Source organism: Rhea pennata, chromosome 1, assembly GCF_028389875.1.
Source record: "Rhea pennata isolate bPtePen1 chromosome 1, bPtePen1.pri, whole genome shotgun sequence".
Classification (NCBI taxonomy): domain Eukaryota; kingdom Metazoa; phylum Chordata; class Aves; order Rheiformes; family Rheidae; genus Rhea; species Rhea pennata.
In genome coordinates this window covers 35,984,272-36,056,360 of record NC_084663.1, presented here as the reverse complement: position 1 = coordinate 36,056,360, position 72,089 = coordinate 35,984,272, and positions in this window count along the sequence as shown.

The following is a 72,089-nucleotide window of genomic DNA, read 5'->3' as shown; positions in this document are numbered from 1 at the left end:
TTTGGGGAAATAGCAGTTTTGACCTTGCAGTCGAGTCCTTGCTGGACTCGATGAAACTTTCCCTTGGTAGGGGCATAGGTGAGCCTGGGGCACTGGTTCTGATGGTATCAGAAAAATCTTTGGCATGCAGACCTGTGGCTCAATGCAGTGCTAAATGACACCATGTTCACATTGTGAAATGCAAAACACAAGCTGATTGTCACTAGCGTGTTCCCAATGACAATGTTATGCACAACAATGTACTATAACACAGCTCCAGAGGGCTGGTGGCTTAACCTATGAAAGACTGAATTTGTAATGCTTTAGTTAATGTAGTGTTATAATAATAGCTCTTCTTAAGAGGTCAGGTAATCATATTGGACTAATCCTGGATACTTATGTCAAAAATCTGTTGAAGCTAAGGGAAGATTTATTTCATCAAGGACTGAAATCTGCAGGATTAGACATAATGAAGTGAAAACCTTGCATTTGTAAAGGTATTTTTCTTGTCTCCTAAGCCTATTTAGGGAATACACTTCTCATATGCACCTTTGATAGTTCAGGATTTCATGAAAACCTCAAATTTTCAAGGTTCCAGAAGCACCTCAGAATGTAAAGTAACTCTGTTAAGTGCAAACTCTAACTCTAACCTTCAGATGGGGGTAATCTTGGTACCTAACCATAGAAGTGCCAAAACTACATATTATTTCATTTTGGGATCTTAGCATTCCCTAGAGGGCCTTAGTTTTGGTAATGGTGAGAAGATTTGTGCCTACTTTGTGAAGAGTCCGGAGCCATTAAGTAAATACACAGCAGTTCCTTCACTGAAACACATTCACCTCATACCTTCTATCACTCATCAAGAAAAGTAGTTGCTGTAAACAGTGAAATAGTGGGTTTTCTTAAATGTAAAATATAGAAGTCATACAAGGAGTGAGAACTGGATTCATCCTGGGGAGGATACTCTGTTTCGTGGGGTAATGCTGTTATTCTTGCTCATGAATGTATTTTTATTGTCTGATGTACTGAACTGTGAACACTTTGCACAGCTCTGCAGAGCTGATGGAGACTAGTTAACACCCGATGCTATGCTGGTGGCAACAGCGCTCTGCTGGAGAGGAGCGGCAGGTGCCCGCGTCCGTTCATCTGGAGCAGGGCAACGCGCCCGGCGTCCCCAGTTCCTGCTGCATGCCTGCACTGTGTCGCTCTGGGAGGGGGGAGCACCATCGTACTCTACTCACAAAGCTGTGCTTCTGAAGAGAAAGGTTGAATGTTTCTTAGCTTTTTGAAATACAGTTACAAGCACCACCCCTAAGAGGAGATTCCAAGTCTGTACCTTGCATGCAGGCACATCCCAGCGACTCTGTGTGAGGGCTGGCAGATTTATAAAGTCACTCTGTTCTCAACTGTTCTTACCTATATCCTTGTCCCTTGTTCATTTTACTGACCACTTTGGATATTCTTTTGATCTTTTTTTGTCTTTCCTTGGAGTTAGCTAAAGAGCCTAACCTTTTAGTTAAGATTTCTGGCTCATTGCATGGTGTTCTGAAACACCTTAAATGCCTCAGCCTTTTGTTGTGTCTAGTGCTCGTAGAAGATTAAATATAGTATGAACAGGAGCGGAGAATGGCAGGAAGGGCTATCTGGATTTTATCAGTCAGGATATACGCTATTGAACCACTAATGTGATTTATCCACAAACACAGATATGTGATTCTAATTATGATAGTATTACACAGGTATTTCCAATAGAGAAAAAAACATAGGAAAATTAATGTATTTATAAATTGCACAGATAATACTGCATTCAACTCTGGGTACAATTTTCACGTTTCAAAAAGTTTTAAGACAGAGCTTCACCATTTATGAAAATCTCTCTATGAATGCTTATCCCTCATCACAAATACACAGCACTGAGGCATTTTTTCCAGCTTCACAAAGCATGTTTGAGATACGTTTGGATGCATTTTGGAAGCATTCATCTGTTTCTCTTACTTAAATGGTCTAGCAGTGAGCTCTTTCTTAAAGTAGTTTCTATGGTCATTATAAGCTAGAAAGCTGTTCAGAAAGTACTATATGCAAAACAAAGAGAGGGAGGAAAAATAAAGTTCAACAGCACTAACCACATTGAAATCTAAACTGAAACAAGCTTTCTATACTTTAGTCCTTAGAGGAAAGATCATATTTCTCATATCAGCTTAAGTTCTTGAGTCCTTTTTTAAAAGAAACATTACAGACATATTAGTGCGACTGATGATAGAATGAAACTAACCATGAATTACTAAATTACAGAAAATATGCTTAATTAATCCACAAAGTTTTAATTAATCTCTCCAGTGGCCCAATTAAGGTTCAGGAGATATCAGAAGATATCCTTAAAATAAAATCACAAATTGCTTTAAATTGCACATCAGTTGATTCCACTAACTAATTAGTTTCATTGCTGGTTTAACTAGCTAAATTGGAAACATCAAATAGGTGGAGGAAGAAAGAAAAATCAAAATATTGTGAAAGCTTCTTTGACTGGAAGAGAATACATGCAAGTTGCTCCAGCTGGATGGAAACACACTGAAAACTAGTGAAAAGAGGGTTATTTTAGGAAGGTACTTAAGAGGGAACAATAACATAATCCACTAAATTCAGAATAGAATCAATATGATACCTATTCCCATGTAGAGCAAAAGATGTTAAAATGTTTTATCTAGAAGACATTTAAAAACTTTGATTTCTCAAAGAATCAGACTATTTTGCAAAAATAATTCTAAACTCCACCCTTGTGCACAAACAGTTCATTATGCTGCTGCAAGGTGAAATAACTCCAGTGGATTTATTTTGGATTTACCCCAGGGAAGATGAACATTTCTGACCCGAAGTGTCGCGTACCCTGATAGGATTGCTTCTTAATAGCTCTTAGTCTCTCCTACTTCTTTCCTATAGCATGTTATAGTTGCAGCTTTTGATCTTTATATTTGTTGTGAATTTATTACATGAAGTTGGAAAATGTCCTGGAGTATGCAGTTAGTTGAGCTCAGAGAGCAGATGTTCAGTAGACCCTTCTGAATCAAATATTATTTTAAGGTGAGATTCAGCTATGGAGAATGGGACTCCCTGCCCCAGGAGCCACTTCCAGCCTTATACTCCTGTGTAAAATCTACCACATAAATGGTACAGTCAAGGTAGCATTATTGAAGTTTGAGAGTTATTTGAGGTAAGATATGATTGCTTTGGGATGGGATGCAAAATATTCCCAAGTCTTCTGGGTACTCAAAAATTTTGAAGAGATTACTATTGATTACTATTACTATTACAGATTACTATTATATGCTTAATTTGAATCTAGGAGATTAAGTTCTAATTTTTATTATCCATTTTTAGGCTAAATTTGTTCATATTTGAAAGACAGGAATAAACAGAAAAGCTTCAGGAACTTCAAGTCAAGGAAAGCAGGGGTGAAGACAGAAGAGGGAAGAGGACCTGCTCCAAGATCAATGATTTGATCCTGTATTTTTAAGTTCCAGAAGTTTTGTTAATGTTAGAGGAGATTGATTCTGTTGCAACAGAACTGAGAAATGCAGCTTAATTGGAAAGAAAATATTCTATGAGGTCAGATAGATTTCAAAGGCAACAAAAAAATCACTTTCAGCTTTCTTCTTTAGAAAATGTCAGAATGTTTGATAACATTGAAATAATTGGCACGGGAGTGATCGCACACAATGATAGCTGAAATTTAGTCACCCAACCTGTTAATTATCTAAGACCCCTTAATAGACAGTGAAGATACACAGGTGGAAAATAAATTATCTCACTTCTCTGGGCTAGATTCTAAGAAAGAATGAAACAAATTGTTCCCTGCAAAAGCCAATCACTTTTCTATTAACATAAAGGGAGCCAAGATAACAGGTTTTGACTGTTTTTTGTAATTTCCCTTCACAAGAAACATTACGATTTCTGGTTTTAGTTGTGACTGACTCAGTCCTGACTAACTCTAAAAATTCAGTTTTTGACCAAGTCTAAAAAAAATGATCCCCACACACTGATTCTTCATTATTTTATTTTTATTTTTTTTTAAAAAGCTGATCTTTCAGGAAATACAGGTCGGGAAATAAGAGCTGAGAAAGTAAGAGCAGGGTTATTGTTGCACAGGGCTGGGGTCCTGTTGGCTAGCAGGAACTTGAGATTTTTTGCTGCTGTCTTAAATCTTAATTGTACAAGTCTATATTCATTTTAAATATAGTGAGATCGCAATCCCTTATAATAAATTTGATTTAAAATACATTCTTTCTCTAATTTAATGGATAAGAAATATACTTATTGTGTAACACACGGTAAACATTTCATACACTTTTTAATGACTTTAATTGATTTTATGGATAGATTAATGGGATGACTTTGGGTATTTTTCAAGAGGATGACGTTCATTGTTAATTAATGCTTTTTTTACCAAAATGAATGTTAAGTTTATAGATTTTTTTTTTTGTCAAAAGGATTTGGAGGAAGGAAACAGCCATGATGAAACTCAGATATTCCACCTTATATGTTTCTCTCTGTGCTTCATGATGTGTAGGTTTAAAGCTTAGACTGTGTCAAGAGAAGCAGCAAAGTTCTTTATGTGACAAAGATCTGCTTGAAGGCTGCCTCTCACCTTCTAGGAGCAGGGAACAACAGCACTAATGAAACGATCAATGTATGCCTCAGCATCAGTCCAAAATACTACTGTTATCCCTGAATTATACACTTTTCTTTTTACCATATACAACAAATTTTAATTACAATACAAATTATATGGTTCAGCCATGAAGCGGTAAACAAAGAACTAATTTGTGTTCCTTCTGCACTTATCATTCATTGACTAATTAGTTTCTCTCTGAGGTTCTGAGTGACTCTAACAAAGAAAAATCTCCTGAGGATACAAAGGTTAATTCTGAAGTGATTACAAATATTCAGTTAACATTATAATTAATAGTAATACTTAAAGCACAGCAGTCATCTCCCATCCCAATAAGGAGCATTTGCTAATTACCCAGTGTATTGGCATTATTCAGGATATTTAACTTTTTTCTGCTCAATCAACTGGGCTCCTGAAGCTGAATAATACCACTTTAAACTGTGAAGCTGATGGAAAGGTTAAACCACTTCAAATGCTTAAGCATCTAAACAAATAAATCTTCCATAATTAATTTTATCTTGACAGATCCTCCAACGCTTTAGAGAATAGTGTCCAGATCATACTGCTACATGGATACAAATCTTCCATGCTTTCACAAACACTTTTATGCTATTATCAAAATAAAATTAGTCTTAGTCCTACAGATTATACAGAATAATAAATTTTTCCACCACAGAAATGCAATCAGTTGGTAGAAACAGCAATGATTACAAAGCAGAACTGTGTTAATTGGCACAGTTTTATATAAAAAGATTTTCAGTTAAAATTAGGTGAGCAAATGAGAAATGTACTTGTTTAACATTACATGCCTGGGATGCTGCTTTGTATTTTATTGTAGCTCATGGAATGTGCTACGGGAATTTCTGACCATGGACATGTTAGTGTATAGCCTAGGTTTTTTGAAATCTGGACTAGCTCTGTTCACCATAGACTGGACACAAAACACAAAATTTATTTGGTTTGTTATGATATTCAAAAATATTCTAAATGAACTGGAGTAATGGTAAATGTGGACTGAAGTTCTAACTCTGCTAGCTGTTTGCGATTCAGCAGTTAGGGGCTAAAAGAAGTCCTGGCAAACAACGGCGTTGCAAATTCTCATGCAAATTTGTAACTCATAAAAGAGAGGCAGGCTTATCCTCTACCAGCTACGTGGTCAGTGCTGGCCACTGCTGGTCACATTCCTCACTGTAGAGGGAGGGCTTATGTTGCACCTGCTTGGATTTAGAGACCCATAACAGTAAAGCAGAGAGCAGATGTGGCCATAATCTGTGGTTATTTAACAATCCATTCAGAGTATGTTTTCCAGATACTTTGATTTTTTTTTGCAACTGTCTTTATCAAAAATACTCTTTTATTTATGTTTATTTGTCACCATTTCAATGGGAAGATCGTACCAGCAAATTCTGATTTCCTTTTTTATTTTTTGCTGTTTGAAAAAAATCTTAAAAGAAACAGTGTCCTAAGTTGCCAGTGACGGTCTTTTTTTTCCCTTTTATGTCCTTGGCAGAATAAGAACTGGGCATGAAATGTGTGCATGCTTGACTAATATGAGTCTTATTGTAACCTTTGTGTGGAAAGGTCTTTTTCTGATTAAAAGCAAATCAATTTGAAAAGGTAATAATCTTTTTTAATGTCAAATAGAAAGAAAACTTGGAATACATATTTTTGCTACATTTTAAAGTTCAACCAGAAACTGCAATAGAGGGAAAGACTGTGCAATGCATCTTTTTCTAAATTAGTTTCTGTTTCCTTGACTCATGTAGAGTATCTATTTCTTTTCTTGATTTTAATAACTATTTTTTCAAACAATTAGAAATTCTTGAGAATTGACTGAACATTTACATAGTATGAAGTTGAAACAGCTACTTAAAGAAGTAATGATGTTTGCAAACTAATTACTTGAATGTTGCACACACATGGGAAGCCTATGCTGAACCTAACCTTTTTTGTGGAACATATTTTATATAGTGTCTTTAAAGCATTCTGCATTTTTGTTCATATTTAAAAAAAAAAGATTCTTTCCACTGGGGGATTAATAGTTTGTCTCAGGATTGAAGTATGTTCATTTATAATTACTGACTGAAATCTTCTATTTGTTTGGAATTGCAGTGTCTGGCATCATTTTTCTAAGGTGTAGGAGCTGCTGTAGAACATGGGAAACTATATTTTTCTTGAATTGCTGTTTACTTTGATTTAATATAAGAAAGAAATTGGTATTTTATAGGAGGCCAAACATCAGATTCCTTAATGCAGTGCTGCCATGGGCATAGAAAAGATTTATTCTCTATATAGTATACTGGGCTAATTTATTCCATTTTGAATCATCCATGAGTGTAAATACTTTCTCTTAAACAGACTGAAAAGTTTAGTCTAGAATATTTCTTAAATTTCACAGGTATAGGCATTAAGATATTTATGCTAACTAACTTTTTAGCAAAAGGAGGAAAAAAGATCTACCTACACAATGGTAGGACTAGGTGGAAAAAAGTACATTTAGGATTTAGGGGATTTTTAACCTTTAAGTCCAAAACGGTGAGTAGAAAGTCTTGATTTAGTTGCTTCTTACAACTCTACTTCTATAGTACAGAACTGCATGGGTAACCAAATACTCAGCCAATATCTAATGCCTGGCTATACCTGGAAAATCAGCAAAGTAGAACTTACTTTCATAAAGATCTTATTTAGGTGATATCTTTGATTATGCCTGCTGTGTTAATAAGAGCAGTTCCTCACACTGTTACAGTTCTTTTTTTCAATAGAGGCACTGGTAAAGAACTGAGAGACAAGTCTTCAATCATTTCAATTTAAGCATATTTCCAATTTATTTTTAAATTTATTTTCTAGATCTTGGCCTATTACTTTATCTATGTGTTGTTGCTCTGCAAGTCCAATTTCATCTTGATTTCAATAATATCCAGCAACTGATTTATTGAGAGTCAGAGAAAAAGAATAAACAAGGTTACTAATATTTTTTTTGATGAGACTTACAGTACAAAAATCTAAGGCCATTTGAAAAGATTAGAGACATTTTCAGAGTAGTCAGGCAAAAAAATTGTTTACAGTAACTCTGAAGCAATGTAAGGGTAAAATGCTCTGCTGCAGAAGTTGATCCTGCATTTATTTTGGTCAGATAGCTCTATATATTTATGGATCCCAAATGCAAGATGATAATGTGTTCTAATAACGTATTTGGAGCATCTAGAGTAATTACATCATATAGAAAGTAAAAAATAAGTAAGATAACTTTTTCAAACTATAACACACAATCTCAATGGATTGAAATGTCATACCAAAGCAATAAGAGTACAGGATTAGGCTGTACTACTGGCTGACAGTGACAGTAACCGTGATGTACTAACAGAGATTTAGAGGGTGCTTAAGGCAGAAAATTAATTGTACCGGGAGACTTTGATTATTCCTATGCTGACTGCATAACAAAACTGCATGAATCAGAGTTTACAGTTTAGATCCCCTGAAAGCTTACTTCTTGGAAAAAAACTGGTCAGTTAGCAGGCAAGAGGAGACATGAGTCGTGATTTATGCTTTTGTTGTGCACAGGGCCTGCTTCTAGAATCACTTCAAACAGCTGTTGGGGAATCACAATTGTAGCAGCTCCAATTCCACATCCTTGCAGGAATGGAAAAGCAGGTTTCTAAGGCAATAAATTTAATATGAAAATGGAAAATTACATGAAAGTGTTTACAGGAATTACATGAAAATATAAGACAACTACATGTTAAAGAGAGAGCTAAAAAGGTAAAACTTTTCTAGGCAGCATAAAGTTTGTTTAAAAAATCCAGTTTATAGAGATACTGTAAATAAACAATAGACCTCATAAGAAACAAAAGTGTTGGCTGGGGTTAACAGCAGAGCAAAGGAAATCATTAGAAGCAAAAGAAAAAAGTAGAAGTCTTGTCCAAATAAAAATAATTGAAAAAAGTTTAAACTTTGACAAGTTCAAAATAAAATCGTATTTAACTGAATCAAGAAATATTTTGAGCTGCATCTTTAAAAGTCATGAAAACTAATTTAAAAAATGATTTTAATGATTTTAAATGATGAGGAACCAATGTCTTTAAATTAGGAGACTGCTGCACCAGAGCCATTCTTTATAGGGGATGGATATCAAGAACTATTTCAGATTAAGCCTATAAAAGAGATCTTAGGGAAAAAAAATCAATACAATGATTGGTAAGAAATCACTAAGAATAGATGACATGCCTCTAGAAAGCTAAAAGGAATCAAATACATAAGTGCTGAACTACCAATGCTGTGTATATCCTACTGTTTAAATCAGCTTTAACAGAGTTATTGTAGATTCTTTGAAAAAGTGAGGTCAAGACTCATATGTGCCCCCCAAAATCTGGTAGAATGTTAAAAAGCATTAGGAAAAGAATTAAGTGGAAAGCATAGTTATGCAAATGGCTGTCTAAGATGGTGATGCACCCAGATGTGGGGTGCTGAGTGCTGTGTTGGTTACTTCGTCTCAAACTTGACACAATAGAAATAGAAAAGTTAGGGAGAATGACTCTTATGCAGAGAGAGATCACATGGAGTATTACTGGAAGAAAATAGTGAAAGTAGATATGTTTGAAATCATAAATAGTATGCAGAAAATAAATTGGGAATATTGATTCAAAAGAAGGGGGGGTATGCACACAATTAAATCATCAGCTATCTGGTTTAAAATAAGTAAAAGGAAATATTTTTGTGTTATGGAACTTCTTGTCACAAAGTCGTCCATATGTCAAAACTATAAGGACTGCAAAAGGAATGAGATATTTCATGGAGGACAGATCGCTCAGTGGCTCTTAAATTGGATAGTCAGCTTGACAGAAATATCTTAAAACTCAAGCCATGGTCTACTTGCAGGACATGGAGCTGGATACTGCCCTGCTCCCTCAGGAAATGCTATAGCCACTCAGGCTGATGCCATGGAAGACAAATAACAAGCTGTTTTAGACTATCCAGTAAGAGAAGTTGAGGTAAAAAATTCTTTACCACGCACAAATATTTCAAACCTTCAGAATTATCTGTGTAGAAGAGTCAGAATTCAGAACAGAATCTCTGCAACATGGAACATTCATTTAAGCTTTGACCATTTCAGAATAAAGTTGAACAATTATTAGAACTGAATGGCTTGTGTTTGGAAAATACACTGAAGGTGTGATTTCAAGATGTTTGAAAGATCATACTTCAGGCATCGATACTGAATTCAGAGAATTGAATCAAATAAAAAAAGGAAAATAATTGGAGAAACTAAAATGCTTTACCTCAAAAATTTCTGAATAGAACTTTCTGATTTTTTGAAATTGTACTAATGCAAATATTTACAATTTTAGAACCATAAAACAAGTACTAAATAATCTTGTTTGCATTAAAACTTCTTATATTTGACCTTCCAAAAACTAAATATCAATAGCTGTAAATATCGTTACCTTACATTTGGAAATGTATTTTTTAATTAACCAAGAATTTTTTTTTCTCTTTTGTTTAATGTATATCCAGTAATCTAGGAAGACATTTTAATGACTTTGAAACATTATTTCTGAACTTCTTCCAGGTAAGTCTCATAAAAAATGTCCTTTTCCATGCAGAATTCTGTTTTGAGATATCAGCATTTTTGAATTAAAGGTGTTTAATGAAAATAGCTAGATGATTGGCAGTAAGTAGAACAACAGAGAGAGAAAGAAAGAAAGAATTATAATAGAGGGGTAGTATTATAAAATGCCATAGATAACTAGAAAGAAAATCATTCGAAGTACCTAAATAAATATTTGCTCAAAAAAGGGAAATGTAAAAGGAATCTAGAAGAAAATCATCCACATAGTGCAGTAACATGCTTTTTTCCTTTGAAAACAAAGAAATCAGAAATCTGTGAAAAGGAATTTATCATTCTGCATACTGTTTAGAAGCCTCAAATTAACTATAAAACATAAAGCAATACATCTCCAGCCAGCCATCTTACTACGCTGCCTTAACTGGATATATCAGTTGTTTGAAGACCTGGACAATTAGCAATACAAGAGGCAAAGTGGATATGTATGACTATGTGTGGGAGGAAAACAACTAATGGTTGGGGAGAGGTTATGAAAACCAGGTCGGTGGTGTTCAGTGTCTGATTAAGTTGCATTATATAATGTCAGACAAGTCACGTCCTTTGATTTCTCTATCTGTAAAATGAGGTAATGATATACCTGCAAAAGCTGTGAGTTTTAACTGTTTGTGCAGTCTGAGATTCTCCAGTGGAGAGTTCTTCACAAGTGCAAGGGGTTAGGAGCGAAAGCCTGACTCTTGAAGGACATAACTTGAGGATATTACCATGTGGTTGCTGCTGCCTGCATACCCCAGTGGAGCTGGAAAATTTGAACCGAAGATAAGGCGCTTCCTATTCTCTGGGGTGGTTTTGTTTTTAAAAGTTTCATCAGTATTGCAAAGTGTCAAAAGGAGAAAAATGCAAGGAAGGAGCTGTGTAGTTAGAGTCTGAACAATCTGTATTCTGCAGATGTGCCAGCCTCCTGAATTTGGCTCACCCTTGATTTTGGAAAGTTTCCCATCAGCCTGGTTCTCATTTGTATTGTGAGCTGTACATTTGTAAATTGTTTATGTTCATACAGATGAAATTCTTTGTATTTGAACAAGTCCAATTTTCTACATTTGCAGTCAGCCTTTGACTCCACCAGCTCAACCTGAAAATTATTTTTATGTAAGAGAAAGCAGGTGAAAATAGTCACTATTTCTCTATATGAAAGCAAGGAAGCATGGGATATATTTGGCCATTCCTGAAGGACTGAAAGGGGAATACAAATGAAACTAACTGGCAAAGTTGCTTGTATTTACTGCTATGTACTTACTGTCCTTTGCCCCTCTTTTGCTCTTTGTTTTCATGCCTCTTAGTCTGATGATAGAATTGAATTGAACTAACAAGGAGAATTTGTCCTGTGAAAGCAGGAGACAATTACTTGTTGCAAAGTGCTAATTCCTAATATTAGGACAATTTCCTGCCAGCTGGTGGGGAGGTAGGGAAAGGAGAAGAGGGAATAATAGACTGATATGGTATTATGTGCATGGTTTTTAAGATCAGTATCTCATGCTAAGGTCTGAGAGACCTGTAATCAGCTATAATCTTTTGCTGTGGAGAACAGAACTTCTATAGCATAGAATAGGTTTTGGACAGCATTGAAACAGTACCTTTTTCTCTTGCAAAAGCAGGACACACGTTATGCAAGGCATTAAATGGCAATAACTTCTTATTGGAGACATATGGGAAGACATATATAGAGGTTTTCTTGTAATATGGTACAAAAATAAGCTGTCGGCATGAGGAAGCTTTGATATCAGTGAAAAAAATTGTCTCTGTAAAAATGTGAAATTCTCATCTGGACCTAAATGGAAAATAAAATAAGACAGTTCTCAAAGAAATTACAGAAAGTAATAAGGGTGGTAGGCAACTAGCTTGCCAGAGTGAGCCACAGTGTTTATTTTCACCCCTGCTTTTTTCTACTTGACCAAAAGGATCAGTTTAAATACAGCTTGCCTGTCTGAGGAATCATCTCTGAAAATGACTTCTGAAGAGGTAGGCTGAACCTCCAGCTCATATATGTTAGACTGAGCCAATTAAGAATATGAGAAACGCTTTGTGACTTGGCCCATTTGACACCTCCTAATGCACCAGTCTCAGAGGTAAAAATTTACTAAGAACATCAGCCTGAAAAAGTGGTTTTGCAATGCCTGTTAAAAAAGAAAGAGAAAGAGAGAGAAAAAAAAGAGAGAGGGCGAGACAGAGAGTACTTGTGTGTGTGAAGGAAGAGGCGTAAAAAGCAAAAGGCAATTTGTGTGAAAAATAAAATCAGAAAACCACTCACGCTCCTTCTTGGATAAAATTCAGACTTGAACTAGGACTAGTTCTGAATACTTCTAGGGTGTATATCAAGCTGCTTACATCTTGGATTTAATCTTTTGCTTCAGAGAAAAGAACTATAGAATATGCTAAGGCACTATGTAATGTATCTATTTCATCAGACCCCCCCCCCCCCAAAAAAAAAAAATCAAAAGGTTATTCGTGCTAAAAGTAATGTTAACCAACAATATTTCACTGAGGACTGTTCACAGAATATAATTATCTAGCTGCTCAAACATATTCACAGCTCCACTCTAACAGCCCAAACAAGGCAGTGCTGAACATTGTGTGCTTCTCCTTCTGCAATTTCATCTGTTCAGTTTTCCTTTTTACCTTTCTTTATACTCTTACTTAATTTCCCCTTTACAGTAATGTCCTCTGTTAGCAATGTTTAATGATGTTGAGAGGAAAACAGGTAATGTGTTTGTCTTTAATCTATGGAGGTTTTAGATAACAATTTTTCTTACACATTTCCTTCATTGTTTTTAGGGTATAAATGATTTCTTTTAAAGTACTTTAAGTATTTTTAAAAGTAATTTAAGTAATCTTTAAGTAATTATTAAGAACTGATTTGTGTATAATTCTATAATGTATTTTGTTCTTAAGAAACAAATTGTTGTGGAAAGTGTAGAATGATATTTTGCATCTCATGAGTTTGTTCTGATGAATAATATGTTAAATAAATAAGCTTTTAGTACTGAATATTTTCTGAGTTTGTTCTTTACCTTGGCATTAAAATGTAAACACTCTGGTTTCAAAGCAGAATGAGTTTAAAGGGAACAACTATTGCAAATTCCATATATAAAAGCTAATTTTTCATTCTATATTCTATTTTTTCAGTAGCTTCTAGTTGATAACAGACTATGTTTCCCCTCTTCTTGTTTTGCAATCAGGAAACAAGAATGTTTTTCCAAATTAAGAAGAAATTAGTGCATTTCAGTGATGGTTGAATGCTCTCACATCAATTTGTGGTACTGAAATTCTCTCTCAGTTTAAAAAACGCATTTTTTTTAATAACAAAGCATTTTGCACTTAGCAAAGTATTTGAAATCTTTCTTGTTACAGAATGTTACAAGGGTTTATTTTTAGTTCAACAGATATAGCTAAAACCAGCCTCTAATTTAAAATGTAATGCTTTGGCTGGAGGCTCAAGGAGATTTTTCCAGGCTCTTCTTGGCAGATTTGAAGTGTTGCTGTATGCATTATGCTACTTTTCGCTGCTGTTGTATGCAAAACTGCTGGGTCTTCACAGACAATAGAGGAAGGGCACAACTTAGACCAGATCATTGATGCTGGTCTCTGCCTGGTCCCCAAAGCAGGGTAAGTGCTGGTGCCAGATGAGGTGGCTGTCTGACATTACTAAGATGGCAGCAGTTGCCAAGAGCTGTGAGAAAAGTTCCTGGGACAGACGTACCTTGGATGTGACACCTATTTTTATGTAATATCATTACACATGGAGTAAGTGGAATTATATTAAACTCTGCTTCTTGCTGTCCTGACAAAGAGTCTATTGTCTTGATGTTTACAAATATGTTTTGGACCATGGTAACAGAAGCAGGTTCCAGACTGTCAGATCTCTTACAGCTTTTAGTCAGATTACTGAAGTTAAAATTAAGTTTGAAAGCTACATTTGCAATTCTAGTATAAAGCACCATGAAATTTGGGTCAGGTGTTGTGGCTGCGGATAGCTAGGAAAAATGTAGGAAAAAAATTAGGTTCATTTGCAGTGAAGGTATGTTCAGAGTGGTGTATTACAGGTTTTATTATTGTAATGGAAGAAATCCCACACAAGCGTGTGGTCAGTCAGTCACAGCTGTAAACCGTGGGGAGAAGCGGTCCATATTATATAGAAGTCTGGACATTTGGGTTGGCGAGCACTATCTGCATTTCCTATTTTGGAATATAGTTTCATGTATTCCTGGTGATGTGATTTCATTGGTAGCTATGCAATTAAGGAGTAAATGAATGGTGTTAAGATGCTTTGTTTTGAGTATTTTGTAAGAGCCTGATCTTGAGACGAACAATTTGCAGGCAACAATGCTATTATCCAGATTTAAAAGGAAACGTCACAAAGCTGTAGCCAGAGCGATATAACAGAAAAAGTACACCATGAATTGATGGCAAATGAACTTCCTCAGCCAGAGGTCCTGCCAGTACTTACAGGGTATTTTCTGTCTGTTTTACTTCAGGCCATATTTGAACTGAGCGGCAGATTTTCTCCATACTCCATGGAGAACATGACTAGACACTAATGGAAGTAATGACTTACATCATCCAAATTATACAAAATAGATTTCCACAGCTTGGTGTCGTCATACATTCTCACCTGAGAAACCCTTCCAGTCTACATTACTATCTTACAAAGCCTTACAGTAACTTAACATCAACATTAAACAGAAGATATGTTTGAATGCCACATTGGAGAGGTTTTCACTGAGGTGAGCAGTTGCTGTTAACAGCTCTTTAAAACCCTTTGTGAAGCAGTGGAAAATGCTCCCTGAAAAAAAGCAACATCTTTGGAAATTTTTTATTTTGACCTATGTAAAATTATGAATTGAAATTTCCTGTTAATTACAAAAAGGGTTCATTTTTTTTTCCTTAACATGAGCCACAACTTTGAGTGAAGGAGACTCATATAGAACGTCTAGGAGGTAAGGACCCTCCAGCAGCACAACGGCTGCAGAATAAAACCACAGAAATGATTTACAGCCAGCATCAACTTCCTTAAATTCATACTTTATCCCACTGTGTTATTATACCTCTCAGCATGGCACCTAAACGGTCTACAATTAAAATACCTACCAGCCTGAAATAGCGCAGAGATAGACCTCTTCTTAAAAAGAAGAATTACATGTTTTGTTACTTACTACCAAAAATTATTTGTAATTGAGTCATAAATATCTGTTGCTCACCATTCTAGATTAAAGAACAGAAATGAGAGCACATTCGTTCTATAAAGAGCCTGCTGTTTAATAATTGTCCATATGCTCTTCTGCAGTAAATCTCTCCGGTTTTACAGGAAACTGTCTCTTTTGGTTTAATAGATATTTTAAGCATCTACACTGTTTAAGAAGTTTAATTACAAGAGGAACTGTTCACTGCTCTTGCATAAAGCTGGTTCAGAATTGTTCTCTTTTTTTCCATGTCGCATTATTTCCTTGTGTGTCCCGTTCGTTATATACCTCTCTTATGCTTCTTCCTAAGATTTTAAACTCTCTGGAGACAGCTTGACTTTTATTTAATTGAACATATGACAGGTCTACTGTGGCTGTCACCTTTTGCAGGGCCTCTAGATTCCAGTACAATGCTAATAATAATTAATATTAGTGGTAATTAGCAATCTTAATAAATGTGTACTACCTTCACCTTATGAATAGGAAAGGATAATGCTCTTTGGAAGGATCTTTGGTATTTCATAAATATGTTGGAATCCTGACTACAATCTATATCAAATTACTTTGAAACAAATTTCAGAAAAGTTTGGTGAAGAAATTTAAGTTACTTAAAAACTTTCTTTGCCCTAGTTTTAGTCTTTCTATATGTCTTGTCTGTAGGACATAGTTTGGTAGAAAGGGAACATTTTGTTAAGGCCTGTCAACATTTGGAACATAACCATTAGCACCTGTTCACTTCTTTTATAAACATATTTGATATAATTATAATACCATATGTTACCAATGGTTGACATAATATGATTAATACACAGCACTAGCTCCAGTTTTATCCCTCCACTTGAGTGTTGTATAGTAGTCAGCAGCATTTCATTAAGCATTGACAAGTTTGTGCTTATTGCTACTGGAACATGTAAAACATAAAGTAACAAATATAGGAGGAGTATTTATTAAAATAGATATTACAATTATCATTTTTACCTTTTTATGTAATGGACAAAAAGCATTTTCTCACTACTAAAACTGTCACATATGTATGTAGTAAATATACATATTTCTAAATATTCTTACAGTAGCAATAGAAAGAAACAAGTTCTCAGTGAGTGCAAGCTATTTACCATGTTGTGTATTTACTTTTATTTTTCACTCATCCAGCTGTTTTTTATATTTATCTACCTGTTGAGTTTTTTACAGTTGTATACTGTAGCAGTGGCTTATTAGTACTCCACTATAATCACGAGGTCTTGATCCTGTTGAGATCTTTGTTACTATACATTATAAAAGAGCTTCTAAGCAATGCTTGAACTGGAAATTGAGAAATGCTGGTAGGAAACTCCTCCAGTAGCCCATCAGCTGCTATCTCCTTGGGAGAAAAAATGACAATGCCTGTTGTGCTCTGAGAATTAACTGCAAGGTATACTGGTCCATTTTTGCTCATACCATAGAGAATTACCATTCTTGGTAATGTCATTGCCTATGAATAGATAGAATTAGGCTAGAAGATAAAGATTATAAAGAAAATTTTGTGGAAAAAGAAGGTATGTCAAACTTCCAAGAGTTCTCTGGTAAAAATTCAATATATATTTGATCATATTGTGATCCATTTAGAACTAATGCTTATTGTGGACAATTTCTGTGAGTCCCTATGTATTTGAAGTCATTTATAAGTTAAAGCAATAGAATGGAGACTTGGTAAGGTATAGTGTTAAGATTTTAGGGCTTTTAAACAGCTGAAATTTTGGACATATTTATTCTGCGTAAAAAAAATTCTGGGATACAGAATTTTTGCAAAGCACTTTGTCACAGAAAAAAAACTAAAATGAAATTTCAGTAGAATTATTTGTATGGCATTCTTTGATACTAAGATTCAAGGATCCATATATTCTAGGGTTATGTTAAGGTCTGAAAGGGATGATTTTACTTCTTCAGCATGTCTAATCATATGTCCAGGTTAATATGAATAAACTGAATGAGGATGTGGAACTGTAAATAAAATAAAAAACTCAACATCTTTGATCTTGACATTAAACCCAAGTTTTTCATCAAAGCCTTTAACCTGATTGTCGTCTTCTTTTCATTCACAGCAGTGATCTTTTAAAGAACTCTTCCTCTGCAGTGAAATACTACTGTATAGAAAGAGGGTTATCAAAAAACAATGTTTGTTTGTTTATTGAAATCCCTATCAGCAGAATGTCAGTGCTTTGGAGAATGAAACATTTTTACCCTGAATTCTGTGTCTGAGCAAACAGTTTCTATTAGATTTGGAAATGATAAGGTCTGCTGTAATAAGTCTTTGTCTGTGCATGTTTTTTCCCCAAAGGAAAGAGAACTCTAGCAAAATCAAAAAATAAAATTGCCTAACTACCACTGCCAAGTCTACTTTAAGGAAATCTATCCTAAAATATTCTCACAACTCCCCATATCAGACTCAAGTGGGACTACCTTTTGCCTATTAAAATATGCATTATTTATGCTCAGAGTCATCCTTTAGAACATGCTTTACATATTAAGGATCACAAGAAGCCAAGGTTCTGGCAGTAGTCCTCTCATTACAGCTATCAACAAACAGCCAAAATGGCTTACTCTTTTTCAGCTTTCTCTTTAAACTATGTTTCAGCACCAAACTCTGGGAAGGGAAATAGATGTTAAGAACAATTTAAATTTACAAAAGTTGCATATGAACCAAAAGACCGGAGTGAGCTTTGCAAACCTAACAAAAAAGCATGTAAATGAAAAGGTTATTGTTAAATAAGGAGCATTTGATGAAACACATTGATTTATTTTCACATACCTCTTAGATTAAGGAGAACAATGTTTCCTTGCTAGTGAAAACATACTGAAGCAAACATTTATCTAAAACACAACATTTTCTTTGGTCTTCTATCCAGTTCCACATTAATTGGTCTTCTTGCTTGTGCAGGTGAACGACCTCATTGCTTTCAACAGGGGTTGATGTGTGAGAAATGTTTCAAGACAAGCCTCTGTGGTCATTCTTCAGTATTTTAGGAAGAGTTTTCTCATAATTCTTAAACAGCTCAAGGGGAAGCTTATTTACTCACATCCCAAAGGCAACCCTGTAGGGTTTTGAAGTCTGCAGTCCCTCTAACTTCAGAACAATTAAAAAAAATAAAAGTTTGAGAATTCACATCCCTAATGTAGGTATTATTCCACCTGCATTTTAATTATCTAGCTCTCAGAGGGAGGGATAGATGTTCTTGTCCTTCATAAATCAAATATCTGTGGTTTCAGTAGTCAGTTGAAACAGATAGGTACCTCTGAAAAACACCAGAAGTCCCTCTGAGGCATTCATTGGATGACTAGGAAATATAGTCACTATTTCAAGACCAACTATTCTACACAATTTTTTCTATTGTAAGAAACCAATGGGAAATGATATATGTTTGCATACAGTAAGGATTTAGTCTTCTTTAACAAAGGTTTATAACGAGGAAGGTCAGGTTCCTAAAACAGGAATGTGATGGTGGCATCTACCTCTCACTTCCTTTTCATGGAAAGCTAATGGACGAGGCATCCATGAAAAAAGATCTTTACTCTTATAGGGAGTCTTTGAATAGAGGCTATGACTTTGAGGTTAGCGTATGATCTCCTTATCTTCTCTTCTTCTGATGACTCTTGCTTTCCTGGATGCAACTCTCACTTCCTATGCCAAGGGCTGACAGTTAGCTTCTGAACTTCTGTTTTGGTTACAGAAGCTACCTTGAGTATTAATAAGGACTTCATCACTTGAACACTTGAACAATTTTTTGTTTTCTATTACTAAAATATCTGTTGTATAAAACTGAAGGGTTGTGGGACTTCCACTCTGAATACAAGCATTCCAGGATGAGTCATGTTTGACCACGCAGCTGACAAATCCAGAAAAAGCACAGAATCTAAGACAGTCAATTTCCACAACTAGTTTCACAAAGCTCTAGCTTGCTCAGGTCTATATGTCTTTAGGGAAAGACTGTTATACTTTCTGCAGTGATCTGAGTAATCCTCTCTGCTTATAACTAATAAATAGATGCATTTAGCTGGAAATTTTACTGATCATTTCACTTAGTTAAAATTTGATAAATTTCATTTTTGACTGTGCTATATAGCCTATACTAAAACTTCAAGACATTATTGTCCTCCTTCCAACCATACATTCACATCACAGTGAATCTAATTATCTTAAGTATCAATATTTTTGTTTATGGCCTTCATAATTCTTCTATTTTAAAATAGCTATACAAGTATAAATCCTATCCCTGATATCAGTAGGGAATTTACTGAAATATAGGCTAAGAAAGGGCTGCAAGATCAGAATGAGAGTTTATTGTTTGAATAAGTATTTTCTTATGAACCTCTACATAGAAGGAGGCAGTACAATTTTCAAAACATACTTGATGATTACAAAGAAAGCAACACATAAAAAAATTGAATAAAGAGATTTTGAATCATTTACAAACTGAATCTGACTCTGAACTGAATATTCTTGAAGTAAATCAGCACTTGACTGTCTTATTGAAAAATTATTTTCTAGCTTCTAGGTTCTATGTGTTCTCTGCTGAGCTGATGATCTAGGCTAAAGGCAGGAGGTAGCAGGAGGGACAGATTTCAGTCCTGAAGTTGTCACCCACCTCCTCTGAGGCTGTGAGTAATTCCCTCATTCTCCGTTCCCTGCCTACTTTTTCTTCTCCCATACACAGATGGATGCAAGGTAGGACAAGGCTTCCCTTTCCCATCTGAGAAGATGATGAGAATAATTTACCTCACACAGTATTTCAAATGCAAAGCCTAACCGTAAAACAAATATTTTGGAGGACTTGTAATTATAACCTGCCTTGGTTGCTTATTACATGAAACATAATTTAAATTGTGACTGGAAAATAGCAAAAGCAACCATATCAGTTCTATCATGAAAATATCTCTGTGCAAGTTAATCTTGGATCCAGTACTGGAGACATCCTAACAAAAGGTCAGGAACCCTAGGGCTGGATGACTACAAAATATATTTCTGAGAACTATACAGCCTAAGTCCTAATAAACTCTGAATTTTCATAGGTGTTGTTACACTTGGAAATGTGGAGGCACTAAAATGCAAAATTTTTAATTCCACTGCCTGTTTTACAATCTAGGTGGTGAAATTGAAGGTTTATTTATTTTTTATTCTTTTAATAGGGCATTTCTCTTACATCCTGCTCATGTTTCAGGGATAAAATCTGGTAATGGAGGAAGGCTCTGATAGCCTAACTTTATTTTATATTTACTTGTAAATAACTTGCTGTATTTGTTCTTCAAATGGACAGATTTCCCAAGAATAGTGATAGAAGATAATTATTTGTTGTGTGTCTAGAAAACACAGCAATATTTTTATTATAGCACTGGTTGGTTTTATAAATTTTGTATTCTCTCTTTCTTTGCATTTTGCATAATTGATGCATTTACAGAGATGTAAAAAATTAATTTTAATGGAAAGACACACTTAGAAGCAACTAAAGATATTGTTGAATATTATTTATTTCTGCTTTGGTAAATGTAATTATTATTTTATTTATCAGAATGAAAAAATTACTACTGAAATTAGATTTTGGGGGGAGTCATATAACATGGTGTCCTCTTGATTAAACAAGCTATATTTTACATGAAATAATGGAAAAAAGTGAACATTCTGACAAAAATTGGCACTGTTCTTCTAGTAATATTTAATTCCAATACAACTTTCTTGGCTTGAGGGATAGTACTACCTTTTAGTCAGGGGAACACTAGGAAAATATTCCTTAGTGTTGCCATTTTTTCAACAGTCTGTATGTTCACTTTTAACAAAGAAATGATTATGGAAAATAATCATTAGATACCTAGTCCACAGAAGAATCTAAAACTGGGATTTTAGACCATTAATTTCTTACATTGTTTTACACAGCTAATTTCTTTCTCTTTTCTTTTATCAGACCTAATCTCCATCCTTCTGTATTTACAAACTCTTTGTATTTTGGGAAATTTAAAAGAATGCACATTAACTTCATTTTCAGGTTAGGTGATTCGCTCTCTGTGCTTGGAAGTTAATATCTGCTATGGTTTACAAGGTTTGCATACCCTGAACAAGAGCTTTAGAAAACAATGGCTGTTCAGGTTTATGTTTATTCTTGAGAGTTTCTGCAGAATTATTTAATTCTCATATCTTTCTAAGCTTCACCCAAATGAATCCTCTAAGTGACCTGAGGCTCAGGGATCAGGTAAAATAAAATTAAGCTCAGAAAACACAGAAGAGTTTTCTTTTTTTTGCACTCAAGTTGGCAAGAAAAATATTTTGTTTATCTAGTTTCTAGTTTCTAGTTTCATTTTATTTGGCAGCTTTCATTGTGCAGCAGCTTGTTCTTTCCTTTAAAGTGGTTGAGTTCCTTGACATGGTGAATAATGAACCCACTGCCAGTCAAAATAAGCATTTTTTTTTATTTGTCAAATCATGCACCTGTATGTCCACTTGCTGACATATTGTGGGAATTTCCATTCTCTTTAGTTTTTTAATTGCCTGTTAATTTCAGAAGCACTGTATAGTTCTCCTGTTATTTCCCACTTTATCCACCTAATCATTTTCTGTCTTCAGGATAGAAACTGTTCAGTTATGAATTTTGTGTCTACCAAAAAGTAAATATATTTTTTTTCCTAATAAGGATCACCATAGTTTATAATTATGTCTTCTCCTTAGTTCTTAGAACATTGATCAGGATATTCATTCTCTGTAAAGTAAACTGAGGATAGTCCTTGGCATAAAACAATCATAAGCAACAAGAAAGAAAACAGAAATTTGTACATGCAGCAGTTATTAAAAATTTATACTCTCTCATGTGTTGTCCAGTTCTGAACAGAATTTGGGAAGCATTGGGCAGGAAGATAGAACAAGATGTTCTTATGTTGTTTCCAGCTTCTTTTACTTGAATTCACTTGTTAACACATTCAACTGTTCAGTAAAAAACAGTTACTTCTCCTGGAGTCCTGGCACGGTCCTCTCTGCTGCTGGAGCTTTGTCTGCTAGTTTCTTTAAAAGACTTTGGAATTAATTTCTCTCCTCATCAATCAGGATCTCTCTGGGAACAACTTGCAAATTTAAGTTCTCAGCTGTCAACAGCTGCCAGGAACCACACTCAACTCCTAATGGGTGCTCAGTGCAAGTCCTCTTGCTTTGTTGCAAAATGCCCTTGGGCTCTCTTCTTCATGAAAAACTTGCAGTCCCTACTGACCTGCCTTGCAGCAAACCTGCAGTCTCCGCAGCATGTGGCCCTAATCTCTCTTTCTAACTTGTTCCTTTTCTCTTTCTTCCACTCTCTCAGGACACAATCCTGACTTTTTAGCCTTTTCCCTGCTAGTTTACTAGGTACCTTTCAACTCAACATCCCTAGGAGCATGAATCTATGGATTTAGTTATTTATTTTAAGGATACTGATTGACAATTTCACCCTTATGTTCATAGGACATAGAACTCAAGAATAGAACTCAAAAAAATCTTCAAAACAATCCTAATCTATCTATCTCCTCTCTCTCCCTGCTTCCTTGCATTTTTTCATTTATTTTGCCCCAGCATTCGGCTTCCTTTGTCTTAATGCCAGCTTTGCTCATGTTCCCCTTTCACAAGCTGCAAAACTCACAGGCTATACTCAGCTGAGTAGCACCAGATTGTATCATAAGCAGCCTGCCATTTTACCTAAATGATGTAAGGAATGTGGTTTCCTCGAGCACAGGAGTCATTTTAAAAGTCTTTTTAAGCCTTTGCTGTGAAACTGTAATTTCAACCAAATCTCTTTCTGTTGCTTATATAAACATTCGTGTTCTACTACAAACCACTTTCAAACAATGTCTTATAAGCAGGAATAGAAAGGAAAAAAGTTACCACTCTTACCTGGTGCTCTTATATCTAAGTTAGGTCCATGCTTTCTAACGAACTCTTGAAGGAGGAATGTGGATACAGCTATATGTATTATACTGTGTTGCAACTCTGGGGTCATAATCTAGATTTTAATACCCGATATACCTTTGTTTAAATGATTTAATACAAAATTCAAGTCCTCATCCTTTTGACTCCAAATCTCAAAATAATTTGCTCCTTGCTCAGGCTGTGGTTTCATGAAAAAAAAAAAAAAAAAAAAAAAAAAGCAGCAGCTACCTCTCCTTCCCTTGCTCCTGTGTTCCTTCTCCTTTTTTTCTCATTTTTGTAGAGTTAATTTGCTGCCAATGCAGTTGCCTGTGCCATCTGAGAAGTGCTGTGCTGGTAAACATCAGAAATGGAGTAGGTAGGAGCTGCCACATGAGACCACCTTTCCTGTAGCAGCTACCTGCTAGATCAGCTTACCCTGGGACTGCGCCTTTAGAGTTGGCAGCCACAGTACTGTGAGGGAGCACGGCACTCAGTGGGTAAGTGAGAAGGGTTTTAGGTTACTGAGTCTCAAGAAGCTTTATCTGCAGGTTCTTACTTTTTTTTTTTTTTTTTTTTTTAATCCACTGTTTTACGAATCACCAATGCCTACTGTAATGCTGCAGAAACCTGACCTTTCAAATCCCATTTTCTGTAAAGATTTAGAGGAGATGTTAGTACCTTGATAAAATCTGGCAATAGTGGACTTGCCTCGGGTTGTGCAAAAGAAAATTTTAAATCGTCCTTTGCTAATCAGTGAGAAAGACTAGTCAAAATGTGCTTGACTACTATCTGCCATCTTTTACAGCAGAAATTATGAGAGCTGTGACTAGAAACTGAAGTTGCTTTGTAATGCGACCCCAGTAGTATTTGTCAAGTATTTGTACATATCTGTGTGTTATCCACAGTTTTTCTACAGGCCTATGATTTCTGTTTGGCAAAGCAAATGTAATTTCTACAGGTAATGCCTTTGAATGTACCAATGCACTAACCGGCAGCTCAGAGCTCTGGGCAATGTGAATATGCCCCACGTGAACAGCAGAGGGGACTTCATCCTAGTCCTGACCTGCTCTGGTCTGCTCCCCCGTTTTGTTTGTGAATCATATGTTACATTTTCCCGGGACAGCTGGCCTGGAAAAGAAAGCCACTGATTAACAAGTTTCATTTCTTCACTGGCTAGATTTTTACAAAACACTTGTGAAAAGTTGGAAGCAGTACCACATTTAGCACTTTAGTCTTAAAAGACAAGGCAATTTAATTAAGTTTGATTATGCACAGAAGAGCTATGGCCCTAGAAGTAGAACTTCTAACAGTTTCTATTTAAGTACTTACAAAACACTTGGTATTTTCTCCAGAAATTCAAAGGAACTTTAAGAATTAACAGTCTGAGTTTCAAGCTCCTTTAGTGATCTGGTGGAACTTTGCAACTCATAGAGGAAAAAAAAATATGGTACAGGATAGCTGAGTTGGTCTAAAGGTTGCAGACACAGTAAAAAGACACAGAAGTTTCCTCTCTCTGTGGAAACAAGATAGTAACAAGAATAAACAGCATTCATTAACTAATGCTGGGAGGTTTCTAACTGATTTTTTTGGGCAATTGATTTTGGTGATGCAAAATACAGTTTTGGGTAGAATGAAACTTGCATAGAGCTGTGCATACACACATATAACTGCAGTCTTCGTTGCCATGGTACTTGCAAAAAAAGCCAGTCACCAAACTGTTATGTTTCTAGGTTCTAATATACACATAAAATGATGTTCAAGTTGATGTTCAAGAGTTTTAAAATGCTTCTTGTCCCTTCATCTGTAGGCTCTCCATTTCTGTTCTGTATTTGCTCTTTGCCTAAAACAGTAAATTACTACTTCATGGCTAAAATATGTGTATTATGGTAATATAAATAATGATGTTTGACATAATGAACACCACACTCAGAGAGAATACCTATGGTTGCTATAATTCTCCACTTGTTGAGAGTTACAACCCAAAGCAGTTGTTGAACCCACCTCAAACCAGAATAAAGATAAACCCTGTTTTTCAGCTCTGCCTGTTTCCAACTTCCCATTTTCTTATTCTGCCCATTTTTGAAAACAGAGTACTTTAATAGATTTGAAAATATAAGAGATAGGAGGACACTAGAATAGTCATGTTTGAATAGTTATACGTATTACTGTTATCTTGACACTCTGCTATTGTCAATTGTCATCCACTTCAATTGTAATGTTAAGATACTTGAGTTTTGATGATGGCAGTGAGAGTAAGTTTTCAAAGAATGAATTAAAATATCTCAGTAAAGTGAGAATCCTGCAGAAAAAACATATAGCTTCAAAGGTGATCACCATATTTCCCTGTGATTATGTCAGCTGATAAGCTCAACTGGAAGTCCAGTTGGATCATAGTGGGTTACTATATCTCAGAAAGCTGGCATAATTTTTTTACGTCATTGTTTTCTATGGTTTCAACAAAAGTGTAACAGTATAAAATGGAAGATATATTCTCAGAATTCAAATTAAGATATGTGCAATAATGAATTTTGACACTTAACTAGAACTATAAAAATTTAGTACTATGGAATAGGCTTGTTCCTGGTTAAATGTTTTTTATTACTTTGGGATTTAGGCAACATCTATACCTGGATGAGTGAATTCAGTGTTAGAGCCTAAAATATGAAAACTAGTTATTGAAGAATCCATTTTAAACAGAAATTGAGACCACTGAAGTTTTAAGTGCTTGTCTGTATCTCTTCATTCCTATTTTTATAACTTTAACAGGTGTTCATTTAACCAGCTATTTGTATGTTTATGAAACAGTGTTAAAATGATTGCTTTTTATCTCTTAAAACATATATCCAAAATTTACTCAAATATTTTTAAAGCTGAATGAGCAAGCGGAATAAACTGTGAAAAGAATAAGCTCCCAGTGTGCTAAAATTTAAATTCCACTAGAAAGCTAATTTGATGGAATAGTTAATCAATTTAAATGGAAAAAAATGTTGTGTATAAATGCAAAATGCTGTTTATGTAGTAGCAGAGCCCTCTTCAAGAAATCCACTACCAACAAGAAGAACATTAAGGTACTAAAGGTTATCAGTTTAATAATTGTGTACTGAAATTTGAGAAATAAGGAGTGGCCTGATAAAAATAGGACAAAATGAAATTGCAATAAACTGTTTTCATTTCTCTTTTGAGACTGAAGGTTAACCTACATTTTGAATAAATCTCTCAACTTATTGATAGTTCTGTAGACAAAGTTAAATTGTTATACAGAGAATTGTTTGGAGATGAAACTGAAGTTTGATAGACACCTATCTGTCAGGTTGCAGCTACAAACCAGGTTGCTGATCTTCAAAATTATACTGTTGTGTCTGCCTAGCATATTATGGTACTCAATGTGTGGTTGGTTCAACATGTTCCATAATCAAAGCTTCAACTCTTATTTATATTTCGTCAGTAATTACTTGTTCTTCTACCCTTTAATTCTCTGCGAATGGCAGTGATAATTTTTGATTAAATAATTTCATTCTGGCCACATTCAAAAGCAGCTGGATTCATGCACATTTTACTTTAAAGACCTGGGAAGAAATGATTTGTACTGCTGCATTTGAATTACCCCTACAAGTTGCCATGGCCCAGTATTAAAACTAGACAGCAGCTAATTTCAACTTCATAGCTTTTTTAAATTGAAATAAGCAGTTTGAAAGTCTTATTCCTCAGTATTTATCTTTTGACCTAAAAACAAAGATAATAGTCTGACTTCTGAAGACTATTTTGAAATTCTTTCTTTTTTTGCTTGAAAATTATTGATTAATTGATAACAGGATCATGTAAGAAAGAAAAATGGGTAAGACTTTTCCTGAGGTGTAGAATAACAATTAACATTTTAAGTTAAATAAAATCAGGTTTTACTGGAATGGCATCATAAATTGAATCTAATCGATGGAACTGGCAATTCCAATCAAGATTTTCTGTTAACCTTCAATATTACTAGTTTAATCAGAAAGCAATTTAGATGCTATTCTTTATCATTTAGCAATGAAAAAGTCTGGAGTCCTATTAAAGATTTGGTTGATATAGTTTGTTTTATTAAAAAAATAAATTGTTCTTGTTCTGTGTGATTTAGAATAGGTGATTTAGAATGAAACATAGAATGGTTAAAAAGAATAAAAATGGATGCCTACGATTTCTATATCAGAATGAAAATAAATATTTTGAATGATGCAGCCTGACTGTCCAAGTGTACAAGGCAAATAATTCTATTTTATCAGATGCTACTTGTCTTTATTATATTGATGAGTAAGTGTTCATTCTCTTCAGCTAATATTCTACATATCATGCAACCTCACAAAAAGCATACCTACAGGTAAGAAAGCAAGCTCTTCAAGTATTGCTACAGTGCTCTGCTGGCTTACAGAATTGGTATAGTCCTCTGGTAGGTGGCTGTGCTGAAGCTACCACGCCTTGGCTCTCTCACCTCGGAAAATTAGCTCATACATAGCTCTGGGGATGCATGGTCTGGCTACTCTGCACTGCGGAGACAAATCTATAGAAACTTTTTCAACTTACTATCTGACAAATTAACCTAGTACAGTGTTTCTCTCTCAAACTGGCACCTGGAATCTATTAATGCCTGCTGTGTATCCAAAGAAAAATATAAATTGTGTTTTTTTTTCAGGGAATAATTTAGATCTAATGAGAGATGATTGTCTGAAAGCAAACTGTTAGGGAGTTGCCATAGTGAACCTAGATTTAATTCAACATAACTAGCAATGGAGAAGTTAGAAAACAAGTGAATTAGAATGAGATCTTATTTCCCAATATCTTTTGAGAGAAATGACTTCACAGACAAAGGAGTTTGATAACATGTGGGCTGTGCTGAAATAGGAATAAAATGTTTCAGGTAAGAATCCTCACTATTTTATGCATTGAATGAATTCTAGATTCCTAATGCCAACTTTAATCATTATTAGGTCCCACACCAAGGGTAGCATTTTGAAACAGAAATACTGCATGATCTCTGCTCCATGCCAACATTTAGGCAGCTATTTATCTGCCAGAAAGTGAGGCTGGAAGATAAATTAGTCTGTGATACTGACTAAACCTTTACTAATAGAAATATTCTACAGTTATACATGTAATCTTTATCAGTGAATGGTACCATGCAAGGTAGTATTTATCAACTGCAAAAGCAGACACAAACAAAGCCATGAACAAAGCCTGGAACTGGCAATCATTCACCAAGCTGCAACAATGAGAAATATTACGATAAAACCACTTTATTCCCAGCACTGAAGTCTCCCATTTATTGAGGCTGTATTTTAGATCCCACTCTTCCCAGAGTAAATTAGCTCTGGCTGATCCTGACTGTTCCTGGTACATGAAGTAGCTTAAGCAGTACTTCTATACTACATTTTAGCTTACCCTTAAGTGAGTCAGCAAAAGCCATTTAGACTTTTTTCCTGCAGGATCAGCTCCTGTCTCACGTGATTTCAGCCAGGTGCCTAAGGTAACATCAGTTCTCAAAAGAACAGTTGGAAAAGCTCATTATATAATAAAGAACCAAAATAAAATCATAATTTGTACCCCTCTTCTAGTTGACTTATCCCCCCTCCTGTATTTGGCCTATTTCAAAGGTCATCTCATGAACGTTCCTGAGCTTTTTGAACCCCAGCTTCTTATATTACTCTTTCTCTCACTTCCCTTTTATTGCTGATGATAGTGATATTCCTTGTTCCTAAAGGAAAAAAAAAATCACCTTTCTGTTTTCTCCATCAAAGTTTTAACTTCTTTCTTAACATCCAAGTCTCTCCTCCTTTCACCCCCTAGCTAATGCCAGCCAAATCCTATTCCTGTGTTTGCAGACCGTATTCTCCTCTTTTTTTCTCCACTTCTCTCTCCCTACAATCACACTTTTTAAGTCCTTCCATTGACCCTTGCTTTTTTTTCCTTTGTTTACCAAATCTACTTTCTCTACACGGGGCTCTCTGTATCCCCATGCTTGTAATCTGTACTACTCTCTCTTTGTCTGAGACATTGTTATATCCCTGCTACGCCTGAGGCAATTTCCTAGCACTTATTCCAGAAACAGCTTTGGGTGTAGCTTTTCCTCCTACTTTTTCCTAAATTCTTCTTATTTCAGCCCTTGTTAGCAGTGATCCTACTATGGTTGCTGGCACAAAAAACTCTTGCTCCAAGAATTAACGGAATTTATCCTTCCAAACCATGTAAGAGGTCATGTGTACTTCGATCCACATTCATCCTGCCTGTCTTTAGACACCTGGCTGAGGGGTCTAAATTATGAACAGAGTTGCCCCAGGGACTCTCAGCCAGCTTTGAGAGAAAAAGAGGCACTTTACTTAGGATCTGAATCACTGTGTGAAGGTGCCTCTCTCAGTGCACTGGCAATAGGCGTAGGGAGACTGGTCACTTTGTTTTGGTGCCTAAGGTGAGATGGAATGAGTCTGCACCTTGTCTTGACATAATAATGCATGGCAAACAATTACGTTATTGCATTGAGCTAGTTAATTTATTCTGCTAAAATAGTTTCAATATAGTTCAGCGTGGACCTCATTACAAGGAAAAAGGAAAAGGGAAGAAAAATATTTTTCTAGGCAAGGATTAAAAATAGAAAGACAGAATTTGCAATATTAGCCAGTAGACTGAGGGAGGCATATTCCCAATTGTTCAAAGTAACAACTGAAGTTAGAGTTTCCTACAGTGAAGTAAATGCTATCTGAATTACCCATATGTCATGCTTGATTTTTTTCCCATTAAAATAAGTGTGGAAATTTAGCTTACAGACATTCTAAATGTCACCTGGAAACAACAGTGCTGTGAGTGAGACAGTGAGACAGAGGGAGAAAGGGCAGGTTAAGTACTTGGAGGAGGTAGCCAGAGGGTGAAGTCCTCTCACAAAGAAACAACAATGACAACAACAACAACAAACCCAACTCAAAAAACCCCAAACCTGAATGAATTACAGTTTTCCTTCAGTTATTTAAACTCTTTTCTTCTTTCCTCTAAATTTTATTATTGCTACTAGATACATCCAGCAGCTCTTAAAATAGCACGCTTTGCCAGATATCAACATTCTCTTCTGCTACAAAGGCTTTTCATATAATTAGGCATCCCTGCCCAGAGATGTCTGAGGGAATGACTTGTGATTAAAGTGAACCATGAGATGATAGAAGAGAGAGGAGAAAGTGAAAGCATATTTGTGTATGGCACCAAGTTACTGATTGCAGCCCTCTGTTTACGAGCTCTGAGTTCTGTTCTACACTTCCAACCTGCCTTTACTCTGCAGCTTCTTTTTGTCTGACTGCTGTTTGCTAAGTAATACCCTGGAGAGGGAGTGACTGTTTATTTTACATTTATGTTAGGCTGAGACTCCTGGGATCGACTTGCACCTTGAACTGGCTTAAAGTAGTTGAAGACTGCAACAGGCTTTGTAGGATTTACAGTCTTGAGTCCTGCCATATCCAGAGTATTTATGGGCTTGAGTGATCTTTAACGTTTTGGAGAATATCTTGTGTTTTTCAACTAGAAGCATGATAACCTAATTCAGGCCTTATGTGGCTATTGGCATTTTAGAAAGGAAAAATGATGTTTAGAGGGAATGTGTCTTCTGCTTTGTGCTGTATATCCTTTTAATGATATAGTATAAAATGCAGTTACACTGGTTGTATTACAGGAGTGATATTACGGTGGCCTTGAAATTTGTTCACATAGATTGATCAAAAGTGAAATTATGTCAGTTACAGCTAGAGATGTCTTTTGAATGTTTTTAAAGCCCTTTAGGTTGATGAAAACTTTACATTTCTCTTTCACATGTTGACCTGTTGCATGGATCTTTGTGACACTGTGGCTGGATTGCTGCAGTGCACTTGATTGTGGGCTGCCAAAAACGTTCATCTGTCACCTGCAGCTAGTGCAGGTTGCTGCAGTGTGAGAGTTTGCAGGTGTAGAAACGAGGGATTTTGCTTCCCTTCTGCTTTGCTCTGTGAATTGACTATTTATCCAGTTGATTGAGTTTTGTTTTTCTTCGTTTTTTTTTTTTCTTTTTTTCCTTCAGCACAGTGTCTACCTTTAAAAACTTTACCAAAAGGCAAAGGCATCACAAGCTTTCTTAGCTCTGGACGCCATAAAGATGTTTTGCTGGTGACTCTGCATAAATCATAACTCTGCATAGGAGCTTTGTGGCTTCCTTAGGCCAATGTATCTGCAAACCCTGCATGAACATCTAATATTCTTCCTAAGCCTGCCTTTAGCAGGAACTGAATCAAGTTTGCCCCTCTGCCAACTTTTTGCAGACTTTTGTTTGCAATGTACCTTCTCTTATCTCTTATTGTCACAGTGATCACTTCTCTCAACAGTCTTGAGAAACTCTTCTGGGAGGGTTCACAGGGAGAAGACTGCTCAATTCATGTAGTTCAAATCAAATAAGGGTGTAAGTGGTTTATTGATTTATTAACAACACATAATCAACCAGCAATCAGCAAGCTATATATTCAGGTAGGGTATCAGCAATACAACAGTTAAACCACAATACTAGACATTTACAAACTGTTAACAAAAAAAAACGTGTAAATACGCTTCTGTAGTTAATCTCCCTGCCCCCAGGTCTAATGCCCTCCACCATATATTTGCCGCTACCTGAACCCCCACACCAGGCAGTGGGGGTTACAAGCTTGCCCCAGTGCCTTTAGGAAGCACGGGCTTCCTTGCTTGCCCACCTCTCCAGGAGGAGATGAGGCTGCTCCAGCTCTGTGCGTCTTTGCATCATTCTCGCAGCCCACACTCTGGTGAAGCAGCACTGCATGAGGTCACCTATGCACCCCCAAACTGTGGGTCCCCACCTGGGGCACCCCGCCCCTCTGCTCACTCACTGCAGGCTACTCATGGTGCCTAATGGGCTGACAAAATAATTATGATTGGTTAACTAATGACCCTGATTTTAAAATCTAGATGTCTGAATAAATCTCCTACTTTGAGTGACTCTGCTGCGTGAACCTCAAGTCTCTGAGCATCCTCATGCTGAACCGCTTCAGAGTCCTCATTAACCAGACAGACATTCCATTATTTTCCTTTCTATTGTTATCTACAACATTATTATTGAGCAATCATTTTCAGAAATGTCGTTGCCAATTTAAACCAGAAATTCTTGAAAGAACAGCCTTTAATAACCTCTGCTGATGATGTGCTTTATTGTCTTTTTCCACTAAATTTAGCAAAAATGCAAACTGAAATAGCCTTCTCTGTAAACCAAAATCTACATATCCTCTCTATTTATTTCCACTTAATAGGAAATAAGCAGTTTGGGAAATTCTAATCTAACCAAGATTACATTACACTCTAATTCTACAATTAAAACAAGCTAAATATTCTGACAGTGTAAATGGACATAGCTCTGTTTTCTCTGTTAGAACTGCTTATTTATATCAGTAGGAAACAATTTTATCAATTGACTTCAGTCATATCCAATGTGCAGAAATCCAAGGAGAATTTAAGTCATTAAGTTAAGAGCTCTGAAAATTTTAATTCTGGAGATTTATGGGCCAAATCCACATCTGTTTTGAAAAGAAAACAAGTATGAGATGATCATAAAACAAAATTAAATATCATTTACCTATTGTACCATAAGGGTAAGTTTACAGTGAAGAAGTAGTGTGGCAGGTAGAGCAAGTAACAGAATGCATATGATGCATATTTGTTTGGCAACATTTTTCGCTACCGGGAGTACCTATCAGATAATTTCTTGTATGTGCTATTCTTATTTCATCCTTCAGTGTGCTGCTAGATTCTAGTTATTCCTACATTAAACCAGAATGAAATACATAGTTCTTTGCCACTTGCATTAGTTTTTGATCAATTTACATTTGATGTAGATTTTTAAAAGCAAAAAATATTTTTCCTACCCCTAAATTTGGTCTCATGAGGGAAACCTGCAACCTGTTCTGTTGCAGGCTGAATTTGACACTGTAGACTAAATTCAGAAATGATATAAATGAATTTATAAGTCATGTGGATATAAACTATGTAACTTAAATACATTAGAAGAAGACTGATGTGCAGAATTTAAACAGAAAATCATCAAGTGAGTGTAAGATATGATTTGGGGAGTGACTATTTTATCCAGCATTCTTCTGTCCTCTTGCTTCATCATAACTGGTACATGCTTTGTGTATCTTGACCTTGATCCTCCTAGAAACAAGCCAAGTGAGTTAAAATGAACTCATTATTTGCTAGGAGACAAATATTGGGGAGACTCTATGTTTGAAACAGATCAGAGAGAGACCTTGTGCTAAATTTAGTTGAGCTAAGGTTAAATGGTATTGATCAAACATTATGGCTTGAGAGAGCGATTCTGAAAAGGTTTCATATAATTAGTATTATATAAGCTCACTCCGTTGAAAAGACTGTTAGGAATGAAGGTATCAGAAGCAATACTAACAGCCTTTGCAAATGCTATGCAGATCTATGCTTTGCCTTTGCATGACTTTGCGAATCCCTGCAAAAGAGTTCTCTGATGCTGAGAAGAATAGCATGGGATCCTTATTAATTCTGAAATTGTTCTGGTAACATACTTGCAAGTAATTCTTGTCCCTAATACACCATCTACACATGGCATTACAGAAATAATCAATAATAACAAAAGAAAAATGTAAGACAAGATGAGAGGAAAATTTTAGGGGGAAAGATCAAAGAATAATTGTCAAATTAGAATGTAAAAATCTCCGTATGGTATTTCTGTTAAGCTGTACTATTTGAAGCATGTAAAACATGACTAACTGTATCAGCAGGTGTGGTGTAGGTGTAGTGCAATTATGCATTGACATTTTTTCTGGAGCCTATAAAGTATTATATCCTGGCTACCTATTTTGATGTAGATCTGGTTAAAAATAATTGAAGGATCATTTTTCTTTTGAAAATGCTTTTTCCCAGAACCTGGAATTTTTAGCAGGAATGAATTGATTCTAATGACATTTTGGACAGTCAAATAGACTTTAATCTGAAATTGAGTATTATACTAGGTTTAACATCTCTAGGTTTTTTTTATGCTAATGTTCTTGTTTCTTTTTAATATTTTAAACTTGAAACATTTCTAAATTTTATTTCTATTGTGTTGTATTTATGTTTACCATTTGATATTAAATGTAATGATTATTTGCAAGTAATATTATTTTTAATACTGTTATTTTCTTTAAAAATGCAGTTATTTTCCAAAAGCAAAACCTCTTTGATCATTGGTATCTTTGAACGGTTTCATATGTTTTGTGTTAATGTAGACTCACGTTACCAACATAAAACTTGTTTCTATGTTTCAGTTTTTTGTTATTCTCACTACAGTATCAGATCATCCATTATTCCATAATTTGTCCAATCTAGTTTGCAATGTATCTTTCTAGAGTTTTTTGCATTGGGGTGAGAAGAAGACAATTCTACAATCCAAAGTGTGTTACTGATAGGAAGTTCATCTTGATAATACAGATATTTACTTCTTGTTAAGTACTTGGTGCTTGAGGGATATCTATTTGAATTGCCATTTTATCCTTCCCACTCAAATGCTTTCTGGTTGTTAGGTGAAAAGATTTAATACCTTATGTTGTTTTCTCCTCCAAAGCAGTACCACAAAAGATTTTCTTACAGGTATTTGTGATGGAATGTATGGAAACACTTCTTATATTCAGAGTTGTTTCAAAGGACCATAAACAGTACCCAAACTACCTCTTACTGGAACAAAAAGGGACAAACTCTAACCATCTATCACATATACTTGTGGAAGCATCAAGTAATTCAACAAAGGAGTGGAATATTTTGATTTACTCCTATGCCACTATGAGTAAAATATAATTTCAGAATAAATTCTGAGAAGCAGAGGAACATAGGAAAATTCCCATCTGCATCTGAATATTTTCAAGTGATCAGAAAAAAAGTACATAATCTTCAAAAGGTGTAATACAGATAAGTTCCAAAGAGAGTAATGTAGAATATGAAAATACAGTCCTGTCTTTCACTCGCAATGATGACTTGCTGTCTTTCTCTAGATCTCTTCTGGGTCAATGAATACAAAAGAAAGTGATGGTTTGAAGAATATAAAAATGAAAGGTTGTCAAAATACCCCCAAAGGAAAACTAAAACTTTCACTGCCAAATATTAATCTATCTCTAGGTTGTTCAGCTCTTGACCATATGTGCTATGTCATAGAAACAGTCTTAGAGATATGGATTGAAAGACAATTTTAAGGAAATGATCACAGGATGTTGACAATAGTAATTGTGCAGCACAAGTATCATGAACATAGCTATAATCCACATAATCAAATATTTTAAAAATAAAGAATGATAACAGCTATCAGTTAAATGAATGAAGAATTCTCTGTATTCATTTAATTTTCTATATTCAGTTATTAAAATAATCAAGTACCAAAGAAATAACTCCGTGAGCCTTACCTGAATAGTTTATTCAAGAAACCTTTTACATAGGCATTTTCTTTCCTTTATGCCAAAGAAGTAAAAATTAACTCTTGACTTAGAGAGAATGATGTTTCTCAGCAGTTGTTTCAGAAATGGTAGAGAACTATATTTGACCTGGTGATAACAAAGAACATTTTGGACAAGAAAATTTCTTCTTTTCTTATACAAGAAAGCAATGAAAGTTGACAACTGCAGGCCTAGCTTTGTCAAATGACAACAGAATAATGTTTCTAGTGTGCCTACTGGCTCTCTTTATGGGACTGAAACCCTTTCTGACTTTTCTACTCAGTCAGGGTAATGCAGTCATGGGTAATGTGATGCGAAGCAATTTCAAATAGCTAACACGAATAATAGTGGCAGTATCAGTACAGAGCAAGACCATAAAAGCCTTCTAAGTTGATGATAATTGGGTTATTACCTGCATAATGCACTGTGCTGTCATGGCTGGCCTTACTGGTAACTGAATTTAGAACTAAACTGGCCACGTGTAAACGGGTTTGCAGTCACACATACCTATGTAGAAGAGGAGCCCTTGAATGCTGTCATCCTGGTGAACTAGTGCAGATCTTAATGGATCCCAGAAAGATATAAGATGATAAGTGAACTACTCTGTTGGGTTGTTCCCTTTTTTCTTTTGGGAAAAAGGCCAACTAGCGGAAAATAGCTCACTCCGGTTAGAAGTCACAGCTACAGTCGTTGTGTATTCACCAGGGTTATTGTCTTTACTCTGCGTAATTTTATATATGGATATAATCACCTTCATATTTGTAAAGCTGGTACCTACCTGAAGAACAGCAAAGACATGAGGATAGAGTAGGTAATTTAGAGTTGCATTGCCTGTCAAACACTAAGAAGAAACGTGTGAGGAAGATGAATAGGAGAGAAAATACTAAGTGAGGAGGGAAGGTGGAGCACGAAAGGGCCTGTATCCCAGAAAGTGCATTTCTTGAAAGTGTTATGTTTTTTGAGATGCTTTAATATCTATGCAGTAGTTTTGCTTAGAAATCCATAAGTTGACTCTGTTACAAAAAGTAATAAGTAATTCAAGCATGAGACAACAGCAGAAGAGAGATGAGAATATTTGTTTAAGGATTCCTGTGAAATTTTTCCCTGGAAAAAAGGCATATTAGGAAGGTTTTCTAATTATTTTTAAGATGCCAGCTACCAAGTAGAAATCACCTGGCAGGCAATGTCTTGGCTTCATTAGAGCGACAGGAAGGTCTGCAACAGCAGTTGTGTAAGCCAGTGAAATATTATACTATATGATGATGTACCAGAAATAGTTTGATCCAGAATGAGATTGCTTTACTGAAGGGACATCTTGATTAAAAAAAACCAAAAAATAACCCTCTCCCCCAAATCCTCTTGTCTGATAAAAATAGGAGATGGGGAGCAGAGAATGTGAAGAAAAGCAAAAATGTAGTTGCGAGCTGGTCTTGCTGTAGTGTCTTGTAAATACTCAGGTAATAAACAAACATGATGCATACAAACAGAGCTGTTCTGGATGATAGCATGTATCTGTCAGACACAGGGATCATTATTGAGTTAAACAATACAAGAGACTGGGTTTGATGGAAGGGCATGACATAGGGGGTGATTAGAAGTGGATTTGGTACAACCAGATGATCAAAAAAAACCCCAGTCTTCTGGAATGAATGAGTGACCTAGTACGCTCTAACCGAAGGGCCTGTACAAGGTAGGCCTGTGCTAGATTATAGAATAGGGCTAAAATATGACTGTGCATGCTGGGTCTGCTATCGTACTTGGTAGCTCATTCTCTAGAGTTCCTGGCTCAAATTTGGCCACTCTAATTTGGGAAGGAAGAAAATTCAGGTGTGTGGAGGTGAGCTGTGCTGGGTTGGGTGGCCACTGGACCCGACAGCAGTCTCCCCATTCCTGCTATTTATTACAGTCCCTACTTCAACTGCCAGATTTTGATAGTTCACAGCCATGGAACAGGTGAGAGCCTGGTACCCACACACAAGACATAATTTATGCTGAGAGTATGTTTATATAGATTTATAAATAGTGGCCTGCCATTTGGTGTTTGTGCCTTCCTTTAACCTCTGTCAGTCAAAGAATGGAGAGCTTACCCTGGGGAATTAATTTCCTTACTTGACATGTCCCAGCAAAATGCATGCTGACTCTTTATTGTGGTTCCACCTTGCACACAGAATGCCTCCTAAGCCTCTTAAAGCTCCTAAAAGAGGTTTGGGCTTGTGAAAGATAATTAAAAGCCAAAAGAAAAAAATCTTTGCTAAACTTGGGGGTGATTCTAAATCAACATCACAAATTCAAATCCTTTAAAATTCTTCAGATTCTGATAAAATGCATTTATTTCAGAAGGCACTTTTGCAAAGAGATTTTCTTCTTTGGAATTTCTCAGTAAAAAACACTTACTCTAAGCTCACCCAAAATACTACATCATACACACTTTTATTAAAGAGTGAGCACAGTTTGAAAGGGCTTCTTGTCTACTAATTAGCTGTTCTATTTAATAGAAACATTAAATAAAAATTAAAGCATTCTATTTTTCAGCAAATATTTCTCCAGTCTGAGCCCTCAAAGTTTCTAGTAAGTAATTGTTTACTGTTTTAAAAACTGACAGTTCAAATCTAGCCCAAACCCTAGTGGCACTAACAAGCAAATTATTTCCATTTCTGAAACCTATTGTAGTAATTGCTACTGACTCCAGAGACGTTCCCTAGGCAAGAGCAGTAATGATAATTTGGTAACTTTCTTTTAAGTAGACTTCGTTTACAAGAGATAGTAGATATTTCTGCCTGCAGGGCAGAGGAGAGGTTTATGGACTGTAGTAATAGCTTCTCACTTTTAATTTTTCAAAAGACGTTGCTGTTTAGTACTGAGCAAACAGCCCTATGGTTTCCAAATGTTATTTCTTAATCATAAACATTAATATGTATTTTTTCGATCCTGATCTTTAATACGACTCACAAAAATACACATGACAAAATCCTTGTCAAAATTTCCCAAGATATTATTAATAAGTTTCATACTAGAAAACCAATAGGGACACCTTTATTTCTCTCATGAGGACTGTGCTATCTCAATTGTTGATGTCAAGAACTTGTTATTTTATCATTCACTGCTCAGACTGCAGCATCGGAGAGTCATGCTTTGGGAACAAGACCGTATTGCAAAAAGCAACAGAACAAAACACTAGTACCAGTAAGCAGTTAACTGATCATTTTGGCATCCTTTTGTTTTGTTTTAAGAATGCAAGCACTTATGACAGAGTGAGCTTTTTAGGGGTCCTAGTTTCATTTAGCATAAAAAATTAATAGTTGGATTATTAAAGGATCTTAGCATGAAGGGGAAATCTGCTCATAAATGGTCACAATACGATGGGAATTTGAAAAATGTTTCTTGTTTTATAATGGAATCATTTTCAAAATGATAAAAAAATCAAGCTACAGTTAATGAGTACATATCCTGTCCTCCGCTTTTTTGGAAATGTGACTGTGGGTCAACTTTCCCGCCCATGGGAATCTTTATGGCTACGGCAGATGAAATGTTTGAGGTAGTCAGTCGCTCATCTTTGCTGCAGTGTCCAGTGCTGTAAGCCTTGATGGAATAGCACTAGTGATTGTGAAGAAAGAAACATTTAGCAAAATTATGTGTGTGACCTGTCAAATGTGCTTGCAGAAGAATTGCCCCAGAAAGCAAAAGATATGAAAAGGCTTGCTTCAGAACAGAGCTGAGTAAATGTTTCAAACCCTTTTTCTGAGAACATTCTCTTGCTAAAATATTGAGCTTTTTTCCCCCTGTACTAGTGTGATAAGGTAGTAAATTAGGAATATTTCATTAAGCAGTGTAAATGAATATGGAGAAGTAAAACTAAAGAAAAATGAGAACTGTCATATAAAACCTAAAATATTGTATGATGTTTGTTTCATCAAAACTGTTACAACATGAATTTTGACACTAATTTATAGGAACAAACCATGTGTTGACAGTCTACAGTGCAAGAATTATGAATGAAAACAGTACGTGAGAAATCTAAGTAAACAAAGATGAGTGTAGGTGGCTCACAAAGGGGTGAAATGTTTAAATCAATAGACTGATCTAATTGCTAAGTATCGTTTGCTCATTTCTTTTCTTGTTCTAAAGCATATAAAGCACAGACCCCTTCCAAGCTGTTACTTATTTTCTATATTTGAATACATAAACCACATGGGCTCTCAGTTCAGTAGATATTCTGTAAAATTATTTTGAGAATCGTAGTGTTTTATGCTGGTAGTACTGATTATTTCCTGAAATTGGAGCAAGTAAGTATTGCAGGACTACTAACCTCCTGTAAATTTTAATGGAAAGAGAATACAGGAAAAATAATCCTTTCAAGGAGAGTGCATAGAAATTGACATTTCATAATCTCATGTTTGAACTCCTAGTATTGCTTAGATTGTTTTGTCTTTGTCGCATTCTTGCTAATTTAGTATATCAAGGGCATAGAGACAAGAAGGGGGACTGAAGAAGTTGTTAATGCCAAGAAAACTATCAACTCAATTCTCAATAGAGTTTGTACCTCATGTTCATTAAGGACTTAGAGATAATTGAAGGTAACCTTTGAGCTTTTTAATCACATAATACCTAGCATTTTCAGAACAGTTTAGAAAGACTTAGACACTTCTTATTAAATATGCTAATTCTAGAGGGGACCTTTACTAAAACCATCTCCATCTTCTCTTTTTTAGTTAAAGTAAGAGGAATGTAATATAGGATTTTTGAATCATAGATCACATACGTAGAAATTTATGCTACCATAAAGTTACTAAAAGCAAGTGTATAGTTATAATCCCTTTAATCCCTACCTTTTTTTCCAACTACACTCCCTCGTTCTCCCTTCTTGTTCCTGAATAAGATGTCTAAATGATAGCCTCTTATTCACAAAGGTTCCAGTTACTTCCTGGTAACTGGTACAATTTCTGTGGTAGAATGTCACAGAATAACTCTTTTTTTTTTCTACTTTCGTTCTAGTAACTCAGTGCTTCAGAGAATTACCCAATTGGTCTTCCTGTTGAGTACAAATACTGGAATGGACTGTTTGTGTTACAGTCAAAACTATTCTTGATAAAAACAGCAGTCTGCAAATTTAGCACAGTGGGATTAGCAGCACCTCATTTTCAGAAAAGGTTAGATATAATAGTATAAAAGGTTGCTGATATATTTAACAATAGAAAGGAAAACTCTGTCTGATTTGAAACTAAATTCTGTAAATAAAATGGTTTTGCACTATAAATAATTTATATAACCATATTTTTGTTGTTATTGATGATTCTTTCTGTGATATGAGGATATATTTTCTACTTCTTCCTTCTCAGTCTCCATTTTAGCTTTTTGCACACATGTAGGTCTACCAAAGTGAAAACAGCACATCTTCTGACAGTGATTTGATCAGGAGTAGTCAGCATGGATTTATGAAGGGAAACCATGCCTGACCAATCTGATAACCTTCTGCAATGAGATGACTGGTGCAGTGCATGAAGGGAGAGCGGCGAGTGTTGTTTATCTTGACTTAGAAGGCTTTTGACACTGTGTCCAATAACATCCTCATTGACAAACTGATTATGTATGGGCTAGATAAATGGAGAGTAGAGTAGATTGAAAACTGGCTGAACTAATGGGCTCAAAGGGCTATGATCAGGTTCAGAAAGTCCAGCTGGAGGCTCCTCACCAGTGGTGTGCTCCAGGGGTCAATACTGGGGCCAATACTGTTTAACATCTGCTTTAATGATCTGGATAATTGGATTTGCAAACTTGCATCCTCAGCAAGTTTGAAAATGATACAAAACAGGGGAAATCAGATGGTTGTGCTGCCATTCCTCTGAACCTCAACAGGCTGCAGAAATGGGCAAATAGGAACTTTGTGAAGGTCCACAAAGGGAAATACCAAGTCTTACACCTGGGAAGAAAAAATTCCATACACCAGAACAGGCTGAGAGCTAGCTGACTGGAAGCAACTCTGTAGAAAAATACTTGGAGATCCTGGTAGACTACAAGTTGACAATGAGTCAGTAATGTGCCCTTGCAAGCAAGGACCAGTGGTATCTTGGGCTGCATTAGAACAAACATTGTCAGCAGATTGAGGGATTGATCTTTCCCCTCTACTGAGCACAGGTGAGGCCATACAGGGGTGCTTGGTCCAGTTCTGGGCTCCCCAGTAAAAAGAAACATGGACCTGCTCTACTAAGCCCAACAAGAGACGTGAAGATGATTAAAGGATTGGAATATCCATCACACAAAGAGAGGCTAAGAGAGTGGGGATTGTTCAGCCTGTAAAAGAGAAGGCTTGGAGGAAATCTTATTGGCATGTAAAAGTACTGCATGTGGGGGTGGAGAGGACAGAACCAGACTCTCCTCAGTATCCAGAGACAGGCAATGGGCACAAATTGAAATTCAGGATTTTCCATTTAAATATAATAGAAATCACGCTACTGTGAGGGTGGTTGACTGCTGGAATAGGTTGCCCAGAGATTTTGTATAGCCTTCCATCCTTGGAGATATTTAAAACTTGACTGGACAAGGTGCTGAGTAGTGTACTCAAGCTGACCCTGCTTGGAGAAAGAGATCTGATCTCCAGCTGAAAAAGCGAGCTGATCTCCAGAGGTTCCTTCCAACCATATCAATTCTGTGATTCTGTATCTTTGACAATCTTGAGATGCCTCAGTGGAAGAATGGTTGTTTAAATTAAGAATGCAAGTTAAGGATCGTTTTTCAAAGTTGGGGACTTTGTATGTGTGTACTTTCAATCCAAGATGTACACATACCAGTGTGAAAAATAAATACTACAGCTCATGATATCTATTTAAATTTACCAAAATGTACTCAACTTTTCAGAATTAGGCAGCCACAATCTAGAAAAATTCAGTTAAGGTTATCAGTGCAACTTTAAAGTCTGCAGCTTTGTTAACTTTGCTGTCCATATGTATTTTTGTACATTCTGTAATTACAAGTTTGTGTTCTATTAGTGGATTTCACACAGATTTTTGACAATAATAAAATAATTTATATACTTGGTACAGTAAGACTTCCAGCATTAGAAGGAAAATGTGCTCTAATATGGGCTGCTATCTACCTTTCTACTGCTTTTACATCTTCCCTTTCTTTTTCTCCTTAATTCTCTTACTTCTCTCACCCAGATTCTTTCTGTCACCATGATTTTCATCATGATCTTCTGCACTGGGGTTATATATAAACTCTTAAGGAATTAGGGGTGGGAATTAGGAAATCAAGAAGATAAATTAGAGAATCCACTCCAGATTAAGACACATAAATGTAGATGTTTATATGTGCAGCAGATGTCTAAACTCTCATTATATTTAATGGAAAACTTGTTGCTAGAGCTCATGGAGCTTACGATCACAATACTTACTGGCTAATTATTTTAATCAACTCCCTAGTTTTATTGACTGTTTATCTAGATTTCCATTGCCTGTACTAGGAGCTTAGACATCAGGCTCAGCTAGACCTAGACAGTTAACTGTAGATATCTTTATCTTGACCAGAATCCCGTCTTTGGCAATAATATCCTCGAAGCTATCACTTCATATTAAAACCAACAACAATAAAAAACTCCATGGTTTTACAGTTTTGTGATCTCTACTTATTGAGATGATCTCTGCTTATTAAGAAAGCTATTTGGTTTATACCTGACAGTTCAATCATAACAGGATTGTATGTTGATGCTTGCATGGAAGTCGTGCTAATGGCCATGACCATGAATATTAGCTATGTTTGTTTCAATTTTATGCATACAGAATTGGACTTAGGACTGCTCTACATCTGTAGATTTATCTAAACTCTGTGATAGTTTTATGGTAGTGGTACATCATGAATTGCTTGCTTGCTCCACTCTTCATTCCTCTTTAAAATCCCTTCCTCGTTGCTGCCAGTGAACTTTGTCTTTTCCCCAACTTAAATCTCTTTGTACAGTCTAGTCTTCTTCACCATAGGCTTATGATACCTTCTTCTATATAAGCTTTATAATTTGAATGTTTACAATGCATCTAGTTCCTGTCTACGTTCAAATTGTAAATTTAATTTGTTTCTTTGTTCTGTCTCAGGATACAGTTCTATGGTCTTCACTCCTGCTTCAGATTTCACTTATGTCAGAATTATCCACATTCTCTGAACAGTATTCTGGATTTCCTTTTACTCATCTCCAGTATACTTCATTTGGCATTATTGTCCAGGAAGATTTCCATGTGTTATCCCAAATATATTTCTTTTCTCAATATGTGTTGTAAAATAAATTATTTAGCACAGACTTCTGTAAAAAAAATGTGCAAAACTGTCAGCTTAAAACCTTCTGTTGTTCATTTGGGCTTGCATACTGTGGGTGGCACTTGGGGGCTGGTTTGCTACTGCCTAAAAAAGATATGCTTTTTACAAATGTGAACACCACTACATGACAACACATTGCAAGATTCAAATAGAGAAGGAATACTTGTATTTCTATCATGAAATAGCTAAATGATATCAACATCAGCCCTTATTGACATTACTCAGCTTATCTCAGAGTAAAGCTGTAATTCCTCGTACTGTCTTAGGCTTTCTGCATTGTTATAGGTAATATTTGTTAATAAATTTGCAGCAAAAGTGCATGTATTTGTTTTTTAAATAGCGAAGACAAATTCTCAGCTCTCAGTTGGTATAAATAACAGTTTGTCCTGATAGCATACAAAGAGGACGGAAAGACTGGAATAATTACAAGGTTGTCGTCTGACTTTCAGAAACTGCAGGCTCTGAGAGTTAAAAATGAGGGAATATTCACAACCTGGTTTGCTGAACATCCCAAAAAAGGCAACACAACTCTGGACCAAAATCTGCTTTTCCTCTCTCTTTCCTTTCCCCAAACATACTAGCTTACTGGTGAGAGTGTTCAGTCAGTGCTAGCAAAAAGCTAAGTAAGAATCCTTTCAGGAGGGTTATGCCCAAAACCATTCCCCCCCCCCCTTATATCTTTTATAAGTCAGAATACCTCTGGAGACTACTTTTCTTTCTAACTCAGCATTTCAGCTCTACCTTACAAGGGCATTCTAGAAAACAAAGTGTGGCCAAGTTGAGGCAAAATTTTGCTAAACCAACTTGTCTTCACGTCCACTTGCTGGCCATGTGTGTATAGCCTGCGTGTGTGTGTGTGTGTGTGTGTGTGTTCAGCCTCAGTGCCACCTGGACCTGGGCACACACAACAACAGCATCCCCACTTCTATGGGGCTGGGGTAGGAGGGCTTCCTAGGGTCCTGTAGATGAGCAGTCTCTAAAATAGAGACACCAATGTGTCAGCTGAGCACAGTTTACTTCAAATCCACAACCATTAGAAGCAAAAATTCCCACTGAATATTGTTTAAGCAAATACATTCACTCATGTGTTTCAGTTGTGTAGTCAGAGGTTTTTAAGCTGTGCTCTACAGTTACTTCAGGCAAAGTGTGTTTTGTTCTTGTTTGACACTGTTCTGGTGAAGAGGACAAACAGCAGCAACCCTATGTTTTGTGACAAAGGTGGAAAGAAACATACACGCAGAAAACATGATTTTTTTAAAAAAGTTGCATGTGACTTTCACAAGACCATAGTTGGTATAAATCCGTTAAATGTCTAGTAGTTGCTTGTTCTCTTTTATGAATTGCAAATAAATTTGAAAACATTCCTTCTTAGCTTTTTATTTTTCTTTCTGTGTTGAGCTCCTAAGGTCTGCGGGTCATGTTACCAGTGTGTTTTTAAGCTGTGCACAATTACCCTCAACCCTGTAAAGCACTGCACAGCAGGGGAATATTTGTGACCTGCTGCAATGAAAGCCACTGTCTTATACAGCCCGATAGGAGTCCAAGTATAATGCAGTGGTTATGAAGAATATGAAGGTACAATGTAGGGATAACATATTTAAACATCACATTACTACACCTTTAAACATAACTTTTCCCAATCCATATTTTCCACTCAGAAGTTAAGCTGCATGTGTCCTCGGCGGGTTGCTGAAGTAGAAATTTTATTTGTCTACTATCTGTTATTTTCTTAGCAAAATAATCATACTATATCACATTATCTGGAGGGGTTATTAACCTTAACTACTGAGATCCAAAGGCAATTCACAAAGTATTGCTCACTTAGTCCTCATGATGTCAGATAATTAGTTTTGAAGAGCTTTTTCTCTTAAAAAGAACATATCACATAATTTTACATTAACTTTGAAATAAGTCTTCATGCAACAAAAGTTGTTCAGGTTATATGCATAATGAAATGGATATATATTTACAACATGTGAAAGTAAGGTAGCTGTTAAAGGGACATGTCAGACAAAAAGGTCTTTTTGCTTGATTGCAAACCCTTCATGATAGAAGAAAGCAAAGAAATGTTGGTACGATAAAACTATGATGCAGAATTTTAGTGTCATTTAATGGTGTCATGAAAACAGTGTCACTTTTTCACTACCATTTCTCCATTAAGAAATATGAACAATTTAAACAAAGAATGAAACACACTGAAGTGTCTTCTCACTTTTCTCTCACTTTGCTGTTCTGTTGCTGATCCCTTTTTCTTTCTGCTTGCAATCCTGCAGAGATTTGCAAAAGTGATTTCTTGGTTCTACAGTTGCTTGGTATGAAACGCCTTTCATAAAGCCTTTGTTCTCCTTTTCTTTTCCTAATCCTAAGAAGATGATGAGCACCCATCCTTTGAAAAACAGGCATTTTAAATTTGTAAACCTGAATCACGTGTTACTTTCAGAGTCAGGCTATATAAATCTTTCATATTAGTTCAGATATCATACAAACCACTTTAATGAATACTTTTTGCAATTGTCCAAAATTCACCACGCCCATGATTAGTACCATGACTTTGTCATCAGGATGCATCACATGCTGATAGTTTATTCAAGTTGTCAATGTTTTACAGACAATTAAGTAAATATCCTATAATGCTAAACACTCTCTTTAATTCACGAGGAGATAGAGTACCTTTTAATGATTTTGTTTCAGCAGACTAACAACTTAGGATCAATGTCAGGTGCCACTTGATTAATTATGTACATAAAGCAACTGATCATAGAAATTTTCCTCATTTCCCCGTTAGTATTTGTATTTACTCTTCACAATTAGTCATAGTCACTCAATAGCTGTAGATGATGAAGTCAGCAAAATGAATCTTTACAGGATGCTAAATACCGGACAAAATAAATAGGATTTATCTAGTGAAATTTGTAGAAGAAAGGTGGCAAAGATATCATTTTTTGAAATTAAAAATTTTATCACTTCGTTAACTTGGGAGAGGTGGTACCCTTTAAAATGTTATTGCATTTTTTGTGACTTTGACTTTCTCTTCTTGCCTTTGCTTAGTTAATAACATTTTATCATCTTTGTCTTCATCATACTTTATTAAATTTAGCAATTTAAGATCCAAAGATACATTTTTTTCCAACACATGCATTATATGTAAGAACTGCATTGCCTGCACAGTGGCAGAACCCAGCATCTGTTCTGTTACTGCAGAGCAGATTAACATTTTGCAGGTTGTGTCACTCTGACCCTCTGTAAGTACAATAATTCAATAATTATATGGGACACTGTATATTTGCTGCTGATCTGAGATGTTGACAGTAGGATGAAGGAAAGATGGCACAAACTTGAGGGCTGAGCCCTGTGGCAGTGCCTGCTCTGGTTCAGCACTGCAGTAGCACAGCTAAGCTGCTTCCCATCCTGCAGAAGTGACTCAAACATTTGTTCTCCATCTGCAGAGCTCACCTCTGTGAGACAGCACAGCTCCTAAGCTCATGTTTTCAGTGTTTGCTCAAAGATACCTAGGGTACCTACCTGTTCATAAAACTTTAGATGAAGTGCCACTTTCCTGAATGCTTGACCAAAATGCACCTCACCAAAAAAGCAGACTACTACACTGAAAACCTAGACAAGCTTGAGGTAAAATAGGAAGAGAGAGAAATGATCTTTTAAGATCATTTTAAATAAGATCTTTTCTTATCTAAAACATTTTCCTGTTTGAAAACACCTGCTTTTAATATGCTGTAGGAATCAACTGACTTCTATGACTTTTTAAATCTAGTAGATATATAATACTTGTGTTGACTGAAATACTCATTTAACTACTCCAGTTCTTGTTGGCTACATATGACTTGTTAGGTGGCGGCTCTCTTTTGTATCAGACCAAACAGAATGGCTAATAGTTCAATCACTTGAGAAACTAAAACTTGCAACTCCCTGAATACCAAAGATTGGCATCCTAGACACACATCGTATGTACATATCCATATACATCCTGGAAATGATCTGGCTAGTTGATATGAGGCAATTGTAAACATTACTCTGGTGCTTTCTTTCCATCCCTAGGCTTCACTGAACTATCTATCCACTACTGGAAATCTTCTACAGACTTATTCTACTGTCCTGCCTTTCTCCATGATTTTGACATCTACTATTACATTCTGCTGGGATGTCAGCTGAGGACAGAATGCCTCAATGCAAAGATGTATGTAACTGCAGGTAGTCTGATACTAACAGACCAATACAAAACCCATCTTTCTAACTTTGCAAAAATGGGTCTGTTGCCATACACGCGTATCAAACAAATTACACACAACTGAATCATGCAATTTCTCTTACATCTTCTCCTACCAAGAAGCAAGAAGTGAGATTGCTGGTGTGATTGCTGTTGTTAGATACAACTTATATAAAATGGTGTATATCATGGAATAATCATGTAAAACCATGGGATATTGATGTACATATATAATAATCATGTGTAATCATACAAATATAATAATGCATAATCATAGAAATACTTCAGATGAAGAACAGTGACTAAAACATTCCAAAATATTTTGTTTGCTGAGGAAGACTGCAGTGGAGTGCATCATGGAGCAGGGTAAAGAGGTGAAGTTTGCACTAGGGCAACAGAACTTCATGTGTGGAAAAACCTTTTCTGGAGATTGTTGAACAGTAGAAAAGTTCTAGATTAGAAGACAAGTTGTTAATGCTTTAGCACAAAGGAGACAATGTCTTCAGATAAGCAGAAAAAAATCTCATCTGAGGAAACAAGATGGGAAGATAATTTTCCTCTAATTGGAGTAACACAGGTCAGTTCAGGCTCCCTGTTCATTCTTTCTCCCAATGCAAGAAAAAAACCCTGACATTAATTGTGCAATGAAATTAAAAGGCACTTAAAGAAATGAAAAAAGCTAATAATTTTACACTTAATATTCAGTTATGACAGAGAAATCACAGTTAAGGGCTTATTGAGGGTCAAGAGCTTAGAAGTAGCCAAAAGAGAATTAGATATTTATAAGAATACATATATCCGTGATAATTAAACTAGTAGGGATAAAAGATACATGAAGTAGGTGAACTTCATGGTTTAGGTCATGAGATGAGCTACCCACTACACACATTTCAGGAAAACAGATTTTTTAAAAGTTTCCCTTTTTTGTGGGAGATTTTTGCTGTCTTTGCTGCTAAGGTAGTATGACTGCTGATTTGATTTGGTATGTTAAGATTTGCACCAGTAGTAACTGCCAGAATGCCATGGGGATGAGCAGCGACTGTGATGTTTGCGGAAGATGCAGCAGTGATGTATTTTAAGGTGTTTAAACAGAAACCATACGTTATACAACTATTCTCTGAACAGTAGGCAGCTATGCTTTTACTATGATTTCACCCCCAAATGCATCGTTTTCTATTTTGGCTAAAACAGCATAATATTTATTGTTGAATTTGTATTGATCATCCTGCAACTGCTACAATTGCACAATGATTTTTAATAATCGAGCCTATAAACCTCCTTAAAATGAATATTGACATATTTCAGTTTTAAATGAGTACTGCTGCTCTAGTCAGTAGAAGACTCCGTATTATTTTAGTATTGTTTATAATTTTTTTACTTATTAAGTTTTGTTTCTTGACTTTAGATTTTTTTCCTTGAATAATCTCCTTTCTTTCCAAACTTTCCCATTTATAATTTTTAAAGCCAGTGGTACTGAAATCTTCCAAACCCCTTATTTGATCATATAAGCCTCTTTACAGCACTGTGGAAAAGGTATATATTTTTACAATATACTCGCTTTTGAAAATTACAGTGTTGCTGCAGACACTATGATAAACATTCTGAAAGCTTTTCCTAACTGTGCTATTCTTTCTTTCCTGGCTGGATTGTTTTATGAACAGATAAAACTGGTATGAAAACTAAAGCTCTCAAATCAAATTTTTGCAGCACTGATTTGTACATGCTCTTTAAAATTTTATTTCCCACAATGGATACTGAAGCTTTAAATATTAATGTGATTTTAATATTGCATAGAAAAAGACAGAAGGTTGAGACCTTCTTATATCTTAATATAATTCCTACAAAGTAAGAACCAGTTATGTATTATCAAGACTTGATTTAGCTAGTGGCATGTCAATGAAAAATAACAAATCTGAAAGCAATGCCATGAAGAATGTTGAGTTACTCTTTCATTATGCACTCAAATCTCGTAACTTCAGTGGCATACAAGCCATGAAATGCATTGTCAAAAATATAGACAAAAATATAGAGTTCAGAATACAGTGCCATTAAATATTTTATCCAATTGGCAACGGTGCTGCAAAAGGATTGAATGTTAAACTGAGCCCTGTTCTTAAAAACTGACATTTCACTGTGCTTTCCAGCTCTGTTTCTGCAGATAAAATTTTTCTGTCAGCAATTTAAAGTGAAGCAAGTCTCTTTCTCCTTCTCGCTCTGTGTTTTTGGTGGGTATATTGGGGACAGTCCATTGGTCTCTACCTCTGTAGAGAGGCTGCTCATGTCTCCAGAACATGAAACGAACTCAGTTCACACTGACTACTGGTATGCAGATTTGACCTTTAATTAGGAATTGTTTTATTAAAAGGTAAAGTTAGGATATTTTCTTACAGTGATAGATAGGAGAGTCTGAGTTACAAATTGTGATATTTAGAGCATGCAAGGGACATATTATAATTAGTAGTTCAGGATTTCCTTATTTCCTCACTTCTCATTAAACCAAAGCCACATTATTTCACACCACTTTCTTAATTATATATCTTCTCTGCTGGTTTATCTGGTCTTCCCTATAGCTATTGGGGTGCTTTGTGAAGATCTTGGCCTAATATTACCTCTGAAAAGTCTCTCTTACTCTATCCTATATCACTGATAGTTGTGTGCACTGTGGCTGTCAACTGCTCTCCAGCACATTTTAAAAGATTGTCTAAAAGCATGTGTGCATGGTATGGGTAGAGGACCAGAGAATGGTCCATGCAACTTTCAGTATATCTGAATTAAGTCCATACTGTGGATTTTGGAGAAGCTGATCTTGGCCTTTTTGGTAGGATGCAGCTGATATAAATTTTCGTAAAGCTAAGGATGACTTTGTCAACAGCTTGTCTAGGTGTAATTATGCTGATGAACTTTCTGTTGGGCAGTAATACACTAAGTGCTATATTAGTCTTTCTCTATCACACTCTCAGCAAACCATGCGCTGCTGTTTCTGGGCTCAGGAGCTCTTCATTAGGACTTGGTAAGTGGAAAGACTTTTTTTTTTTTTTTTTTTTTTTTTTTTTTTTTGGAGGGGGATTTTAATTTTAATTAAAATCTGTGTGAGGCTTTTCGCTTGTGCAATCTTTTCTCCAGGTCAGAAGTGTGCAAGAGAGATTATAGGAAGTTGACATTTGTATTGTTCATAGACGGATTAGAACTGGCTTAAACAAATACCACTCCAGCCTCTGTGCATGAACCTATTGCATAAGTAGACATATTAGGTGCATGGGGCAAGAATTTCATTTCAGTACATCAGAAGCAATGATTCCTACCTTGTCATTGCAATTTTTCACACGTTTTCAGGTTTTTCTGTTTTCAATATCAGAGTAAATTCATCTCTTCAACCTACTGCCATAGGCTACAACAGATAGGAACAAACCTCAGGTGAGATACCCACATAATGAAAACATAAAAGGTAGAGTTGATAGCCACAGCCATTCAAATGGGTCCTTTACCCATGGGCTTTGCATGTTTTGTAACAAGCTGAGACAATGACATGATATTGCTTTTACCTCCTTCATGGTCTGTCTTGTCCATAATCACTGGGGAATTCTCCAGCAAAAACATCCTGGAAAAGAATGCAACTTCAGTGGCACTTTTGAACACCTCCAATACCTACTGTACTTTTCCTAGCTAGGAAGCTATTAAAAGATTTCTACATTTTCTGATAAGAGTTCAGAAAACAAGTTAAATGATTTATTGCAGATAGTACATGTAGAAGGCCCAAATACCAAGATATTTAGAAAGATGCAAATGAGCATACTTTTCTATTATTATATGTTAAATATTAAAACAAAATCATTCAGTTTTATCTTTGAGCCTCTTCTGCATTTGGCTTCTGCAGCATCTCTTGAAATTTTATTTGGTAACCCAGGAAATGCCCAAAAATAAATGTTAAGGCTTCCTCTACACAGGTATTAAAATGGACTTCCTTAAAGTAACTTTTCTGAGTATGTCTATGCTCTCATGACATATACTGCTGCTTTTAACTATTTAATTAGTTTGCTTCCTTCAGCGAAGGAAAGCTTTTCCAGAGGTGGGCCAGCTGTACTAGTGAATAGACTGTGCAGTCTGAGGTCTGTGTTTCTGTAGGTAGGCTGTTCCTCACACCAGCGGCTGAGCAGGCTGACATTACAGCAGTAACTTCAGTGTATATATGCCCTTAGAAATTTATTGCTGGAGTTGAAAAGGCGAAGTGCTTCTTAAGCAGCTCAAGTGTGGATCTGACACAAAGATGATGAAGTAACATAATGGTGACAAGGATGTGTTGGCTTGGGGACTGTAAGTTAAAAAATCCCGAGCATGCAATTGCTGACATAATTAGGTTGTCCTAGGACTAAACTGTTTGTATAACAACAGCAAAGTTGGGCCTTGTTTTCATCCCTGAAACACTCCAGAAAAGACAAGGCTTTCTGAAGTGTATATGGTATATGTGCTGAGGAAATAATTTTAGCATTACAGGAACAGGAAGTCTGGATGAGTCATCCAGAGAATAATCATAATTAATGAAGGATATCACTGAATTATTTATACTTTTTTCTTTTTCTTTTTCTTTTTCTTTTTCTTTTTCTTTTTCTTTTTCTTTTTCTTTTTCTTTTCCTTTTCCTTTTCCTTTTCCTTTTCCTTTTCCTTTTCCTTTTCCTTTTCCTTTTTCTTTTCCTTTTCCTTTTCCTTTTCCTTTTTCTTTTTTTTAATTACAGTCTATTTGCAGGAATAAGGCTCTGTTAGTTTTGGTCAGAGCAGGGTTAGGTTGATGCTGAGAACTTTTTAAAATCTTACCTGGAAGTTATGTTCTACCTTACATATGCAAATATTAGCAGAACATCTACTTGCTGCTAGCATGAAGATCTGGTAATAATCACAAAAACACTCTTGTTCACAATGCAGTTTGCCTTCCTTTTACAATGTTTTATCAGGGAAAACTTCCCTCTAAGCTAAACGCTAAATATGTTCTTCAACATATTTTGCTAATATCCACAAAGTAAAAAAACAGATAATCATTATTTTTACAATATATTTTTATTGCTAATACAGTTACAGCCATGATTAAACATAATGCTATGCTCAGGGGACTTGGGTATATGGGTGTTAGCAGAGAGAAAGTAGTTACCCTTTTACCCTTATACCATTCAACTCAATAAAATGAAATTAGAATTGTGGGAGGATAACAGGATTATTGTAGAGTCATCATTTCCTGCAGCCTTTATCCTTTATATTTGACCTTTGCAAGAGTTCATTATGCCAAAGCTGATAGATCACATTTATAGGAAAAAATCATCTAGAATACCTGAGAGCTATTGAGCTAACTAAATAAAACAACTCTTTTTGAAATAGGTGTGTGTATGTACATATATATGCACATATATATGTGTATATGTGTGTATGTGTGTGTATAAATATATATATGAATGCTGCAAGACCTTTCCCAGTAACTTTCTATTAATAACCATTCATGAATACAAATACAGATCTATTTATGCTGGATTCTAGAGGAACTTTTAAAAAATAGAATTAAATGATAGAGATATGCCAACACAATTTAAAGACATGTAACAATACCTTCATAATAGGGAAAAACAATAAAGAAAAGATTTTTCCCTTTTTCTCTATTCCTAGTCTAGATCAGTGAGGGGGTGAAAAGCAGCAGGAACCAAGGAAAACTGAAGAGATGCCTTCAGCGAGAGAGAAATACTGTGAAAAAACAATGTTTTCAGTCTGATCGGTCCCACCAAGAGTCTGCTTCCAGGCCTTCAGTGAGGTCCAAGTCTGATATCAACTGCAGAATGTGCTTCCAAATAAAAACAAAACAGCCATGAAATCAGTGCCTTGAAGCAACTGTAAGATACCCATCTTTATAACTGTGTGGTCTCTCAAATACTGCAGCAAAATTGTTTTGCCAACCCAAATCAAATCCACCTCTTCCATGCCAAGACATCCCAGCTGTCTGTAGACTAGGAGGAAGAATGAATGTCATACGCAGATCTCTGTCACCCAGGTTTTGGTTTCTATAAGCAAGCATGTCCTGTCTAATTTATTGTAACAAAGTTGCCCACTGTTCACGACAGTCCTTAAATGTTTTAAACACAAAGTTCTTATGGCGATGGGTGAGACCTAACAATTTAACTGGGATACCAATTTTCAGAGAGTTCAGTGAGCTCTTCATCTGAGTACTTCTCTGTTCAGAACTTTGATAACTACCCTTTGAATGTGTTTCGTACTATTCTACATCTTTCAATCCTGAGGTTGAAATGACAAAGTCAAACTGCTGCGTAATCCATCAATTTATATTAAAGGATTGGGAGGAGGTTGTAAAACAAATAAAAAGCTTAAAACCTTATGAGAGTTCAGTGATCAAAATGCTTATTACTGTCTCTGTAGCATCCTCCCCTTCAAACTGGGGACAAACTCCATGCTGAACTGACAGCAACGGAAGCACTTTTAGTGCACTGAAGTAGTGATGGGGACTTAAAGTTCTCTGGAAGCCTGCTCTTTCCTTATCCCGTTAGAAAAACTTTATGGTGCCTTTGCTGAGAACTGGAGAAAACTATAGAAATCTAATCCCCACAGTATTCTTACCTCCATCCCACAGTATCTTTCTCCTTTACTTGCAAGGGAAGGTTTTAGTTTGCAACCTAGAGGTGCTCTATGGGATTATGATGGAAAATGGGCTCCTCAGTGGTGTCACAGAGTGATGAGGCAACTGACCCAGAATGATAAAACATTTTTTTTTGTCCTTGGTATAAATACTTGGTCATCTGGATTTCCCAACTACTTTTATGCATGAGAGGGATTCACAGGACCAAGGGTATATTAAGTGTGTTTGTTCATGGTAACAATTACTTGCTAGTTGTACCAGGAAACTACTTATTTCCTGAAAAAAATTCCTGCAATTTTGTGGAAGAGTAACTCAGAACATCTTATCTACTCCATTACTGGGTACCCGTACCTTGACTACAAGACCATCCTTCAGAGAAGAATAGTCTAAGGGAAGGTAGATGCCTTAAAATAGAGGTATAAAATTGTCTGAAATTCCTAAATTTTCTGGAAATAGTTCTGGTTTTTGTTTGGGGATGTCACAATCTTAAAGAATATCACCAATAAAATAATGCAACAATATGGAAATTAAAGATCCCTAAGTGGAAAGATGAGAGGCAGAATGCTCACCTGCCTATTGGTAATTGGGGTAATCACCAGATAATCCTATAACTGATTCAGTTTCTACATTTTTACTGTAAAATTTGCTGGTGATTTGTAAAATTGATTAATGCTAATTCATTGTGGAAAATATTTTTTTGCGGTTGAGTAACTTCTAAAAACCCACAATATCAGTATATTCTTTAGGTAATAAGTGCAGTGCAGCTCATAACTCTTTTTAAAGAGATGTTCTGAAAGAAGCAGTGGATGTATGACTTTGATTTTTAGAATGTAATGCTAATCTGTTTTTATGCTTTACATTTTCTTATCAGTATTTGTAGGCTGTACTAAAAATGAAAAAAGCTCATGTTAATTCCTGGGGACCATGTCTTTCAGATCTATATTTGCATGGATGAGTGTACCTCTTGTGAAAATGGATGTATGAAACCAAGACCTCAGATAGCTTAATTCTTATTTTAAATTTGAATTTCATGCAAGTTCCATGTGTTTAGATTATCTGTGTAAAACAGGTACATTCTGACAAATATCTTTGTAGACTTCATTTCAAAATTTAGATGAAATCTTTTTCAACAAACCTGAAAGATTTTTATTTTGGGCTTCTACTAAAAGTCTTTTAATTTTAGAATTCCTTCTTTTCTTCCTCCTTGTTCTGTAATAAAATATATAGATAAAATTGCTTTGGATTAAAATTAAAGATGGTTTAAAAATTACAACAGACAGATTATACAGAGACTGAGGTCAGTAAATACTAGTTGGTACTGGAGAAAAGTACTCTCTTCAGGCTGCATCTTATTTCATTACTCGGTCTCTCCTCAGATGACACCCAATAATTCTGATGAGAAATGTCTTCTGTGGAGAACACTGACTGTAGAAAAACATCCTTAATGATTCTTAGAGAAGGTTTACCTGCTTCTTTTCTTACCTGAAACCCCACATATCTTAATTTCATATGAACCCAGTATAGTCAAAACAAAAAGGTATGAGCAACTGTGTTTTAATCTCAAATTTAGTTTCTCATATATGCATCATTGTGGTAAAATTACTGTGACTTCAGAACTTATTTCTTCATTGCATCATATAGCAGCTATACTGATTACTCATACATCATAAAATTTTAAAATCCTACAAATCAGAAGTCATAATCATAGAGATCAAATTACTCTCTGGTGTACTCATTCCTAGGGTTTTAAGTTTCTTACAGTGGATGATATTGCACTGACTATATTTTAGTGAATTAACTTACAGATCAGTGACAGTACCAAATTATCTCAAAAACCAAGTCAGAGTTATCAAAAACAATGGCATGTTTATATAAAGCTCCCATATGTGTATATTTGAAAAATCTCTTATTTTCCCACCTAGACAAAAATTCATTCAGTTTCTTCTGCTGTAGTTAGTAGGCAGAAGCCTCTTTGCACTTGCATTGCCTTTCTCCTAGCAGAAAAGATGGCCGAGTGTATACTGGGTTATATAGGAGCAAGTGTGCAGCCAGCAGGTTGAGGAACTGGTTATTCCCATTGTATTATTCTATAATATCAAGAAAACCTGCACTCAAGTTAGAGAATTTGGCTGGATGTAATCAATTTCAGTGCAGTGAAGGTGTCTAGGGAACATATGCCTTAGGGATAAAAATAGGGCATCATGGTACTCGTGGTGAGGCCAAACGCAAAGCTCATACTGGGAAGATTTGGGCTCTTTGTTAAAATACTCAACTACTGAAGCAAAACTGTAGAACCAAGAACTCAGGATTTTAGTTTACCTCCTCGGTGACTGAATGTTTTTCCTTTCAGATGACAACAGTAGGAGACTTTTCATTTTGCTTTGAAGTTTGTAATGGATGTGTGGTTAAACTGCTTTAGCTCTTTTCATGACTGAGGCCTAAAGGCCTAAAAGGCCTAAAGCTATCACTAGATACAAGAAACTGGATGATGTTTGTCACATTATCAGTGAAGCCATCTTTTGCTCTTTTACATAGCTGCATGACTGACAGAAGTAATGGTTCACACATACAGTCCGTATGCAGTGTAGTCATGTATTGAAATCTGCCTTGTTTTTTTTCAGAAGTGGGTAGCTGGAAATCTTTCTATGTTTTCTGTAATTACTGTGAGCTCCCCATTATTATTTTACCTTAAGGAATGCAGAAATTCTGCTGCAACACTAGAAGGCTGGATCACCCTCCATCATCAAGGTTAAAGGCTGAGGAAACTGGCACCTAAACTAAAGCTTTAAATTAATCTCGTGGATCTGAGCCAAACGTCTATGAACCTGTGACAACCTCAAACTACTGAACTTCTCATTTTCTTAATACACACTGTCACCAAATATTTAGTAAAATCTGTGAGGTGATTAATACCACAGGAATAGTTACAAAAATTAAGTGTCTTGTACTATAGTTTAAGGAATAAGTTTATTCTTCCAGCTCTCTGCTTTTCTTTTTTCTTTTCTTCTTTTTTTTCCCCTTGTGTTTTGTGTGTATGTTTCCCAGGACCAAGTGGGTTCTTTTGCTTAAAGGAGCTCATAGCATGCAATTTGCCCTTGCAGAGTTATAGCGAAGGCTCAGCTCTCCAGATCTATTTAATTCTTTACAAACAATGTGGCTATTTTGATATTGTCGATACCTTATTCCTTCAGTCAAGCCTTTCCTTCTGACAAGCAGCAAAATAGGCCATTCAAAGCTGCTAACAATTGCAGAAGTAGTCTTAACACAGTGCTCTCCTAAACAAGGGATGCTTCTTCACAGCTTCTCTTTTTCTTCCACCAAAGCTATTTTCAAAACACCACTAGCTCAGATGATTGCCCCCCATTCACTGCAATTTTCACCTAATTTGCTCGCAGTCATGTGAATTAGTATAGCCCTAGGAGGACTTATTCAGTACCATTTATTAGATGCTTTGCTGTAGAATAAGCTATAGTCCTCCTAGTTTTGTAGTATGAGACATGTGAGGGTTCTTGGAGCTGGGAATGCTGCTAGGAATACTAATAGGAGAATCCTCTTTCTAATGCTCATCTTGTCCTGAAATTTTGTAAAGCTATCCCTAATGTCTGTAATGTGCAGATGCTTGCAATTTCTATTATATCTGTTTGATCTTTTCCTAATGTGAGATGTATTTGTGCAGTAAGTCTGCTCTCAGACCCTTCCAATATCTTGTTGCAATTAAAGGATATGCATTTAGGTGATTAATGTGGTTTATGAAGCTAGCTCCCTGTGGACAGGTATGTTTCTGCTTGTGGTCTATTTATAGACATGCTAGCATTTTTTTACTATTATTTTTTACATCAATGATAGAAAAAATATCTATTTAGTAAGCCACAAAATATAGATTTTTTTTTCCCACATTGAGTGTCCTCTTTCTATCTGTCTCAAAATTATGAGGGGCAGTTTTAGTTTGCTGGCTTGCAGGAGAAGGGCTGATTCTTGTAGAAGATCATTTGAGTATATGTTCTTAGGACAAACAAGTGAGAAGATTGAGGGTCAAGAGCTTGGGCTACTGGGCGAAACCATTTGTCTAAAAGACTCTCTTCAGCATGATATTGGAAAGGGAGTTAAACACTCTTCTCACTTTTATTTTTAATGGTAAGTTATCTTACTGAAGTACCACAAGCGGTCAGTCTAAAGATTTTCCTGTTGGAAAAGTGGTGGTATTCATGTAGGTAGTATCCACATATTTGTTTATTTGATCAGTTATTTTTCTGGAAATCTGCACTGTCACTTCCTAATCTATTCAGTAATCCTAGCACTTCCAAAGAGGACTCCTTAAAGTCCTGTCACTTTGAAATCACCTCTTTCAGGGATTATAAATTCAAGGAGACTTTCCGCAGTACCTGCTGACAGCCTAACAGATTTGTGTTCCTAGTGCCCTTAAATACTTTGGGAGAATTATACTTAAGCGAGTGTCTTTGTTGTTTGAATAAATATCAAATTTCACAAGCCCTTAGGTACATTTGAAAAAGGGGCTCAGGCAGGGTCTGCAAAAGCATGGATGCTCCCTAGAGTCTTTTATGGTTAATGGAGAGAGAGCTTCTTTTACAGAGAAATTCAGATTCGGAGCCTAAATTTAGAAACTTTCAATCACTCTTTGCATGTATCTACGCATGTGTTCCCTCTCTACTGAACAAAGAGGGACCTTTAGGAGGCTAGTCATGCCAGCTAAAAGTAGCCCTGGGGATACCCTTGGCTATCGTTTCAGCTCGTAAACCATATAGATATTTTTTAATATTTTAAGGAATGTCTTTTCCCTTCTGCCTGTAATCTGTCTGTCAGATGATCATAACGCATTTCTCTCAGGATTGCTATGTATTTTTAAGCTGTAAATTTCTAAGTATTGTTACTATTTGTATGACATTGAAAGAAAAAAAAAACTGATTTCAACTGCTCTTTAGAATTTCTGTATTTGCATATGATTAAGAGCTATAGTAAAAATTGTCTAAACAATATAACTTTAATCAATATTTTCATTCTTGAGATACAATGTAGGGCAGTAAACTTTAAAATTGATTTTTTTACCTTTCCAATGTTCTGTGAAGCTGCATAAGGTGAAAAAGATACAACTGATCTCTTTTTGTAGATAATACTATTCTATGATTTAAAGTTCAAGAAGAAGCTTACACATATAAAAATCTTCCTTGTCACATTTTTAAGTAGGAGACTTCAGAAGACAGTAATCTTTAGAGTTCTTCTCAGGAGCGCAGAGTCTAGTTGGAGGCCTGTGTTTTCCAGGGCTCAGTACTGGCTCCCATCCTGTTCAACTTCTTCATCAATGACCTGGATGAAGGGACAGAGTGCCTCCTCAGCAACTTTGCTGATGATACCAAGCTGGGAGGAGTGGCTGACACACCTGAGGGCTGTGCTGCCCTTCAGAGAGACCTGGACAGGCTGGAGAGTTGGATGGAGAGGAACCTCATGAAGATCAGCCAGGGCAAGTGCAGAGTCCTGCACGTAGGGAGGAATAACCCCATGCACCAGTACAGACTGGGGGCTGACCTGATGGAAAGCAGCACTGCAGAGAAGGACCTGGGAGTGCTGGTGGATGACAAGTTGATTATAAGGCAGCAATGTGCCCTTGTGGTCAGGAAGGCCATGGATGTCTGGGGTTGCATTAGGAGAGTGTTGCCAGCAGGTCAAGGGAGGTGATCCTGCTTCTCAGCCCTGGGGAGGCCTCATCTGGAGTATTGTGTCCAATTTTGGACTCCTCATGTAGAAGAGAGAAATGGAGCTACTGGAGAAAGTCCAGCGTAGGGCTATGAAGATCATCAGAGGGCTGGAGCATCTGCCCTATGAGGAAAGGCTGTGAGAGATGGGCTTGTTTAGCCAAGAGAGAAGAAGTCTGAGAGAGGAACTTATTAATGTCTATAAATACCATAAGGGAGGGTGTCAAGAGGATGAGGCCAGACTCTTTTCACTGCTGCCCAGCAACAGGACAAGAAGCAAGAGGCACAAACCGAAACACAGGAACTTCCACCTGAATATAAGGAAGAATTTATTTTCTGTGAGAGTGACAGAGCACTGGAACAGGTTGCCAAGAGAGGTTGTGGAGACTCCTTCTCTGGAGATATTCAAAACCCGCCAGACATTATGCTGGCTAACGTGCGCTAGATGACCCTGCTTGAGCAGCAAGGTTGGACTAGATAATCTTCAGAGGTCCCTTCCCGCCTCAACCTTTCTGTGATTCTCTGGTTCCATGATTCTGTAAAATTCATCAGAAGCAGACCTCCAAAAATGTAGAAAATGTTAAAACTGTAACTAAATAATGCTTGAGAATGATTTGGAAAAGCATCTAAATATCTGCTTCTGGCAATGAAAGTACTAAGTTATAGTACATTTGAAAACCTTGCTTTTGTGATATTGTTTGTGTGTTTTAAGAAACAAATTTCCCTATTTCTAAGTTGTTGTTAATGCAGATCTACCAAGACAGTTTAATGCAAAAGTGAACTCTTTCAAACTTAATTATATCTCTGTTCTATTTCTGCTCTGCTGTTGTTATCATCACTAGAAATTTATAATATAATTTCAGAAAAGGGGAGTTGATTAGAGCTTGTAGACAAAACATCAAAATTTGGGAAATGTCTGTATGTGAAGGAAAAATAAAAGCAAAGATATTTTTTAGACAGTGATATAGTAGGAGACAATGGTAGGGGCTTAAGTGAGACCCTAATTTTGGGCATAAAATGTGGCAACATGCCTGTAGTGGTAGCAACAGGTGAAAATACCTGCCTGGACAAAACGTATATTGTTTCCTGAAATTCCCATGGTTTCATACACTTTCACCAGTTGCTATCTATCACCTGTCATCTATTAATGTTAGGTTCAAAAATGCCCCAGTCTTCTCATCCTCTATTTAAGCAAGTCTCTTAGAGGAAATTACTTTGTTAACTTAAAGTCAAAATAAGAAATTTTGATGTCTGAATATGGATAAATACTACTCACTAAGTTTTTTTTATTCTTGATCTATATAATCAAATGGCTTTTAGCAAAAGGAGTTTGCTATCTACTAAAGCTGTTTTACTAAAACTGATGACTATTTTCCAGCTGTTGAACACCTTCTGTTTATCTTGTGGGGGGAAAAAGTCAGAATGTGAAAAGCTGACAAAGAAAAAATCCACATAGTCAGCCGAAAAACTCCTGTGAACTCCTAGTAGGCCTGGATTAGATCTACACTAATTATGATACTGCAAAACTGACTGCAAATCTGATCCTCTGTGTGTCTCGAGAAATGTATTTTGTACCCCCACAGCATCATCCACTTATTTAATCATATACAGTTTATACAGTTTTCTTCTTTTCTTTGTGACTCTATCAACAAAAGTGGGGGCAGCATGATGCAAACTCTGAAATGCTTGTATAAAAGATAAGAAAATGCTGGAAAATTTTCACTGGGAAATCAACTCAGTTTTTTCTTCCAAAAGAAGACATCTTCCATCTGGAAACAGAATGAAGTCCAGTTTCCTTAGGCTCCTTGTGCATTATTTGCATTTACTATCTTGGCATGGAGGTGACTACAATGCTTATTCAGAAGCTATTATTCTTTTCTTCTTCTTCTTGTTGGGACAGAGAAAGACCTGGGTTCAGGTGGTCTCTTTCTAACTATGTAGAATGTAAAAACTCTTTTCATTCAGCTTTAAAAGCTTACTCTTACTTTCCAGTGCCAATTCTATTAGCATTCTTTTTGTTCCACCCCAGAAATAGCATTTATGAGCCCACTCTTCCTCCCACTGCACATCAGTTATCTTCCAGTTTTTTAATGGAGTCTGAGTTATTTTAACTTCAGAAAAGAAAAAAATAATAATCAACTTTATTCCACATTTTCATAATTTAATCATGGTTTCTTTCATCATTAAAGTCTCATTTGCAAACTCTTCTGAAATACATATTCCTATATAAATGTGTCTTGTTTAATTATCAAAAATTAGTCAATCCACACGTTTACAGCATATTTACACTTTGATTTATTATATTTTTTGTAGTGCAAGTAAACAAACCTTATTAACTTCAGTTTTTCCACAGTATAGCAGGTGTTTTGTTTTACAGGATTAGTCTTTGCAATTGCTTGCAATTGCTTTTAATATAAACTTTAGTGAGTTGGGTAACAGTAGACCTGCTGGACAACTGATCACTAGTGAAAAAAATGAAGAAAAACAGCTGTAAAAGGAACAATACAAATGCTGTAGACTGATGACTACTGCTTTTGTTCATTTCCATTGTAAAGTGCACAATAGCCTACACAAAAATAAGATAAATAAAGTCTCAGGCCAGCTGCAATTGCCCATATCAAACTGCAGTCTGTTACAGGAGGAAAATTCACATTTATGCTGTAAATATAGTTTATATATATACATACCCTTTTATATATATATGTGTGTATATATATATGTATATATATATATATATGCACACACACACACACATACCCTTAGCCATCATTATTATATCAGACAGTATATATGATGGTGCCTAGTGTGGATTTTTGATTAAAATTTCTTCATTAAATGGAGCCCATGACTTCATTCAGGGAAACACATTAGATGATATCAGTGAGAGAGGAGAAAAAAGTCCACACCTCCCTACTAAGGCATGCCAAGATGCCCACTGGTGTTAGTTCAATGACTACCCAGCTTGGCATTTATCTGGAATGTGCTGCGTTTCTCATCTTGATACTTACCTTTGTGCAAGGGAAAAAAGGAAGTATTATCACTCCAGTAGTTCCAGTGAACTATTCACTGCTTATCACTATCAATAAGGAGTATTATAACTGTGAAATTCAGCAAAGTGTTGCAAAGCTGAAAATAAAAGGGATGCTGTATTCAGCCAAGTTTTGCAAAGGATATGCATATTGTGGAAGAAGTGAAGAGTTCTTAGGAGTAAGGCTGCACAAAGCCTTTTTAGCATTTCTTCCTTGTCTGTAGTACCTCATTCTTCAGTGTTGTGTCTCCAGCAGGGATCTACTCAGTGGATTATTTTTCATGTCAAGGGAAGTTTCTACAACCCTCACAGAGTTCAAAATAAGGACTCACTATTTCCCTACCAAGCAAAACATATATAGAAGACACAAAAATTTTGATAACTTGTCATTAGGTTGAGAGTTCCTGGTTCCTGTCATATCTGGATGAGGGGGGTTGCAATACAAACAATGACTGGAGATGACTCAAAGCAGGAGGGATTTTCCTTATCTCATGTGACATTAAATTGGATTTCATATTTACAAACAAGAAGGAATATGGTTGAACATTTACAATATTCTCTACCTCCTTCTTCTATTACCTGCTATGGTTTATGCCTCTTCTTCCCAAAGGCTAGACATGATTAAGCAGAGGGGAGAACTTCCTAACTAGAGAGGAAATGCTTTCCTTCCCTTTTAAATCATATTTTTGTGCTTTCTGTTAGTCTGAGATGGGCTGAAGAAGCTAGGGGCAAGTATAAGAGTTCAGGAAGACAGTGAGGTGGATTGAGAACTGGCTGAAAGGCAGAGCTCAGAGGGTCGTCATCAGTGGCATGGAGTCTAGTTGGAGGCCTGTGGCTAGTGGTGTCCCCCAGGGCTCAGTACTGGCTCCCATCCTGTTCAACTTCTTCATCAATGACCTGGATGAGGGGACAGAGTGCCTCCTCAGCAACTTTGCTGCTGATACCAAGCTGGGAGGAGTGGTTGACATACCTGAGGGCTGTGCTGCCCTTCAGAGAGACCTGGACAGGCTGGAGAGTTGGATGGAGAGGAACCTCATGAAGATCAGCCAGGGCAAGTGCAGAGTCCTGCACGTAGGGAGGAATAACCCCATGCACTAGTACAGACTGGGGGCTGACCTGATGGAAAGCAGCACTGCAGAGAAGGACCTGGGAGTGCTGGTGGATGACAAGTTGACCATGAGCCAGCAACATGCCCTCTCCAGAGGTCCCTTCCAACCTTACTGATTCTATGATTCTATGATTCTGTGATATTTTCACAACTTATGTCTTGGGGGTTCTTAGGTAAGGAAGTGCAGTAACATTAATACTACTAACAGAGTGTGAGGTCTTCTTGTTCTCAATTTTTGCACCACCTCTAAAGTCAAATGATGATTATACTCTGTTGTTGTACAATGTTGTCCTTTGTGGTATTTGGATACCGTCTTCCTTCCGGGGAGTGAATGCAATTGAGTCAGGTTGTACTGACACAGTTTGTGGGAAAAGATACTTTGATTTAGTAGCTTGTATTACATATGTAAGATAATAGCATTATGTCAGCGAAAATGAGTGGAATGCGGGATGAGATATACTGGCATTTTCTAAAGTGTCTTCTTACTAGCTGTCACATATCTGGTTTCATTGCCCTGCGTTTTTCTCATCTCTATGTATTCTACGTATTAATGAAATTGACTTATATTTTAAGATACATGCACTATCTTTTGCCCTGTAGGTTTCTAAATCATGATTTTCAATGAAAAAAATGGTAAAATTTCTTTTGTTATTTTGCTGATATTTAATTTTGAAATCCATGACCAAAAAAATGTTGAGCTATTCTTTGTAAAATCAGTAATCAGAAATTATTCCAAGCAAAACATAAAAAGTCCCCAATATTTTTTGGAATTACAAAGATGGATTAATGATGAAATATTCATAATCAAACTGGAAACTTATCATCTAAAAATTTTTGGTCTTACAATGTTACTTCATATAGTTTATATTTTACTTTAAAACTATGAGAAATTAATTTTTCACTGCCTAATTGAGATTTTACGATCTGAATTAAATCTGAAACAATAATGGACAACCTGGCTTTTAAATTCTGTGGTAGTGTAAGTAAAGAGAAAATTTCTGTTTATATGTATGTATATGTGTACAGTTATGTGTATAATTTTGGTAGGCAGAAAATGTACTATTACTATTTGGAGAAAATAACAATTTAAAGGACAGGATGATGGTTATGATCTTTGGGTTGAAATCTTGGTGTCACTCTAGCCTAACTGATTTTGGAAAACTGTTTTCATTTAAACTCTTCCATTTCCCCAGCCTGGAGAGTGCTTGCAGAAATACTGAGAAAAACAAGGCGATCCATTAAGGAGGAATGCTCGGCTGTTACTGTTGTGAGAGATCCCTAATGCATGAGAAATATCATGTGCGTACACACCTGCAGCATTCAGTATTTGATGCATACAAATCAGTGAAATCTGAACTCATCAACAGTTTTATTTTCTGTGCCACGGTGATGTATCCTATTGCATATTAGTTCTATGTTATAAAGGAAGGATATTTTAGAAACAGCCACTTTCAAAGCATTGGCGGTAGAAAACTAAAAAGACATATTTTCTAATCGACAATGCTGTGTAAGAGGCAATAAAGCTGCATTTTTGAAGCAGCTCTTCTACTGATACCTTAGCAGTGTTTCATGAAAAGTGAGACTGATAAAAATGGGACTGCATATGGGTAAATACGTCTATGACAAACCGGATCTGATTGTCATGTTATGCAGAGGCCGAAGTTATGCAGTACTGAATGAAGCACACTGCTGCTAAACTCCTTCCTTACAGCTGTTTTAGCAGATTAAACAACGCCTGATAGAGCGTGATCATCTGCGCTGCTTGAATAGTGGGAATGATCACTGGCCTGCTTGTGGCTCCCAGCAACAGGCACTCTCCCAAACGATTCCTGGGCATGATTTGGGACTTATGGCATTCCAGGGACCATTTGCAGTAGGCAGTTTGAACATAATCACCCAATTTTGAAAGCTAATGGTTTACTAGCATGGACAATGGCTATTCCACAGTAGTACCGGGAATATTCCCAGGAATGCTTAATTTTTTTGTGTACATGCAGCCCTCAGTTTCAGTTCAGTTCAGTTTTGATACTGAAAGATACTTTGCTTTATTCAGCAGTTTTGATCTTATCTAGAGAGCAAAGGGAGGATGTGCTGAATTTCATTCTGATTTGTAAACCACTTAAGCAAATTCCAATTCTATAGTCCAATTCTATATCCAAATTCTGCTTTGTAGTACGTTCCTGAAAATGTGTCTCCTATTATTAGTTGATAGTTGGTAAAACAGTAGTATTATTCATCACAATATTGTTAATGATAAGGATTAACAGGTTAGGTTCTTCCAGTCATGAGGTATGTATTAAAAAGATCATTAACTTGCCTTTTACTTTTCTAGGCTTTATTTTTCACTCTGTTCCCTGAAATAGTGAAGATTTGAAGCTTAGTCCTTCTCTTTTTCTAAATGAAACTGAGATTTCACATATTGACATGCCACCAGGAGTTTTCAAAATGCTGTGGGACTTGGGATGAACTCATGAGAGCTGGCAGTGCTAAAATCATGAATAGTCATGTTGCATGGCAGGATCTCAGAGCTGTTGGCTTCATTCTAACTCAGTATTTTCAAACCTCCGTTCAATCTGTGGATCCCTTAAAACTTTCTGGGATGAATGTGGATCATTGACTCATCAACTCAAATCGACTGGAAACAAGTATGCTTTTCTTCACTCTTCAGAGTAGTCTGTGAACATCCACAGTCTGGAAACTTCAGTTTGGAAATCCCTATTCTAGCTTACACATATTGATGAGAAATATGGGTTTCATGGGCCAGTTTCTGCTCACAATTGAAACAGCAAAATATACTATCTTCTTTTTGTCTAAATATATATTTTTCCTTTTCTATGCTAATCATGACCAACAATACAAAATTAGAACAGAAACAACTGTACCTAGGCTAAAAGGTAATAATATGAACCCTCAGTTTTTCTATTTGGTAGTGTTTTAAAATAAATGTGAAACATTTTAAGGAAAATTATCAATGAAAATATAATTAGAAAAAAGGTATATTCATTATATATTTAGTCTAATATAAGTATATATATCTGTTTTCCAATGTAGATTCATAGAAGTGCCTGAAATTGTAATATGCCTCTAAAATTGAAGTTAAATGCCACTAGTGATGCTAAAGCATCACAGATTCTGAATAACTGTATATGGTTATAGTAGGGGAGAAAAAAAAAGAGGTTGAAATTATCTTTATTAAAGCCACAAATACGGTTTTAAATATCTTCAGGAACCAGATGAGTAGGAAAATGCCATTCATGTAAACTTAACTTTGCCAGGCTCATACTGTAGTATTTTTCCACGGTGACTTTCTACATTTGTATTTTTAATAATGGAGAGGCTGTATATGCAATTTTTATGTGACTTACTTGTTTCACAGGATGCCAAGCTAATTTCTGTTACTGTGAAAAGAGAAAGGGTATATAGATTTTCCTAGCTTGTTTAGGGAAGAAGGGCAGTTTGGTGTTATTCACACACTGACACAGCAATAGATAGCTGCTCATTTCCAATGTTCAATGACAATTTATCTGGAGCCTTTCATGCCTTCTTTATTGACAAAACTAACATTGATTTTCTTAGCCACTAGATGTCACATAACTGAATCCTGGCTGAATAGGAACATGATTAAACAAGGGTTAATGCTTGACCAAAGTTCAGGTACATGCAGCAATATTTTTCTGAATCTCATTACATTTTTGTAGTACTGTAATTTTAGTAAAGCTGCTGGAGTTACAGAAAATGTATTGTTCAATTCATTCTTTCTTTTCAGATTTATAATAAAATTTATATGAATTAATAACAGTTCACCTAAAATACTTTTCATATGATTTTACAATTACATTCTGACAAATTATAATATGAAATATAGTTTGCTAGTGCCCAACTCCTTCGAGTTTCTGGTCTTATTTGTATGGTTTAATACTGATATTGTAACACTAAGAAAAAAAATCATTTTTTATTATTAGTTGTGTTTAAAACTCTGTCATTCCTAGAATGTACTAAGATATTTCTTTAAAGTCTCTTGCTGTAAAATGGTGCAGCAAGCTCAGAATCATATTTATATGAATTTTGTAACCTGCTATTTTTCCAAGTAACACTTAATATCACCAGGATTGAAATAAATTAGATTAAAGGGTTTTTTTTACAATTTTGTCTTTGTTTTGCTCCTCCGACAGCCCTCTGTTCATAATGAATTTTTCTCTTTCTCTTGCAAGCTCAGTGTACAGAAACAGCAAAATCCTTTGGAAAAAAAGCACTGTGAGTGTGGGTTGGTTATGCAGTCTTTAGTGGGGCAAAACTTGATTTTGATATATGAGCACCTAATGTATTTTAGCACCAGCAGAAATATTCTCATTTGTCACAGGAATAGGCTCAGCTCCTGCTGATTTCAATGGGAATCATGGGTGCTTCACACCTCCCAAAATACCATCTCTCAATATGGATTAGGGTTATCATCATTAGGCAGGCCTTAGTGTTCTGCCTTCAGCAAATTCCAGCTATTCTTGGTATGTTTGAATATCTCGTAAGAATGCAGATGCAATTCCTAAGTGATTTAAAAGGTCTGAGCAATGTGGATTTTTCTTCTGAAGGAAGTGGTCCTTTCTATTTGACAGCTGTAAGTAGATCATAGCAGTAAGACAAAGATACATTGATCTGACTGACTTCATTTTTCTCAGTTGTCCCAATAATTGTGCCTCCATAATGTACTGGAGTAATCTACAGTTGCCTTTATCTATTTTACTTCATCTATCCCACATAAGCCAGTGTCAGCTGAACTCAGCAGAACCTTTTCTTCATTTTGGTTCACAGAGATAAAACATTCTTTTTTTAATCTCTACTGATCCAGATGAAAAAGTCACAGAACAGAGTGTTTCCTATTACATCATCATTTACCAACTAAATAGATGCAAACACTAGTATATTATTATCACCTGGGTTTGGCATCTTCAGTGGAACCTGTATAATTTTTATAAAATAAATGATACAAATAATATAATTATAGCTCACAATTCTAGCACAATCTTTGTGGGAAGATTGCTTGTATGTCTTCAGAATTCTCTAGACATGTGGAAAATACAACTGTCATCTTTGGTTTTGACAAACAGATGTAAAAAAATGAGGAGCTGTGAGAAATGAAAAACAGAAAAGAGAGTGTTCATCAGCCTATCAAATTTGAGCTTTTAGAGCTAAACATGGATGGACTTACAGAATATTAATGGACTGTGCTGTGCCTGTTACACATGTATTTGCTGAAACTCTACTCATACTGCCCCATCACATGATCATTACTGCATAAAAGTTTTCTACTGTATTTTGCAAATAATCCTTAACTAAGTAGTACAGTTTCAATTAATCAGGGCCAGAGATGCTAACTATAATTACACTGAAATAGTAGTTTCTACTACAGGCAGTCCCACTCAAATCAAAGAGAGAAAGTGTGAAAAACATTTTGTTGAGCTAACTGTAGAGAGTGTATCCCATTTCTTGCATTACCATTTCCTAGAGAAAGTGCTGGTAAATTCATATCCAGGTGTCCTGGAGTTAATGAAGCTTTACTGGGCAAAAATTTACCTGTCTTGATCACACTGCAGGGCTGGCGATTAATCATAACTTTCATTCGTAAGAACATTACAGACTTTCTCTAAATTTTAAGAACAAGATGCCTCTGGACTACTTCTGAAGCCTTACTGCAAATGAGAAGAACTAAACCTCTAAAGACCTTTTCCTCTGTGGTAGACATAAAGAGAAGAAAAGGTTGCTAGCTTGGATGTGAATGTTACCTTTCTTGGCATCTAATTGCAGTCTGGTGAATGCCCACCCTTATGGGACTGGCACTGGATAGTATTTGTGCGACATCTTGTTTTAGCTTCTTCGTGCGTATGTCCCATTCCAGCAGGCAACGGATTCATATCTCACGCAAAGCTCAGTTACAAGGGAACAGGTTTCTCATACACTAACAATTTATCATATAAAAGGCTGACAATTATCTAAGTTACAGGAAAACAATATTTCTAGCCAATTTATTAACTACGACATCATAAACGTAAGGTCGCCCAGGGCTGGTTATTCCAGTGGTTTGCACTGGACTATTCACTTGGTCCCTGATCTTCTTTGTCTAAGCTGCTCTTTAAACACCTTTTAGTGATGGTATTACTAAAATTCCTCAGACAAATCACTTAAATCTTTGTTTATCCTTTCTGATAATTTATTTCACTAATAACCAGCCCAAAGTTTTCCAAGCTTGAACTGCAGTTTTCTAGGTCTCTTCTGTTTTCTCACTTCTGGTAATATGTATTCTCTCCATTCTTTACGGGTAACATCTGGCCACTGCCTCAGTTTCTTTGGGTTTGCACATATTTCACATTTCTTCAAGCTCATTTCAATAACTTTAAATGTTAATCTTCATTTTCATTGGAACTGTTATGCATATTAACATACTTTTCCCAGCAAGGATTCAGCATTAAAAAAAATATTTATTTCCAAAAATAAATTCTATCCTTTTACTGCTTAATGCTTCAGTGCTTACAAAAGTGGTCATTTTCCTAGGGAAATAATATTCATAAAGGGAAACACGGAGATCTACAAAATTACTTTATGGATTAATGTTGAAGCTTCAGCATATCAATACCTTGCTTGTTTAGCTATGACTTACAGCTTCAAGTCTGGATCACTGTTATAGAAACTCATTCCTGTAACATGCTGAATTCTTGTCTAATTGGTTATTCATTTTTGTTTGAATCTATTTTTCATCACTACTGCATTCAGACATAGTCACCTGAGGTACGATGTTCATGAAGAACAGAGAGCAAGAAGCTATGTACCTCCTAAATGATGGAGTTGTGTACCTTCCAAAAGAAAATCTCCCTATTTGCCTAGTTAATTTTTGGTGCAATGCTGGATCTTGATCAGTGCTCTGAAAGTCGATTTCTAAGAAAGTATGTGCAATATAAGCCACATATGTCCTTCCATATCATTTATGATATATAACATCAGAATTTACAGAAGGGTTTTAGAATAAAGATTCCAAATCTAGATTAATAAATTATGCATAAATGTATCATTTTATTGATCATCCTCGCAAGTGCTTTTTTTGATCAGTTTTTTACCATTACAGGGCCCAACTGGTGGTAAGACAATACTGTGTGAATAATGGGAGTATTATTATTAGAATGAATTTCCGTTCCTTCCTGTTCAGCCCTCTAAATGATGTAATTTAGATATCTTCTGCCTGTAATGTTGCCAAGTCCTTAGGGAAAGCTAAATTCCCATGTTGTAGTACAAAGCTACCCTCACTAGG